The following is a 72,089-nucleotide window of genomic DNA, read 5'->3' on the forward strand; positions in this document are numbered from 1 at the left end:
GAATTTGGATGGCACCGACTATTGCACTCTTGTCCTGCTTTTCTACATGCACATGCACCTGTTGGTTTCACATCTCAGTGTTTTTACCGCAACATCCACATTTCAAAAAACCCTGTCCTTCACATATTGAATCGGATTTTACAGCACGTCTTAGGGAAATAAAATTTTAAGTACACACATCTGAAGGTACCAAAATAAGGGAATCAGCAACCTCGAACAATGAAAATGAGCTATTCTCAGTGTATTTAGTCCAAAAACGTATTTGAGGCATCTTCCATGAATATCAGTAGGTAGAGCAAGCCAGTGCTTTGAGTAGCCTTTTCTAACCTTTTTTTCTAATTTCCTATATTAGGCTATAAAAGAAAACTTGATCCTAACTCTGTAAAACATATACATTAAAAAGTAAACTTTTTGAAACAACACATTATTTGCTAAGAGGGATCTATGTCCCTCTCTTAAACGCTGCTTCAACTTAAGGCCTGATTGAAACCTCCATTGAGTCGCTAAACATTTAAATGGCTAGTTCATTTATTGTCACATTTCATTCATAAATGTGTGATAGTAGTTGTTCCTCAAAATTTAGATTTATTAGCCTAAGTGAGGGAATGAGAGGCATAAATAGACTCAAAGGGATCAACTGTTTGTATTTTGATTAGACGAATATTTATTGCTCTACACTATATTCTTTAGTGATGCGACGTGATTTGTATTTGGTCAAAATTTTGCACAAATCGCAGTAGATTTCGTTTTAATTTATACTTAATTTCTCTCAAACTATCAAGCTGATTATAACAAAACTTGGCAGTAATACATATGAATTTAGTGATCGAAGTGAGTGAAATATAACGACTGAATTATATGGATTATGAAGCACTTATGCATTTTATATGAGACAAAATGGCTTCCTACATCACCAAAGTCTTAATTATATATGAATGGTGTTAAAAATATATTTCGATTTGACTAATGTAATATTCTTCTTGATTTTTTTCTCTTGAAGTAATGTGAACTATGTATTTCCATGTGCAAAAAATATTGATCCCCCACTTTGAATTTATAAAAAAAATTGAACCCCCCTTTTCCTAAAAAAAAACTTGACCCCCCTGTATTTTGACCAGCACCCCCCCCCCCCCCTTTTGTGCATTTGACGCTGGCTTTTGACAAACAATACATGTGATGTCGCTATCAATTGGAATATTTATATTATTGATTTCGAAGCCTTCTTCGTTATTACGAAATCCTGAATTGGTAATATCTTTCAGATCATCCTCTGTATTTAAGAGCGAAATTATTTCATCTGGCAAGGAGGATGTTGTTAGGCCAAACTGTGCCTCTACTCCAAACATTGCCTTATATGGTGTCCGTTTAATGTCAGAGTGGTAGCTTTGAGTTTTTTGAAATTGGACAAATTTAACAGGCCAATCTTTAACACCATTATCCCGTATCCATGTAATTGTCATATCTTTGATATCAGCATTTGCACGTTCGACACTTCCTTGACTTTGAGGGTGTCTTGGCTTCCCATGAACGATTCAGGGATTCTACATAATCACTGAATATACAAATTCACTGTAACATATATACAAAGTATGAAGCATCCAGGGAGCTTATTCACAAAGCATCCGTAAGCTAACGGACCCGTTAACATCTCCGTTAAATGTTCCGTTAAACCCAATAACTAACGGGTACTTCAACCTAAAATATAAAGCTTTTAAGATATTAGTTAACGTCGCCGCCATATCACTATCCCAATATGTCGAGCTTTCTGCAACTAAAGTAGCAAGCGCGTCAAAAATGACATAATATATTTTTTAAATGCACGTTTTTAAATCATTTTTTAGTAAATATCTTCTATATTGTATATAAAATATTAAGATATATACAGGTCTATAAGATAGAAAAAAAAGCAAGTAGACCAAATGCAAATAAAATATATTATACCTCCAAAACATAAGCCCGAATGATACCAAGACACGCTTATGATTCAGCCAAAATGTCTTGGTGTCCGTTTATGATTCAGTCAAAATGTCTTGGGGTCCGTTTATGATTCAGCCAAAATGTCTTGGGGTCCGTTTATGATTCAGCCAAAATGTCTTGGGGTCCGTTTAATGATTCAGCCAAAATGTCTTGGTGTTGTTATGATTCAGCCAAAATGTCTTGGGGTCCGTTTATGATTCAGCCCATATGTCTTGGAACCGTTTACGTTTTCTATTCTATTTTCCATTCACAATTTACATTTTTATTCTATAGATGTATCCACGTATAACCGTAAAAGCGGCATTTTCCATATTCCATATTATTGTGCTTATAAGTTTGACACTAGCTGGTAATTGCTTATGACACCAAGGAGGTTGTAAATCATAAAAAGACCAAATAACATATAAAACAAATGAAGAACAAACTGCCGAAACTAAATTACACAAATTAACAAGTTATGTATACTTGGTACCTTGCAGAGAATAACAAATATCTATTGCTAAAAGTTGAACGATTTATGAGTAATGGCTGATTTAGTGGTCGGAAGGATATATAATATTATTGTAATTCGAATGCAATGCAGAATCCATTTTTTCATTATTGATAGGCACGATTTTCCAGTTTAATAATGATCATAAAAAAACAAAATATACACAAGGACCGGGCGACGACAGCAACGCCACCTGCAATCGTAGCGGCTAAATTTCCCCCGAGTCCAGACATTATGTTTTTGGTCGGGTTGTTGTCATCTTTGGCATATCCCCCTTTTCCATTCTCAATTTATTAATAAATTTTATTTAGGGGCCAACTGAGGACCACCTCCGGGTGCAGGAATTTCTCGCTACGTTGAATACCCATTGGTGGCCTTCGGCTGATGTCTGCTCTTTGGTCGGGTTGTGAATGATATTCCCCATTTCCATTCCCAATTTTATCATAACGTTTGTCAAACGAATGTTTGACACCAATGCAATATGAACATGTTATGAAATAAAGTGATTTTTTTTTTTTTACTTTACTTGTTCTATTCAGTGTAGCCGATTTCATTACGACTCTGAGTCTCTCTTTTCTTCTGAAAATACTATAGCAATACACACCATGTTGTTTCGGTTTTCAATGTGTATTTGCTAATAACGTATAATACATGTCACTCAACACTACATGTACATGTGTGTTATCCTAAATCCGAACACATATCTACAACACCCCCGAGCCGTTTTGTCTATTTAAACACTTATCCAGTGATCAGCTTAATCTAGTATATGTATTTGACCTTGATAAGGTTCAATAAAAGTCGTCTGTCGCGTTACGTAATGTGACGTAATGTAACGGAATAACTGGTAACCTGTCTGTTTAGTTACCTGGTTGCCAGGTAAAAACTGAGAAATGAAAACACAATGTATAAACAAATATACCTTTTCTGGTATCTATGATGAGTTTATTCAAGGATGCACAACTATAGGTTTATTCAATGAAGTTTTAAATAAATTCAATTTATTATGGGGATAAACAGACACGAAAATATTTCAGTTAATCTATCTTGGGGAAAACATCTTGTTCGTCAATTAAAAACAAAACTGATTATTTAAATCAGGGAAAAAAAATGGGATCTGAAGCTCAATCATGGTTACATTCAATATTGTTCCCTAAATTTCAATGGCAACAGACTATTCTTTTCATGTCCATTTTTTCCTAAAAAGATTGAAATCAAACAATGCATTGTCCCTGTCTTTCCATCCTTACTATTATGGTGTTGAATTTGTTTTTAACGTTCAGTGGCAAGTATTATATGTAATACAGTATAAGAAACTAACTTCAGCATGGCAATCGGTACATATAGTTTGATTTTTAACGTTATGGTCGGGGGTCGGATATACGACCTACCAAGATCCAAACACGTTTCTCCGATGCCATCGCGGTGCAGTTGTCTTAACATGCTTGTGAAATAATTATTATTTCGTGAAATGAAATAATTCATACGTTGGTGTGTTGTAGTTTTTCATTTTTTCTGTGTTTGATCAGCTGGTTTTTCTGAGAAGAATTTTGATTTTTGATTGTTGTTATAGTCGCATGATGGCTTGGCCTGATTGACCTTGCACAATTGTCATTTGATTTTGTTTTTCCGACGACCATTTTCTGTAAATAAGTTGTTGATTTCTCTTAAACCAACGCTGCCGATTCTAATTCACCTTCTTGTCAGACTGAAAGCTAAGATTTTTATAAGTTCCTTTGTAAGGAAGCTACCATTTGATTTTTAGGGGGGGGGGGGGCTAGGATGAAATTTGAAAAAAATAGGCAGGACGGGAGTTTTGAGTAAAAAAAAAAGGCAGGATGAGACACTTTGCAAAAAAAAGGCAGGATAAACTAATAAAAAAAAAGGCAGGACCGAATAGAGTGAAAAATAAAAAGGCAGGACAGAGATTACAACTAAAAAAAATGCAGGACAACATTTTTCAACCTAGCCCCTCCCATAAAAATCAAATGGTAGCTCCCTAAGGAAATTGCTGACTAAGTCGTTCATCATGACATGCACATTTGCTAAAAGAATTTATTTAGTTACAACAATTTTAATTTGTTCGCATACGCCCATTAAATCAGAATCAACTTTAATTAACAAGTATACTAGTTGTTTGAACATCTCAGAAATCCAAATAGACAAATATTTTGAGAACGTGGATAATACAAGTAAAACGCTTAATTGATCGAGTAATGGTGTCAAGGTCAGCAGTTTGAGATGATTCTTGGCAGCTTGTTCAGCATCGCTGCAATTTCCAATAATAAACGGTCAAGATTTCCATCAATATAGCTCATTATTCCAAACATTACCGCACAACTTGCGATAAAATGTCAAAATAATGTGATTCAAGGCCCAATCCGGGGTCTTTTAGCTAATTATTACAGATAAGACAATCTCCATTAAATTAGTGGTTTATATCATGTCCGTGTCGACCTTCTTATGTCCGATGAATGTTATATTCATTAATATTTGTCAAACTAGATAACACATATGTACATTAGCATACCATGGTTAATTTAAAAGTAGTTTTTCATCCGGGACATCAAGCCATCATCATCACAAAACTCCGCCGGTATTCTAGAAATCTTAATTTTTTTTAAAAGTGGGTTCGCTCTGCCTCAGATTCAACAAAGCTCCCATGAAGACTATCATAAAAAATCTTTTTTCGATAGGTCAAAAATTATATTTTTAGGAATCTTTTTTTTTAAATTGTGATTCGTGAAAAAAAATGTAAAATCACAAAAATACTGAACTCAGAGGAAAATCAAATGACAAAACACATCAAACCAATGGACAAGAACTGTCATATTCTTGACTTGGTACAGGCATTTTCAAATGTAGAAAATGATGGATTAAACCTGGTTTTATAGCGCTAAACCTCTCACTTTGTTGATAGTCTCATTGAGAGAATCCCTCGAATCTTTATTTTAAAATCCTTGGTCGTGAATGAATAAATGTTTGAATTTTTTAAACATTAGTCTAGATAGAATCCTCTATCCGTCTATTCAGAAGTTCATTACTAGGCGATTATATTATTGTAGTTTTTAAATTGATAAATAATACAAACCTATAATTTATCATTTAATATTAAAACCAGCATAAAGACTCGTGACACTGATATAATATGACATCTATGTATAGGATCTGCTATTCATTAACACGTCGATGGTCAAACAATTTTTTCAACAGTGTGCTAATTAAAAGTTATATATATAGGGTGTTTTGGGTACATTATCGCATATATAGGTATTCTATCTAGTCCTTCGTGTAACTCGGTGAATGTGATGAATATTTTCAACTCGACTCCTCGACGTAGACGGTCGTCGTCATTATACATCACCTTCTCTGCATGATGTATCTATTTATGACTTGCTGCCATTTATACAAAAGCCGTTAGGTATTCATCACATTCGCACGAAACTTTATGCATTACCCCTTTTAAAACTTCATTCTCTGTTCAATCCACTGTTACAAACCCTCATTCAAACCAATACAAACTTGAAGCTATAATTTCGGATATTGCAAGTCACAGACTTTTCAAGCCAGTTCGCATTGGCAAAGATGAAAAAGAGAAAAGATCTTTCCTTAATCTTTCAATTGCCAACAAAGGTCTCGATGGCGTCAACTTAGGCAATATCCTTCATCATAAATTAGTTCAATCGAAAGACCAGTCTGTACCAATCATTTCTTATACCTATACCAAACCTATTGCAACTAAAATTTTCAATTACAAATACATTTTGCAGGATCTCGATATTGACGACTTCAAGTCTAAACCTCCTGATTGCATTTGTGCTCGATCCCAATTCACATATAATCCTGCATGGTGGCCACGTTATTACCGGTGACCTCAACATTGTTGATGACACTTCTCTACGAAATGTGTTATCGAAAGGTCCGAAATATCGTGAGCCTAAATCCATCAATTGGAAATACAACTTTAAAATTTTGATGGATTCAGTTGAGGATTATGCCAGGCAATGTGCTAAGCGCGAGAAGGAAGACGTAGACACTCTTTCCGAATGGATTAAGGCAGTGGGGTCGTTCCATCACTGTATTTGATACCTAAACTACATAAGTGTCCTTACAAACAACGGTATATTGCTGGGTCTTCCAAGTGCTCCACGAAACCTCTTTCTAAATTATTAAATGCATCTATTTTATCAGCAAATAAAGACGGGCTTCAAAGTTATTGTGAAACTGCCTATTCTAGAGAGGGCATGAATCAGAGGTGGATACTTACAAATTCCATAGATCGTTTATAGAGTACATACAATCTATAACTCTCTTTCATCTCGTAACAGTATTAAAACATTTGACTTTTCTACTCTTTACACAAGTATTCCAAATTCCAAACTAAGAGACAAATTGAAAGAGTTGTATTGCTTTGCTTCATAAAAAAGAATGGCCAACGTAGATACAAGGATCTTGTCTTAGGGAGGGATAAATCCTTCTTTGTAAAGGATCACTCTGGTTCAAACACAAATTCGCTGAAACTGACATTATCAAGATGCTTGATTTCTTAATTGACAACACATTTGTTACGTTCGGAGGACGTGCTTTTCAACAGACTGTCGGCATTCCAATGGGAACAAACTGTGCCCCTCTACTTGCCGACTTGTTTCTTTATTATTATGATGCTGTCTTCATGCAGGAACTTCTTAGGAAGAAAGATAAAAAGTTAGCAATATCCTTTAACTCTACTTTCCGCCATATAGATGATGTTCTTTCACTGAATAATTCAAAATTTGGTGACTATGTGGAACGCATCTATCCCATCGAGCTAGAGATAAAGGATACTACAGACACAGTTAAGTCGGCCTCATATCTTGACTTACATCTAGAAATTGACAATGAGGGTCGGTTGAAAACAAAACTTTACGACAAAAGAGATGATTTCAGCTTTCCAATTGTGAACTTTCCATTTCTAAGTAGCAACATTCCAGCAGCACCTGCATACGGGGTATATATCTCCCAATTGATACGATATTCCCGTGCGCTTGCGTTTCCTATCATGACTTTCTTGATAGAGGGTTGCTGCTCACAAGGAAGCTATCAAACCAAGAGTTCCAATTAAATGGTGAAGTTGAAATCATCCCTTCGTAAATTTTACGGACGCCATCACGAGTAAGGTGACCGTTATGGAATAACCGTTTCACAAATGATATTGGATATGTTCCTTACGTCGTAACTACAATCCCCTTCCCTTTCATGAATGTGACCTATTGAATTAGACTATTTACCGGATTTGTTATCACATAAGCAACACGACGGTGCCACATGTGGAGCAGGATCTGCTTACCCTTCCGGAGCACCTGAGGTCACCCCTAGTTTTTTGTTGGGGTTCGTGTTGTTTATTCTTTAGTTTTCTATGTTGTGTCATGTGTGCTGTTGTTTGTTTGTTTGTCTTTTTCATTTTTAGCCATGGCGTTATCAGTTTGTTTTAGATTTATGAGTTTGACTGTCCCTTTGGTATCTTTCGTTCCTCTTTTATCTCTACCCAGAATGCATCCCAAAATATTTAGCCATTGATTTTTGTTACTCTCAAATCCTGTTTCAATCATAATTGGAAGTATGGGGAGAACGTGATAGCCTTACTATATATCGGACTTCTTGTCCATTATATAGCTGTCTGAATATCTCGATGTAAAGTTCGGGATTACAATTTTCTGATCAGTATATATATGAGTCATTTATCGAATTGCTCGCAGATATACGACGAAGTTTGTTATTTATATGGATACGTGCACTCGTTGAATCGTGATAGCGTGCTTGTTCTTTAAATTGAAGATAAAACTCATTTTTTGTATGGATAAAGTCAAAATTTGGAGCTATAATCGAAATTTCGAATTTCAAATAGGTTGAAATAACTGTAATATAAGTAAACGTCTGTCAAAAGAACCATATCAAGATTTAGACGTAAATGAAAATCCACTTATACAAAAGCTGAAATTTAGTTTGAAGTCTTTTCAAATTATCGAGTTTTTAAGTTTTGCATTCCTTTGCTGCTATGTATTACATACCAGTAGAAGAACATCGACGTTATTGTTAGATAGATTGCTTTGATGACGGTTTACAGAGGCCCCTGCAATTTGCAATAGTCCTGGCTGGACATTACTAGTTTTCATATGTTTTTGTTTGTTTGTTTCTTTATTTATTTAGTACCACCCCTTTTGTTTGTATTTTAGACCAGAGACAGACCAGATACATATTCTCAATTTTATGTCTCTGTTTAGACTAATACAATTCTTATTCTTAATCTTACGTGTTGTTATTTCATGCTATTCATCAGCACTTCAATGATTGAAATCACTATTACATTTATGTCCATATATGGATACGTGCACTCGTTGGACATTGATATAATATGACATCTATGTATAGGATCTGCTATTCATTAACACGTCGATGGTCAAAACAATATTTTCAACTGCGTGCTAATTAAAAGTTATAGGGTGTTTTGCGTACATTATCTCTACCCAGAATGCATCCCAAAATATTTAGCCATTCATTTTTGTTACTCTTAAATCCCGTTTCAATCTTAGTTGGAAGTATTGGGAGAACGTGATAGCCTTACTATTTATCGGACTTCTGGTCCATTATATCGCTGTCGGAATATCTCGATGTAAAATTCGGGATTACAATTTTCTGATCAGTATATTTACGTGTCATTTATCGAATTGCTCGCAGATATACGACGAAGTTTGTTATTTAAGTTTTGCATTCCTTTGCTGCTATGTATTACATACCAGTAGAAGATCATCGACGTTATTGTTAGATATATTGCTTTGATGGCGGTTTACAGAGGCCCCTGCAATTTGTAATAGTCCTGGCTGGACATTACTAGTATTCATATGGTTTTTTTTTGTTTGTTTGTTTCTTTATTTAGTACCACCCCTTTTGTTTGTATTTTAGACCAGAGACAGACCAGATACATATTCTCAATTTTATGTCCCTGTTTAGGTCTCTGTTTAGACTAATACAATTCTTATTCTTAATCTTACGTGTTGTTATTGCATGCTATTCATCAGCACTTCAATGATTGAAATCACTATTACATTTATGTCCATAAATGGATACGTGCACTCGTTGGACTCCTGATAGCGTGCTTGATCTTTAAATTGAAGATAAAACTCATTTTTTGATGAATAAAGTTAAAATTTAGAGCTTTAATCGAAATTTCAATTTTTAATTAGGTTGAAATAACTGTAATAAGTAAACGTCTGTCAAAAGAACCATTTCAAGATTAAGACGTAAATGAAAATCCACTAATACAAAAGCTGAAATTTAGTTTAAAGTCTTTTCAAATTATCGAGTTCTTAAAGTTAATTTCAAAATACCCAGATTTAAAAACTTATGTGGAAATTTCGAATGAGAAAAACAAAAGAAATGTCAATGCTTTTTTTAATTATTTAATCATTACTATGTCTAAAATGTTTATGTACCATAGGAGACCTATATATATATAATCCCAGATACCACATTGTCAACGGTTGAATAAATTTCTTTTTTTTCGCAGAAAAGCAATCCTTTTATAAAAAAAAATCAGGCCGATCCACTGTATGACTGTACTTTTGTATCTTTCTGAACAATTGGCTCAAATGACAGGTTTCAACTATTTAATGGTCGACGTCAGATTTTAAATTGGCCGAATTCAAAATGTCCATTGTCCATTAAACGACTGACCTAATCGTAAAATTAAGAATGGTCATTCTTTGTCCAACACGAAATGACAGATGGTAACGGATACAATTTAGACATCGTATCTTTTTTTCTTGACAAACTGACCATAAATATTATGTACAACATGTACAAGGTATACACTAAAAGAATTAGAAATAATGTTTATTTTAACATATTACGTCAGAATTTTCTTTCGAGAGACCTCTAGTAACGTCTGCTTCTGAATCACCTCTAGCTCCAGGCCAAAATTTAGCAGCCGTAAACACGCTGAAACCAGTCAGACGTTTTGATAAACCAGTGTTGGGTACCGGGGTTCGAGACTGAAGTTTTATTATTATGACTATTTAGTTATCTACTAAATATCAACCTTGTGTCCATATTACGAAAAATTCTATGTTTTGTAAATAGTTTATTTATAATAATGAAGTAAACACAGAAGTGCTAAAACTAAAATGTTATTTAAGCAGAAAACATGTCGTTTTCTCCAAAAAAACAAATGTCATAATATTATATTATAAATGTCTCCGTCGTTTTGTTTTTTTTAAATTTCATTCACGCACTCCTTTCTCACGAGGTCTATAGAATTACTACCAGTACGTCAGAATTGTGGAATATTAATTCGGAAAACGATATACAAATAAATGGTTAATTTTTGTGTGTATTCACAAAAATCTAAAATGTCTTCCGTTTCACGATATTTGATACGGGATTTGATGTGTATCGTTGAATAAGATATTGTTAATGTAAATATACCAAAAACAAATGTATAAACGTAGTTAGTGTGTAAGGATTGAAACATGCCTGCTCCATTGTAAGTACGGGACGGAAACGTTAGCCTGATGGGATAATAAAATTGAGCTGAATGTAAATGGGGAATATGTCAAAAAGACAACAACCCTACCAAAGAGCAGATAACAGCCAAAGGGCATCAATGGATTTCAACGCAGTGAAAAAAAATATCCCGCACCCGGAGACGGTCCTCACCAGGCCCCCATAAATGAAGTTGTATACTAGTTCGGTGAAAATGGACACAGGGTTTCGTATCTTAGTATAACCCTTCTTTTTCAAAAGCAAATGAAAATACATCTATTACCGTGTTCCTAAGCCCTCATGCTCTTAGTACATAGTTATAACAATGCGTTTGCTTTTGGTAATTCGTACAAAAAGACCGAATGTCATATTTCTGTTAAAACGCTTTGATGCATGTCTCTTTTTTTCTGATATTTTATCTTTTAGTACTAAAACATTTAAGGTGGAGAAAATTACTTATAATCTATCATGATATAAGCTCCTTATTCTTAATACGTATCTTTACATAATACTAAATCAAGTTTTCCGTTTTGAAACCAAAACAGTGTACAAATATAAACGACCGATATTTACAATTCTCGCCGGGAGAACGTGGTTTGGTTGTGGTTTATTCATTCGTAAAACTGTGTACCGTTATGATCAATTGCGTAATGTTGGTTATTAGTTTATTGTTCGCCCATTTGTAAATATTTAACCTTTAACCCTGTGTAGTCATTATTGATTATATCTACGTCTGGTCAATGTAATACCCTTTGTCCTTCCATGGCCTTAGCTGCTCAGGCGAGTCCATTTTTCGGGATTGGAAATGAACTAAAATGTGTTAATGATAAAAGATGGAAACAGAAGTTGCTATACAACATGAATACCAGCTCTTACTTTTTAGTAGATAATTTTAGAATGGACAACCGGCCATTGGTTGTATGTGAAAATATCGGTTAATTATTTGGACGGAGGGAATAGTCCATTTTGAGAAATGTCAAGGGGTAAATACACCGCTCTAAAAACTGACCATAACATCTTAATGAATATTTTTATTCTAAATGTGCATAAAACTCACATAATTCAAATAATTTTTCACATATATAAAATACAAACATGATAATAAACGATATTAATACAAAAAAGTGTTAAAATATCTGACCAATCAAAACATGTTACTACCTGCCCACCCCTATGCACTTTAAATGCCAAGTTCTACTATTCATCTGTAAAACTGATTACATCACGGACATTGGTCAATAGTCAAGAAGTGACCACGACACTAGTACCACAAATTGATTGGGTCAGGTCAAGTTAAGTTATTAAATTTTGTGTGCAAGGATGTATAGCTGAGTAGAATGTCGGAGTTATGTGTATGACTGTTGACGAGTGCAAATTAACTGACCGTAGCTGACCACCATAGGTCAACATAGATAAAAATGGACAACAGAATATATTCAAATATGAACTTTATGAGGAATATGCACAGTGATATTAATGCTTATGCGGACCCTATGCGTTTTATGGTGCCAGAAACTCCTCAGCAATATGATATTCCGGATGATAATGGGAATGATACCACTGTAAAATATGGATCCGTATCCACCCCTGACTCAACCGCAAGTGGCGAAAGTTTTCCATCGTCTTCATTTTCATCAACTTCATCTTCATCTTCACAAGAAGAGACGAAACAAAATAAGAAGCGGAAAACAGGTATATAGAATCGATAGTGTTTTCTTGGAATTTGTCTAATAATATATAAACAATGTGTATTATAAGAGGGCGGTAAAGGGGGGCATGAGCAAGGGAGAACTCTAAATAAAAATGTGATTGCACAAATAACGGATTTGTTCTGGTCATTAGTGAATTTGTAATATATATGCTGCGAAGTGAATCACATCCTTTCAGAAATACCTAAATTAAATGAAAAACATGAAATTATTAGAAGAATATTATCTAACCCCTTATAGCATGTAATAATAAGGAAATCAAAACATAGTGAGGTTATAGATTAAAGAAAGCTTTAGGTTCAGGGCAAAAATTTCGAGGACGTATTTGTTGCAGAACTTATATTTTAAAGCTAGTTTGGAATTGAGCATAGCTAATAAATTTTCATATTACTATACATTAAAAATTATCTTGAACTGTAATTAACATTTAAATTGTTTGTAGATATTTCCTCCATATCGTTATTTTCTACTGAAAGATTTAATGGTTGCGTTCTATACAAATTTAGTATGATCAAACGATGGTGCTTGCTTACTGTCGAGTGGAAAACATTTGGTGCATATGCAGGGTGAATATTTAAACAAACCTGCCATCAAAGCATACATAAAACAGTTGTATCATTTTGGCATTGGTTTAACAATTAAAAAACAAAAATAAAAAAATATTTGTTTTAACATAATTACCATTCAAAATTTTATGCCTCAAATGCGTACCGCAAAAGTGTTTTCTTTACATTCTTTGGAATTGAATTGTAACAAAAATGCATGTGTCTTTCGTATACACTAGGTAAAAATTTAGCAACAAAAACAATCCGCATATTTCCAAAGTAGGAAAACCCTAAACAAACATTTTTTTTTACCCAAGTTTACTAAAATGGCAAAACAATTTGAAGTTCCATGAATGTTATAATTAAGGTAAATACATTTTTCATTTGATCTATACATTTGCATGTACAGCGCGTTTAAAATACTATTGAAAGTTCCATATATTATACATATCGGAAAGAGTTGTATTTTTAACAAGTTCATTTTTTTGTATTTTTCTTGAAATCTAGTTTGCTTTCTTATTCAGTATAATGGAAAGTAAAAAAAATTACTAATACTTTCAAAAGTATTTAAAAACTAGCTGTATATTTACACAATTTGTCATTGAAAGCAATATTAACATTATATTATGCATGTAAATAAAAATGTGAAAACAAAAAATATAAACACATAGAAATTTCTTTTTATATTTATAAATGTACAAGTTGCGATATTGAATACTTATAAGATGTACACTGTTCTCGATACATGTACCTGTATTTGGTACATATGATACACTAAACTATGTAACGTATATATAGATGTACCCTTAATTTAACGACCCGTAAAAAACGGTTTTTTGTTTATCGTGGCACTTGTAGTACGCTATATTATTCAAAGCAAAGTTCCGAATTTTGGACTCAGGTAAAATCCTAAACCCTGTCCTATGTTTATTTATTCAGATAATTTACATAAAACACTAATGTTTTACGGAATACATCAAACGTAGACTGTATGTGATTAATTCAAACTCTACCATCGTATGTATATATACGCCTTCAGGTTGTAAAACACCAGTTTTGGCGAAGATTCATTAATTTATGATATGTTGAAAAAGTACTGAGAATTAAAAGCTATCGGTTGTCTGTTTCACTTTGTATATTTTCTTAGTAAGCACATAACAACATCAAGACCTACAAATAAACCACGGATTTCATTTCTATGCAACTAACAGAAATATTACTTATTGATGTCGCAACTCCTTTTTTTTTTAATTTGTCCAAAATTGATTAAGGGTTGGTTGTCTTATACCGAAAACAAATGTATGCTATATATATAGGTCCATAGGTCATGAATTTCGATCTCTAGACATCTTTTTATTTTATATATATATTAATGTACACTCTACAAGGTCACATTTTTTTCCGAGTAAAGTAGTCAATATGTAAACAACGTCATTCGGAGTATAAATCCATTCTTATATAACCTCCTCGTCATTCACGGAAAATGAGACAATCCTAAAAAATAGATTTCAAGTTATCAGGAAAGTTTGAAAATGATAAGAAAATTATCACTTAAGGAATTGAAGAAAACTCTTCGTTTGTATGCATTGCAAAATATTGTGATTTCTTTGAAACTTAAATTTTTTTTTCACATGTACAGCTTAAAACTTATATTGAAACATAACTGTGCTATGACATATTTTAAGAGTTGATATAAAGGATTAAATAAGTTAAACTTTTTTCACTAGATGTGTGCATGTATACTCATCAAAACCAGGAATTGTAATATTCCATTTCTAATAAAAATTTGCATTAACATTTATTTTGAAATTAGAAGAAAGGGTGTTTCATCGTCTATCTTAATTCATTTTATGCAAAGTCTTTTGTTGTTTCATTTTGAAATGTCGTCCATTTTCTTAAACCGAAAGGATGGTCATTTGTTTTAATTATACAATGATCTACAATTCTATACTTAAAACTTGGTGGAAACACAAGATTATTGTAGGTGGTGCAGACGAAGTTTCTGTACTTTGGTCAATACTATATTTATCCCTAAGGATGGCAATATATCTAGGAACACTATTTATTATCTGTAAGTTTTAGACATGACAGATTAAAGTGATTATTGATTATGTTTGTTTATTAATGTATTGGTAATCGAAGTATACTTTATCGATTGTTGCGTAATCGGATTGATCCGATAACAGGGGTCTAGACCTAGGGGTACACGACAGGATAACTAACATCGTGTGAAAAAAAGGAATGTTGAGGGGTGGCAACACAGCTCCCCTCCCACATACATCGGAGAGAGGGATGGGTCAATTCCCCTCCACCAACCTCATATATTAGAGAGCGAGATGGGTCAATTCCCCCTCCATATTAAAAATATATTTAGATTTAATCATTGTTTACATTTGTTACTTAGTTCGAATAAAATGAAAACATCTTTTGCTTATGTAAAATACAATAAAATATAATAAAAAACCTAAATACAAATCTTGTATCTTTGAAATAAAACATGTATACACCTGAAAACCGACTAATAATAACAAATGATTGATCCGTGTGTTCTTCCGACGTGTTCGTTCTGTTGTTTGCTCTTTGATCTGTCCAGTATCTGAAATAAAGAAGACTAAGATCAAAGCGAAACATTCGATAAATGTTGCATACAAGTCAGTGTTAGAAAATTTAGAAAGTCTTGTAGTAGCTGACTCAAGCCTTAATTACAAGCATCCGCGCAATAAGGCACATTACATTCTCCTTTCAGTAGAGGTGGAGTTGGGGACTCGCAATAAATCGTTTGTTAATCATAATTTGCATCAGATAATGGGATTTCCCGGAAGCCAAAACATGTTTACATTGGATACGAGGGGAAAAAGAATTGAAAAATATTGTCCTGGCCCCCCTTTTTTCATCAGCACCACCCACCTACGTTGTACCGATCTACCCACATACATTCCTAAACATGTTAAAAGACGAATGTTAAGATTCGAACTTGATAATTCCGTTGCAGTATTTGGGTTATTTTCAACTTGTATTTAATTTTCATCACCTTTTTTGGTAAAATTATTTACAAAATTTGGGGAAAACATTCCTTATTTGAACATTGCTCCATTCATTAAAATGCCAATATTTCTATGGAAAGTGGACTTGTTAACTGTTTATATCACAGCAACATTTCGTAATTAGCATTTCCTTGCAAAATATTACATATTGCTTTTATTTGTGATGTTTTTTTTGTTTTTTTTTGCTTGTCAATAGAAATTGGGCATTTCAAATAGAAATATTATTCAAAACTAATTCCTGTATCATCTTTCCAAATACGCATAAATATTTTTGTGTATTCCCGTCATCTTTCAGACATATATTTAGGATTTGTGTATTCCTCTGTGTATATTCCTTTTCCAAACATGTAGTCCCCCCACCGGGTGCCCTTTGTTCATCAGACAAAAATAACCAGTCTAATAGATTTGCCTGAAGTCAAAAACACCAAATTATTACGTTTCTTTTATTATTTGTGCTATTAACACGATAGAAAAATATTTCATAATCATTATTGCCTCGACTAGACGTTACATGTTACCCTGTAATGAGGTCACGTGGGAAATAATGGCCGCTACTAACGGACTCAATAATTCAACATATTACATTACTTTTGTCAATAAAAATTACTTGTTCACTTCTTTTTTATGAAAGACAAAAATGTGTGAATTTTCAATTTTATTAAGGTTACCAAATTAATATGTTGCAGACATTTGACATAAGGTGTTTATCGTGTTAGCGAATGCGATTCATGAATGTATTTCCATCAAGGTCGCTGCTGCTTAAATTATATGACGAAGAATTCATGAGACAACCATATATTTTGAATTTGCTGCATTGTTGGGGTTATTTTTGTTGATTATTTTTTTGTTTTTGTTTTAGAATCATATTCAAAACAGTGTAGCTGTGGCCATTGATTGACAATCTTAAATTATCCCATCGACTGGGGCAGATTATGTGAACGTTTTTCCGTAACAACCGCTGCTCACTATGTACTTGTTAAAGGCACTTTAACTGTGGGGTCACAAAAGGTTCTCAACACCTAAATAAAGAAATTAGAAAAACTAATCAGGAATAACACGATGTTTTGATTTATATCAATAATATAAATCAAAACATAAAGTTATTCCTGATTAATTTTTCGAACTATTTTAATATTAAAGGCGTTAAGAACCTTTGGTGACCCCACAGTTTAAATTCTATAATAAATAAGTAGTGAGCAGTTGTCGTTATAGACACACGTTCACCTAATCTGCCCCAGTCAATGGGATAATTTAAGCTTGTCAATCAATGGCCACAGCTACACTGTTTTGAATATGATTCTATTTTATTTTTTGTTTTGTTTTGTTTGTTGTTTTTTTAGGAGGAGGGACTTGATGGGTGAAATTTCTAACAACATATGGTGCAAGTTATATATATATATCTATTTATTTATGAAATGCACATTTATATATACATGTGCATGTATTGATATTTAATCTGGAAAGGAACCCTTGCAATTTTAATATGCGGTACGAGAAATTATTTTAACCAAGAACTTCAGGCTAGTAGTATTTTTTTTTAAGTGTGGCCTTGAATTTGGTCATTGTTGGTCTGAATTTGACGTTTATGGGACGTTTTGATTGCCGTGCCAGTTTGTCAAAAAACACTTTAAGTTGTCATTAGATTTTACGTACGACCTTTTTGTACATGTACATATATAATTTGGCCTACTTTTAAGTATCTTAAGTTGGAAATTTATTTTTGGCGGTCCATATTATATGTTTACATGTATGTAAATATGAAACATTTTGGCATTTATTTCAAAACGAATAAGAAATTCAGAAAAAAATATATAATTAAAAGAAAAAGTAAAAGAGATAGTCATTTGAAATTAGTTTTCTATATCAGAATTATATTTCAAATGACAAATTCAGTTCTAAAGAGTTTTATTAAAGATAACAATGTGACAAACAAGGTAAAACAAGTGCGAAATGGGGGAAAGAATATGAATATATTTATTTTCACAGACTATACTCATAACGCGATAAGTGGGTGTTCACTTGCGTCTGTCTGCCCGTTTGGAACTTACTGGTACTGTTTGGAGACCGTCAGACCAATCTTGGATTTCTAACCTTATAAGGTGATTTAACAAATAAAAATCATCTTGACATGTAGTTTCCATCCAAAAGCATCTTGCATGACTAAAGTACGTAGGAGTAGTGTGAGAGAGAGAGCTCTTGGTCAGTTTAAAAATTAGCAAGTTGCAAGTTGGTTTTTTTTTGTATTTTGATTTACTTTTAAATTCATGTTATAAATATTCAATCAAATTTATTACGACGATTTCACCCATATTCACGTTCAAGTTTCCCTGTAATGAAAGAGTCACTTATATGAAAAATTTTGAAAAAAAAATTAATAATTTATTTATGAATTGAAAATATGACGTGTCTCTGAAATTTAAATTAACTTTTATGTCGTCTCGACCTTTTTGGTATTTCCATCCTAGTTCTGAAAGGTCATATTGACATTTTCTTCTCATCAATGGGAAAGCAGCTGAGAAAAAGAATAAAGCCGACCCTGATCGATAAAGCAGACATGACAACCCCGCCATTAAAGCTCCGCAGTAAAAGATAAAACATCACGGGATCTTAACATGAATTGAATCAGTTATCAACGAAGAATTTCTAGGTCAAAACTGAATAAATTATATGAAATTTGTTTACTCAATTGCTGGTCTGAAAAATAGAATTGAGGATTAAAGCGTTTTATGGCAATCTTTTTATAAACATTTAAATCATGCAGTTTCCCCCTTTATTTCAGTTTCAACAAGCGGATGCAGAGGCGGCATGTGCGTGGGAACCCTAATTTTCTTCTGATTATAAAAACAAATTTCGACAACAAGTATACTTCAACTGACTTCTTTTCTACATAACACTCCCTAGACTCGTTTAAAACACTTTGAATAACTGTTGACTAATTATTGTAAGGGTTATTATGGCATTCGTTATCTTTTATCTCTATTTCTATGTTTTTTTTTTTTTTTTTTTTTGGTTTAAAACGTATTTAATTAGTTTGAAAAATACATATATATATAAAGAAAACAATCCTATAAAAACATGCACATATCATATTAAAATACTGCATGTTGTGGCCCCTTTCAATGATGCCCATTGTCACATGACCGATGCATATATATTACATATATATAAACAAAAGTGAGGTATGTGTCAAAGAAACACCGAAAATAACATCGACAAAACAGAGAAGAAATTCAGCTTTGAAATAACTGCATCAAAATGCAACAGTAAATGATCAAAGTGTAACTTAACAGCAAGATGTATTGTAAGCATATAATTATTATATGTACATCAGACGGTAAATTACACCTACACATGAACAAGTTCAAAGGTTTTACATTTTTCTGCTTTTATGAGGAAGATGAAGGTTTTGCCGGGTATTTGTCTGCTTTGACATTATCTTAGCAAATAGATTTCTTTGAAAAGAATTTTGGGATTAATTTATAACTGCTTAGTCTATAAAACTTGGCAGTCTATTAAATTGGTAGCCCATATGTAATTTATGATCTTCAATAACGCGTCAAGATAAATAGATGCAGCTGCTTGCATCCGTCATCACCATTTAGAATGTGATCGGTCAGTATAGGAAATGGTGATAGCAGATTTAAGTTCTCGTGTCAGTTTGCAATAAAAATAGAAATTCCTATGTATGGGGAACTGGTTAAAAAGTTAAAAATAATTTGAAGTCTTTTTTTTAGCTCACCTGGCCCGAAGGGCCAAGTGAGCTTTTCTCATCACTTGGCGTCCGGCGTCCGTCGTCGTCGTCGTCCGTCGTCGTCCGTCGTCGTTAACTTTTACAAAAATCTTCTCCTCTGAAACTACTGGGCCAAATCAAACCAAACTTGGCCACAATCATCATTGGGGTATCTAGTTTAAAAAATGTGTGGCGTGACCCGGTCAACCGACCAAGATGGCCGCCACGGCTAAAAATAGAACATAGGGGTAAAATGCAGTTTTTGGCTTATAACTCAAAAACCAAAGCATTTAGAGCAAATCTGACATGGGGTAAAAATGTTTATCAGGTCAAGATCTATCTCCCCTAAAATTTTCAGATGAATCGGTCAATCGGTTGTTGGGTTGCTGCCCCTGAATTGGTAATTTTGAGGAAATTTTGCTGTTTTTGGTTATTATCTTGAATATTATTATAGATAGAGATGAACTGTAAACAGCAATAATGTTCAGCAAAGTAAGATCTACATATAAGTCAACATGACCAAAATGGTCAGTTGACCCGTTTAGGAGTTATTGCCCTTTATAGTCAATTTTTAACCATTTTTCGTTAAAGTAATCTTTTACAAAAATCTTCTCCTCTGAAACTACTGGGGCAAATTAATCCAAACTTGGCCACAATCATCTTTGGGGTATCTAGTTTAAAAAATGTGTGGCGTGACCTGGTCAACCAACCAAGATGGCCGCCACGGCTAAAAATAGAACAAAGGGGTAAAATGCAGTTTTTGGCTTATAACTCAAAAACCAAAGCATTTTGAGGAAATCTGACGAGGATAAAAATGTTTATCAGGTCAAGATCTATCTGCCCTGAAATTTTCAGATGAATCGGTCAATCGGTTGTTGGGTTGCTGCCCCTGAGTTGGTAATTTTGAGGAAATTTTGCTGTTTTTGGTTATTATCTTGAATATTATTATAGATAGAGATAAACTGTAAACAGCAATAATGTTCAGCAAAGTAAGATCTACAAATAAGTCAACATGACCAAAATGGTCAGTTGACCCGTTTAGGAGTTATTGCCCTTTATAGTCAATTTTAAACCATTTTTCGTAAATTAAAGTAATCTTTTACAAAAATCTTCTCCTCTGAAACTACTGGGCCAAATTAATCCAAACTTGGCCACAATCATCTTTGGGGTATCTAGTTTAAAAAATGTGTGGCGTGACCTGGTCAACCAACCAAGATGGCCGCCACCGCTAAAAATAGAACATAGGGGTAAAATGCAGTTTTTGGCTTATAACTCAAAAACCAAAGCATTTTGAGGAAATCTGACATGGGATAAAAATGTTTATCAGGTCAAGATCTATCTGCCCTGAAATTTTCAGATGAATCGGTCAATCGGTTGTTGGGTTGCTGCCCCTAAATTGGTAATTTTGAGGAAATTTTGCTGTTTTTGGTTATTATCTTAAATATTATTATAGATAGAGATGAATTGTAAACAGCAATAATGTTCAGCAAAGGAAGATCTACAAATAAGTCAACATGACCAAAATGGTCAGTTGACCCCTTTAGGAGTTATTGCCCTTTATAGTCAATCTTTAACCATTTTTCATAAATCTAAGTAATCTTTTACAAAATCTCCACTGAAACTACTAGGCCATAATCATCTTTGGGGTATCTAGTTTGAAAAATGTGTCCGATGACCTGGCCATTCAACCAAGATGGCCACCACGGCTAAAAATAGAACATAGGGGTAAAATGCAGTTTTTGGCTTATAACTATGAAACCAAAGCAATTAGAGCAAATCTGACAAGAAGTTTAATTGTTAATCAAGTCAATATCTATCTGCCCTGAATTTTTCTGATGAATTGGACAACTGGTTGTTGGGTTGCTGCCCTCCAATTGGTAATTTTTAAAGAAATTTTGCCGTTTTTGGTTATCTTGAATACTATTATAGATAGCGATAAACTGTAAACAGCAATAATGTTCAGCAAAGTAAGATCTACAAATAAGTCAACATGACCTAAATGGTCAATTGACCCCTTAAGGAGTTATTGCCCTTTATAGTCAATTTTTAACAATTTTCATTAATTTGGTAAATTTATGTAAATTTTTACCAAATGTAGTTCTCTGTTACTAATGGGCAAAGTTCATTATAGATATAATTGTAAGAAGCAAAATCGTTCAGTAAAGTAAGAACTTCAAACACATCACCATCACCAAAATACAATTTTGTCATGAATCCATTTGTGTCCTTTGTTTAATATGCACATAGACCAAGGTGAGCGACACAGGCTCTTTAGAGCCTCTAGTTTAAAACTATTACGTCTATGGCCTCAAATCTTTTTACTGCTTGTATTTGGATTAACGAAAATAGTTTTCGAAAGCTTACTTGAGGATAACTTATAAATCGTAAATGTAGGTGTAAATGTGACTCTATCATGTCTATAGACATGATAGAATAGTATATATTTATTTGGCATATTTGCTGAGATTGACTCAAGCAATAACCGGTTACCCAACCTTAAGGTAGCTTAAAGCTAGCTATAAAATCAGGTTCAACCCACCATTTTTTCTTAAACTGTCCCGGAATACGGCAGTTGTTATCAAATTGTTCGTTTCTATGTATGTTGGCGTTTGTTTTTTGTTGCACTTCAGTGTTCCTGTTGTCCCTTTGTTCTGCTCTTATAGTTGATATGTTTCCCGCGGTTTTAGTTTGTAACCCGGATTTTTTTTTTTTTTTAATCGATCTATGACTTTTGAACAGCGGTATACTACTGTTGTCTTTGTTTTGAAACAAAATTTCCACTGGACTTACTAAAAAAAAAGAAGATCATGCGTTTTGATGCGCGGGTGTACATATACGCAATCACGTCACTCTTTACTTTTTATACGACCGCAAAAATTAAAATAAAAATTTGTTTTATTGGTATAACGTCGTCGTCGTCAGCGTCGTCAGACAAAAAAGTTGTGTATCAGTATTTCAATTGTCCTGAAATTGTACCACAATGTTTACTTATCATAAGTAGAAGGTTGGGATTTATTTTAAGGGGTTGGGAAAACAGTCTAGGAATTAAGGGCAAAAAAGGGGCCAAGTTTTAAGACAATAACTTGTGTGTTACTGTATGGATCTCTCTGACATTGTACCACAAGTTTCCTTAAAACACAGGGAAGGGTGGGATTTTTATTTTTTTTCTCTCGATACAACATAAATTGCAGACCGAAGAATTAAAAAAAAAATCAATGTCTTTATTTTTTTCTCAGTTATCAAATATATGCACCACAATATATCATGAAACATTCTGACACGACAACCAATGAAGTACGACACATAAACGTATTTGTACTTCTTTGTTTATCTTATGGGTTTCAATCACAAAGCAGACGGTCACTAATGAAATCGATATGTGACTTTACTTATGGATATTTTATGGATAAGGCAGATGTGATATCGCATACTTTAATAAGTACTGGCCATTAATCAGATCGCCATCCTTCTCGTATTTGTTGTACTATAAAGTCCAATAAAACATGACGTCGCAATAATAATCCTAATATTTTCATATTTCATTTTTTTATGGAGAAACCGGGGTGTACACTCATAGTAAAAGCCAAAAAAAACAAAAAAAAAACAAAAAAAAAAACAAAAAAAAACAAAAAAAAAACAAATGACAAAAAGGGAATATCAGAAATCTAAAAGATATAGTTATATTGCTCCTATGGTCATACGTTAGATACCTAATAATGTAACAGTACTGAGGTAAACAACTGATATTCTTGCTGTGATTATATATATATAATAAAAAAAAAGAAGATGTGGTATGATTGCCAATGATGCATGTATACTTTTTAGTACAAAAAAAGTCATATTATTTGTAACTGTATATGAATAATTCATTCCATTACATTGAAAACAAACTAACTTCCGACTTAATCAGCTCATTAACATAAATTATAATAGTATAAATAGTATTTATGTTCAATTTGACCTCTATCTTAAATGTTAAATATGTTTGAGTTATGTCCCTTCAGATATATCCGGCCTTGCTAGCCTCACTTTTTAATAACATTGATTTTGATTGGATGTTTTCTTTACGTCCAGTGGCAAAACATTCTTACACAATGTATCAACTTTGACAAGGGTTCTACCGGCGGTTGACAGAATGCAACTACATTATCATATTGCTATACCCATTCAACCCTAGGGGTTTTGATTTTGAATAAAAATATGACCGGCAACTTATGTACAGAGCGTTTAAATATTCCTTTGGAAGTTCGTATCTGGAAAAGATCCAAGGGAGTACAGTTGTTGTTTTAAGAAAGATTTTCTGTTGTCTGTTATTTTTGACAGATATTTTTATCATGTTCGATTTCACATGGAACTTATGTTTCTTTTTACTCTTACGCGATTTTTTAATGAAGGCGACGTCAACTGCAAAAGTCAAGTTTTCTGATCGGGTCCGTTTCAGAATGAGTACTAATAAGTAAATGATAAAATTTATTAAGGTACTGAAATCAACTATATACACAAGTGGTGCTTACTCATTTGAATAAAACCTAACCGTGTATTTAGATAAAACTACACTCAAATGCTTCCCTGGTTGAAGCTTGATACGACCTCAAAGTTTGAACCCTAAACAGTTGGGGCAATTATACATTTGGTGTCGAGACTATAATTTGAGTACAACTGAAAAGATCTCTATGAAATTGTACAAGGTGTATGAATTAGTATGAGTGTATGGGTCTCTGTCAGGTTGTACCAGAAGGTTCCATACCTCTAAGGAAAGGTTGTAATTGATTTTGTGGGCTATGGCCTTTACTGTCTTGGAATTTAGGGACAAGAAACAACACTTTTCTAATTCTTTGTATAAATTGCTTATTTTGTATAAATTGCTTATTTCTTTACCAATTTTAATGGGTTTAAATTCAAAGTCTTGAATTAATGTGGTTCTTTAAATTGCTGAACCTAACCGATTATTAACATTTAGGATTTTGGACCCTGTATATACATTGGTCCAAAGGGCCCAACATTTAACATTGTTTTATTTCGTAACAAATGAATAATTGTTTTTTTTTTGTTTAACCGAATCTAACTGTGTGTTTATAGATTTTTTTTTTATGTTGTTCTCGTTATCAAATTGGTCCACATTGAGGTGGGTCCAAAATTAAACTTTGTTCGATTTCATCAAAATTTTTAATTCTTGGAATTCTTTGATGTGCTGAATTTAACCATGTATTCAGATTTTGATTATTGGACATAATAGGTAAATTCAAGTCAGAAACTGTCTGAAACTTGTGCCGTGTCAAATATTAAATCTAAATTCAGATATGTATCAACTTGAATGCTGTGTCCATAATTGCCCGAACTATATATATTCAGGGTCCTATCTCTGCGGTCGTATCTTTGCTTCGTGTTGAAGGCGTCTTTGTGACTTTGGACAAAGAACAAAATAACGTTTTGTCTTTGTTTTTTGTGTATATTTGCTGTCGCGGCATGTATACTGATTTTGTGTCATAGATGGTTATTATTAAATGAAATATCAAAAAAAATATTCTGATTCTTGGAAAAGAAATATTCTATTCACACGTTTTTTCAATTGTAACTATAAAAATATTCTTATTTTTGGAAAAGAAATATCCCATTCACACGTAGTTTCAATTCTAACTATAAAAATATTCTGATTCTAGGAAAAGAAATATTACATTCACACGTAGTTTCAATTCTAACTATGAAAATTTTGCTTGCATTGAATATAATTTTCGTCCTTACTTATTTTTACTTGATCGACTTGCCGCTTTTTCCTTGCTATTCAACTTCGATCTCAACAGATCTTTGGTCAACTAGCATATTGAGCCCGGAGTTCATCAGTGTTCATAGAATCACCATTCCTTCATTGTTGACCTCACTCCTTGGAAAATTAAGTATTTCAACATCTGAATTTTCTTTCGGTCTTTTTGAACGCCTTTAGAACTAGAGGTTCTTTAAAATGAAACAATGATTATAATGTTTGTTTTTGTCTTCGGTTGAGTTTTAGCTTGATTAGATTATTATATATTATCTATGGTTCTTGTATAAATTTACATTTTATCTTTACGATCTTATAATTATAAATTAAATAAAACTTACCACAAGTTTGAGAATTAATCCAATCTCCCCACTGTCAAAAAATGTGCAAGTTACGCGATGGTGTGTAATACGCTTAAATATTTAGAACGACACCTAGCGGTACTCTGCAGTCAACGACCGGTCACAGACAGCGGTCAATAAACTGCAGTGATCGACTTTTCTGAACTTAATGTAAAAGGCAAATGAAAAAACGGTAATATTGTTTTCGATTGTTTGAAGGCTTCAACAGTATTATTGAATAAAAGATAAGGCCAAAGACAATGTGTTTCGCATCCTTACGAAAAAATGGGCCAATAGGGGTTTTCATTTACTTATTTTGTCTACCTTGTGGTTAAAGTATTACGTATACTTTTGTCAGTTATCAACCGAAAATTCTTATTTCATTTTAAATGAAGACATTTAAAAGGTTTGAATGGCTCATACCACATCATTTTCTGTATAGTAACAATGAAGTAGGAAGAGAACCCAAAATTGAAACAAGTTTTTTTATTGTTTTTTTTTTGTTGTTGTTGCTAGTCTCATTTGACATTTTTGTTTGTTTAGAACTTCATGCCAGTTAAAAATGCCTCAATACGTTACGAACGTATGAAAGTGCAAGCTCAATATGCCAAATTACGTTACGAAGGTATGGATGGCCATGCAAGCTAAATATGCCACAATGTTACGAACGAACGTATGGGCATGCAAGCTAAATATACCAAAATTTGTTACGAACGCATGGACATACAAGCTAAATATGCCACAATACGTTACGAAGGCATTAACGTACAAGCTTAATATGCCACAATACGTTACGAAGGTATAATGAATATACAAGCTTAATATGCCACAATACGTTACGAAGGATGGACATACAAGCTTACTTTATATGCCAAAATTTGTTACGAACGTATGGACATACAAGCTTAATATGCCACAGTAAGTTACGAAGGTATGGACACACAAGCTTAATATGCCACAATACGTTACGAAGAATGGATATACAAGCTAAACATGCCACAATACGTTACGAAGATATGGACATACAAGCTAATTTAAACATGCCAAAATACGTTACGAAGGTATGGACATACAATCTAAATATGCCACAATACGTTACGAACGTATGGACATACAAGCTAAAATGCCACAATAAGTTACGAAGGTATGGACATACAAGCTAAATATGCCACAATACGTTACGAAGGCATGTATAAGGAGGTTTATAAAGTAGAGAACTGCAGGTAAAAGAACCCGCTTGAATACTGGTCGATTTAGGATTATTTTATGACCCGTTTATATGCCCTGTTCGGAGGCATCCTGTTTTTCAGTTTGTGCGTCTGGCAGTCAGCTAGTCCGTATGTTATTCCGTAATGATAATAAACGTTGAATTGTACATTGTTTTTTTTTTCTTCAGTAGGCACTCCGTACATCCCAAGTTACATGGACCTGAGTCAGGGTCCAGAACCATGCGTTGTCTGTACTGATGCGGCTACTGGGTACCATTATAGATGCATGACTTGTGAAGGCTGTAAGGTAAGTGTATCACATACACAGGGGGTCTACTGAGTACCATTATAGATGTATGACATGTGAAGACTGCAAGGTAAGTGTGTTAGGTTCCATATCACAAAGGGAAGGCTTTAATTGAGGTTGGGAGTAATTGCCCCAAACGTTCAGGAATTTTATCAAACATACACAATAAAAACAGCATCAAAATTGATAACACCAAACAAGCTGTTAAGAGTCCCCTGTCCTCAAGGTATTATCTTTATTACGAATTAACGTTACCATTATTATTAACAACAGAAACGAACCGTTACCCCAGTGGTAACAGAAAAAAACGGTTTTTTATTGTGTATGTTTGACATGTATGTATATATGTTTATTGTGTTAATATGTTTTATGTACTGACAAGAAAATGAGAAAATTAAATATCTTCTTTGCCCGCCAACCTCAAAAGAAGTAGAAAGCTTAGGGTTCCTTTTTAAAATATAAAATACGGAGGGTAAAAGCTAACTCGGACTTTTACCTTATATTTGCATTGGTATTATTTTGGTCTCAAATCAAAAGAAAGAAATTCAAGAATCTGCTAAAATTTTGTCAAATGACTTTATAGTCTTGTGTTAAAAGATAGATAGGTTTTATGGGGGAAAATAATTTTTAATTAATCTAACAAATGACATTTTATAGACAATTAAAGATATTTTAAAGGATTAACGTTGTCCCCTTAATCAAATATCTTTGATTATTTTGGTTGCTTTTTTAACTTGTATCGTATGGAAAAACACCAAGGAGTCCGAACATTTGACACTTGTTCCAAAACTTCACGGACAAAACAAAATTACTTCATTACTCAAACTATGTGATAAAAAAAGAAGATAATTGATGCTGTTGACATCACATTGAAAAAAGCTGCCCGTTTTTAAAGACTTTTTATGGTTAGTAATAAAATTGAGAATGGAAATGGGTAATATAAAACTGTGTTATAACTAAACTTATAGAATAAGAAATCACTCACTGTCTTTCATTTTAACAGGGATTTTTTCGACGCACAATCCAGAAAAACTTACAATATCATTGCAAATGGAACCAGTCATGTATCATAGACAAAACAACAAGGAACCAGTGCCAATATTGTAGATTTAAGAAATGTTTATATGTTGGAATGGCTGTCGATTGTAAGTACTCTTCTTTACACAATACAACCTGTATAATTTGACTTTTAGTTTATGGAAATAATGTTCTTTTTCTTGTTTGGTCAGCTTTCCGATACAGAAATTGAATTAAGCTCCCTGATAGTGCTAGTACTAGTCAAGAAAGAAGATGATATTCATCAGCACATAATTACAATTTCTATTAATGGCTCTGAAATGGAAAAAAAAATATGAATTTGAAGAAACTGAAGCGTTTTTCTTGGTTTACCTACCTCTTCGTCAGGAATACTCAAATGAATAAAAATGAAGGCCATGTATGTATGAATACTTATATACTTGAGGATCTATATTGCCAAATGGAACCTGAACATGATCGAAATTTCTGCCCAAGGTCTACCTTGTATGATAAGAGTAGGATTTTCACACACACTTTCGTGTGACTTCTTTTGCCTTTGAATACATTCTTCTATAAGTAACTTAAATTAAGTATGGTGAAACAATTTGTGATGTATTATCACGGACTCGAGTTGTTATTGAGCCCTAGTAACACTACCTGCTTTATAAATTTTAATTTTATCAGTGTACGTGGAACCAAGAACCCGTTTTGTCCCTTAAATTTGATGGTCAGCCTATATTTTTATCTGCATTGTTACTTTTAATAACTTGAGCCATCTGGCGCAATGGACTACAAAAAGTAATAATATTTGAGATAATCGCAATGCTCCATGGGTCTGCATATACTAAATGTGTCGATTTATCGATAGAAGATAGAAAGTAAGAGATATATTACATGTATTATGTGAGAGAGATGTATGTGTAATTAACCTGGCGACAATAGATGTATTGTGGATAAACTTGGGAAAAGGGGATGTATGTAAGATAAACTTGAGAAAGAAATGAGTATTTTGGATAAACCAGGCAAAAAGGGTGTATTTTAGATAAACCTGGCAAAAAGGGTGTGTTTTGGATAAACCAGACAAAAAGGGTGTATTTTAGATAAACCTGGCAAAAAGGGTGTGTTTTGGATAAACCAGGCAAAAAGGGTGTATTTTGGATAAACCTGGCAAAAAGGGTGTATTTTGGATAACGTGGAGAAAGGGGTGTATGTGGGATAAAACTGGCAACCTGGCCATATTTTGGATAACATGGAGAAAGGGGTGTATTTGAGATAAACCTTACAAAACGGGTGTATTTTTAATAAACCTGGCCGAAAGGAGGTGTATGTGAGATAAGCCTTACATAAGGGTGTATTTTGAATATTTCGGATAAATGTGGGGAAAGGGGGTGTATGTGAGAAAAACCTGGCAAACTGACGGTATTTTTGGATTACCGTGTTAAAATGGTAAATATATTGGATAAACCTGACCAAAAGGAGTTGTATTCGGAATAAACCTTGGGAAAGGGGGTGTACATTAGTATATTAGATACACTTGGCAAAAAAGGGTATATTTTGGATAAACCTTGAGGAAAGGGTTTGTATTTGGGGTTAAACTTTAGTAAAAAGGTCTCTGCATTTCCTTATCGATTACTGGTATCACATAATTTTACAAATTCTATTGAAAACAAGTGGGATTTTCCTCTTCTTAAATGATCTTAAATCCGTAACAGGACGAGACATTTAATTCATATATAATTATAAGAATATTTCCTTAAGACTTTTATTAAAGCGTTTGGTGCTAATTTGGTGTTTTGTTTTGTTAATTGCCAGCGCCTCTGTGTTCGTCTTAAAACAAGATCTTGTGATGAATTAAGATATTTTTGAAAAAACGTATTGCCTGCCCCTCAAACTGATAATGGAGATTAAAATTGGTAAAGTATTTCCGTCTTAAACACGTTTTATACAAGTTGAGATGTTGTGGTTTAGACCCTCCTATTCATAAGTACATGGTATTTATTTACATAAGTACTGTATTGATATATGCTATTCAGGTCACTCTAATGGTCAGAGTTTACCTTAAATAAACCATTCGAGAGATTAAAAGTTTGACCTTATACAAGGTCATGGGACAAGAAATATTTATCTTTACTCCATATGAATTATTAAGTATTGAAGACAAGTAAAGTTAATCATACATTTTATAAAACTCTAGTGTGTTTTCTTTCACTTTTTTTTTTTTTTTTTTTTTGGTATTATAGCCTATTTATATAATACATAAAATATAATAAAAACTATGACACAATTTTCCATACGTTTCGGCAATTATCATTGGAATAAATGACAACTTTCCAAATCTTAATTGAAAACAAAGTTCAAACATTTGATTGCGTTGGCTAAAACCCGCAATTTTTATACGTGAGCATGTCATTTACTTTCAAATAAAATTGAATTATTGAATGAACGAGTTATTAGCTCAATGATCTATTACCATCCCTTGGCAACAGTCGTCGTAAAGATCTTCTCCTCTGAAACTGCTGACCCAATTTCAACCAAACTTGGATTGAATGATGCAGATTTAAGCAACGCTAAATAGGGAGATGAGGTATGATTACCAATGAGAGTTATACCCAACAGATTCCGAATGTAGCGGAAGCGAAAGTTCCTTTGTACGCAAATACTTTTAGTACTCAAAAAAATTATTTACCATTCAATAAATACAGATTGTAATAGTTGATGCGTGGGTATATTTTATGACGAAATTGCACGTAAAAGGTATTCATAAATGTAATCAACTATGGGTGTGAATTTGTGAGTTGCTTTATAAGGTCATACTTTTGTCAATATTCATTATGATTCAAATGTGCCTTCTACAGAGTTGTGAATTGAACATGTTAGTTTTCATTAACAATTGCATTATGTGTAAGGTTACTACGTATCTGACTCTTTATTATTGGTTATAACTGAAAGGTTGTTTATGTCTTGCTAATAATTGAAGTAATGGTGACATAAAGTTGCGAAGTCATTCATTTGGTTTGTGGTGGGTTTTTCTTATTTTCCTTATAAGGTTAAGGTCACTTATGGTGATATTCAGCATATGTCAGCTATTTCTTTAACTTTGTATTTGGATAATGAATGGGTAATGTTAATTTTTATTTGCAAGTATATAACATGTAGTATAAAATTATTATGGCATTCATGAAATAAAGTGTAAATGGTCATCCACCGTGTTCTTCGGCATTGGTTTATTTGTCGTATATCTTCAAAAGTATTGGATACTTCAGAAATGTCTTGTCTCTTTTAATACACATTTATTTTATTCTATGCTATTCCTTCTTTTTATAAGCTAGGACGAGTTACGTCCGTTACTGTTTCACTCAAAATATGTTTTGGCTGTAGAGTGTAGCATGATATATCAATCAAAATTATTAGCATTTACAATTTTGCCATTTATGTCGAGGGTACGACATCTTATCCAGAACGTTATAACCATTCAACAATACAGCTTGTAGTGGCAGGTCCAGAAATTTTCACAAGAGGGGGCCCACTGACTGCCTAAGAGGGGGCCTGCTCCAGTCACGGTTCATTGATTCCCTATATAATCAACCAATTTTTTCTCACGAAAGGAGGACAACAGTTTACAAGCTGTATATGCCCGCGATTTCGCGGGTGTGTTCTAGTACGTTTTAATTGTCATTAACAAGTACAGGGTGCGAAAATACACAATGACATTCAACATTCATAAAGTAAGTGTAGTGCCCATGCAGTGAGTATATAGATATTATGTATGACGTCTATTTGCTTTTAAAAATGTCTGTCTCTTTTCATTACGTTAAAAAAACAATTGAACATTAAAGATAAACCGTCTCCAATTAAACTTGGGCGAGTTTGATGTCCTTTTCTGTTTCACTCCCAATGCCGTTGCATTCAGTTTTTTTGTTAAATTTTTTTTTTACCATCATAAACCTTGTCAAACCTTCCATTCGTCACAACTCGGCCAATTCCGTACTTTTTCAGAAGGAGAGTAGTTGAGTCACCCGAGGATTGCCGATTACAAACCTTCATGTCATTTTATCAAACTCTTCGTAATCAACAGAGAGTCTCAAGGGCAAACTATTGAAACGAGATCCCTGTGCTGATTAAGGAAATGTTTATTACTTTTGGAATTGAGGTATCTTTTTTCAAAACCATAGATTCATACCCGCAACTGTCACTATCTCCCAATTGAAATTTTTGAAAGGGCAATTTTGTCCACAATTTAAAACAAAACAATACATTTAACAATGTATATAGGATTAAATAAGCATGAAGCATAAAAAAACAACATCAAAGAGAATTTGAAGTCCCCTTTAGGGGTTTGTAGGACTGGAGAGCCATCTTTCACGTAAAATCCCAATGGTTATTTTGAAATGTTAGTATATAGATTCGCAAAAAAGTTTCAATATCTCGTGTCATAGATTTGTACAGGTTGTGTATATATTCACCTTTTACAGAACAAATGTCCTCAATGTTTATGAATACATTTTGAAGTAAGTTGTCGTTTTCTTTGAAGTCCTTTCATTTACAATGGAAAAACATACTTATCATATTATAAAAAATAAAGGAACAAGGTTTGGAACATGATATATCTTCGGGCATTTTCTTCGTCTTTCAATTTACTCTGCTTGGTGGATTTTATACTTTTTGCTGATCGTGTTTAGCAACCTCAAAGGGTAAACATTTTTACAAAATTTTGATGACTAAAATAGATAATTTCATTTGGTGTGGTACAGTATTTGGTGATGGGTACACATTTTCAACAATTTTTTTGTCACATTTTAATTTAATTTTCCAATCATACCTGTGCTATATAAAGAGTTAGGATTGAATATTATAAAATTTCAAGTGATAAAAATGTTGATTAAAAAGCGGTTTTATAAGAAAGGTCAATTTGTTATTAATGGCGAATGACTGTCTTGTTGCTGGAATCATCTATCTCTTCTACTATCTATAACCATCCCAGACACAGTAAGCTGACTATTATAAGTATGATGAGAATTCAATTTTTTGACCCTCCATAATAATATCAAAAAAAATTCATGCACGTTTAATAAGTTTTTAACATGAGGTACTTTTCTATTGTTGAAAAATGTTTTCGCTCTTTTGAATATTTTGATATGAGCGTCACTGATGAGTCTTATGTAGACGAAACGCGCGTCTGGCTTACTAATTTATAATCCTGATACCTTTGATAACTATTTACACCACTGGGTCGATGCCACTGCTGGTGGACGTTTCGTCCCTGAGGGTATCACTAGCCCAGTTGTCAACACTTGAGTGTTGACATGAATATCAATAATGTGGTCATTCTTATAAATTTCCTATTAACAAAACTTTGAATTTTTCGAAAAACTAAGGATTTTTCTTATCCCAGGCATAGATTACCTTAGCCATATTTGGCACAACTTTTTGGAATTTTAGATCCTCAATGCTCTTCAACTTTGTACTTGTTTGGCCTTTTTTTGTTGATATGAGCGTCACTGGTGAGTCTAATGTAGACGAAACGCGCGTCTGGTGTACTAAATTATAATCCTGGTACCTTTGATAACTACTTACTACCCTCTATATACGTCTTTGAATTATGTCATTGTTGTCTTGTTATGGCATACCCCAAATTCAACCTGCAGCAATATTTTGAATAACTTTTGGTTCGATCGAAGAAATGGCAAAAAACAAATGAATGACAGAAAAGATACAAAAGGTTCAACTAAATGTACATTTAAATTTAACCCTTGGCCTGAGATAGAGAATATGTTTAATATAAAAATCTTTGACCTTACACGAGGTCAGAGTTATCAGTTTCACTGACCTCGTATGTTTGTTTTAGACCTACGTAAATAATATCTCGAGTTTATCTTGTTGGTACACTAGTACGTTGCCAGAACAAAAGCATGTACTCTCGGTCGATCAAAAACAGATGTTTAACAAAACTATACGGATACAAAACGTTTAAAAATACCGTAACATATCATATCACCGGATATGATTTTACTTATCATTAATCGTTCTCGCTTTAAGACTGAACCTTAATGTCAGTTGTTGTCTCGAGCTTGAATTGGCGTAGGTTTATAAGTCTTTCAATAGTATATTTAGATGTGGTGTTACAATGTCTTTTTATTCGATTAGAATATCTATGGCTGTGTTTAAAACATAATTAACATTTATAATAGAAACACAACAAGAAGAAAAAAGAATTGAGGTGTTCACAGTGTTTAACCTCTGACTTAGCTCGGCTAAGCCTGGCTAACCTCTGATTTGAAGCTCGGCTAAGCCTGTTTTACCTCTGACTTGTAGCTCGGCTAAGCCTGCTTTACCTCTGACTTGTAGCTCGGCTAAGCCTGCTTTACCGTTGACTTGTAGCTCGGCTAAGCCTGTTTAACCTCTGATTTGTCGCTTGGCTAAGCCTGTTTGATCTTTAATGTTTTATTTTGGCCAGATTACACTGATAAAAAGTCAGATGAAGCAATACTTTGCAGTGCATCTTGCCAAAAGTTTTTTTTGTACGGGGTCTAATTATTCTCGATTTTTTATTTGGTGGGCTTATTTTTGTTATCTTGATTTTTTGTTTGCCCTTTATTCACTCTTTTGGAGGTCATTATTTTGTATTGTGTAAACCCAATCCAGACCCTCCTGTTATAAAAAAAATCATTATTTTTTCCATATAAAGAATGTTGACATTTCTATTTTAAATACCCTTACATTTTTTTCAGTGGTATTAAATGAAAAGCAGAGGAGAGCCAAACGGAAACTTATAGAGGACAATAGGAAAAAAAGACAAACTGATGATTTCAAACCAAAAACTCCTGCGGATGGATGTTTGCATGAATTGATGACTGAAAATGACAGATTGTTAATTAATGAAATAGTTCAAGCGTATGATCAAACAAATGTTACTCTGCCACCAAAGGGAAGTGAGGTATGCAATATGCAAAATATTTAAGCTAATAATATTAAAAAAAAAGAATAAGTAGTTTTGTGCCATGATATTTGTAAGCACCCAGTATTGTTTTATGACCTTTAGCCTCGGGGTTCATAGTTTCTTTTTCAAGCATCCACGCTTATCCATTATCTATATAACATAACAGATCCATGTGCTACCCATGCACAATTGTCAGGAAACGGAGTCGGTCCATGTTGAGATTTGGGGTGTTTTAATTGATACTACAAGGCATGTTCGTAAATTATAGAATTTAAAATTGAACAATGAGGTTTCAAAGTTGTATTCAATATTTCACAGTTACATTTTTGAGGAGTCAATGTATACATAAATACATACATAAATACATTGGAAGCTAGGTGCAGGCCTGAATAAAAATAAACCTGGTTTAAAATTGGCGACAAGCCTCCTTTGCTCCTGTATTGTCCTTTCCCTAAGTTGATCATGAATATACGTACTTTCAATAGATTTGAAGCTAAGGAAAATTGTAATAGATCAGGTTTTTTTTATAGAATATATGTATAGTATAAAGAAAACTTGTTTTTTAGGTTGAAAACTCTGATCCTGAGCCACACAGTCCTGAAATATGGCAGAAAATGGCGGAAGCTATGACGCCTTCTATTGTTAAAGTTGTAGAATTTGCCAAAGGCGTTCCCGGTTTTATTCAGGTAACTTAATGCAGTTTTCCCTTAATGACACAGATTGTGTACACTTACATTCTTGTTTTTATTGATTTAAAAAATATTACGACTTTTCCATCGTTCAAGTAGATTTGTAGTACTTTTGTAAACAAATGTTATATTCTATTTGTATCTCTAGTCTGACCATTGAAGCAATTAGCAGTGCTGTGTTTATAATCTATTATTACTTATACACAGACCATATGTCCAAGCTTTGCTTACAATGACAACACCGTGTTCTTCTCTTTGTTCTGTTTGTTATAACATCAGGCAATGAACTTTAAGAATAAAAATACCAAAACCTGCTACTAAGGTTAAATTTGAAGAAGTTGCAACCTTAAATTTAGATTGCATGTACAGGAAATTATACACCCTTCGAAAGGTATGCCATTTTGCGGATGTTACTGTCTGCGACTTACAGTTCATCACTCGCGGTGGATGGGGATTGATATAGTATGATTTCCTTGCTCACAAAAACGGTATGAGCCAAGGCTCCCGATTAATGACCATATGTTGACCCATAGTTCAATTTTTACACATTGTTACTTGGATGGAGAGTTGTCTCATTGCTACTCGTACCGGACAAGCTTCTGGCTTTTGTTGCAATGTTAAAATATATTTATCAGTACTCCATCCACAGTTTTATCTTAATAACACAATAATGAATAAGTACATGTTATTGTACTAATGGTATATGAAAACTATTTATATAAAATAAATAAACTGTCATCTTCGTAAATATATTATAGTAGTACAAGCAGTTTAGAAACAAGTGACAGAAATAGATACCGTCCTTTTTTCGAGGGAAAGTTTATAGTGTGTCCTTTTTGCTTTGTTGTGTATATGACATTCTTTAAAGACTTTGTTTGTTTAATGACCCAAATTGACCTTATGGTCTGAACATTAACTATTATTTATTCATAAAAACTATATAGCCGAAGGGGTTTTGTATATTGCATAGTAATACTAGTAGGATACAAGGCTAAAATGACATTTTCAGTAGATTTAGATTTTTAGTATTAATCAAGAAAGAGAGTTGAAACCTTTGACCAGAAGAATCTCAATGTTTACCTCGAATTATATCCTTCTCAGAAAACTTGTTAATGTTGTACAAGTTGGTCAGAGCGATGGGCAAATCAGATGTGTACAGACCAAACGATAAAAATCTTAATGACAAATCAACAAAGATTTTAAATTCTGTATATTTTGAAACAACACTATTTCTACATTTGAGAGTTGACATGAGAACTTACAAAAGTGTAAACTAAATCTCCTTCTTTTTACTCCAGCGACAAAGTAAATCTGTACAACTCAAGTTAAGCAAAACAAACCATTATTATAAAACAAAACAAAAAACTCCCGACGAAAGACTATACGTAGAGGCAAACTTGGGTATTAATCAAAAATATTTTATGTTTGGTCTAATACACAGGCATCGTTATTCGACCCTTCTTTTTACTTGAATGGTACATACAGATATATAAAATAGGACTAAATACTATATATGTTGCGATATTAGGAGTAAGGCAGATTACAGCTTTAATGAATGTAGAAGGGTGACTTTGATCTCAGCATGATAAATGTAGGAAAATCATGGTTGAAATTCAAATAAATTAAATGTAAAAAAAATGGGAAAATAACCAAACAATTAATTGAATGGCCTTAGTCATGAACTGGTGAAGTGAAATATAATACAACGCCTACTTTTAAAAAATCTATCTTAGTCAGCAGTATGAATGCATTAGATGTTGACCTAAGGGGTCAGGATGAATAAATTATTGTCCTGTGTAATGATATACACTTTTTACACTGATATAAACCTAGATATGTGACCTGTCCTAAAACTGGACGGGTCAAGGCAAACAGTTTTAGATGGGAGATTTAACCCTTCATTTGTAAATTAAAATGGTCAGTCCAATGTTAAACATCGGTATCAAGTATCAAGTGAACAGAAAAAAAGATTATAAAGTTTGGTGCGTAAATTGGTAGAACTGTTTTGACCTTAAAATAGTTATTAAATAATATAAGATTGAAAAAATCAATAGCAATTTTAGTCAAATCTTTAGCCAGCATTACAAAGATTTGCAAATGTAAAGATTTTTAAAGGGCTGTTATATAGTTTTTGAATCTAAAACGGTTTCAAGGGATATGCATGTTCAACTTTGCATTTACGAGTTCAGGTGGTTGCAGATTAAGAGTCTGCTTGGTTCTCAACCTTTCTTTTATTTACATAACATAAAATGTATGGGAACATTTAAAAAAAAAAAGGATGACCAATACAGTAGCGTTGTCCAGTCTCGTTTAGTTAGTATATATTTGATTTGATTAAACTTTACGTCATATTGTTATAAGAATTGGTGTTCTCTAAAGAAATTTCGAAAAATGCAATTTATTTCTGAAAAAAATCCGTGCAATTGGAACGGCAAACAAATTGAAAAATTAGAAAGATTTTCGGATATTATCTCAAAGAGCGAAACAGGGATTCATGACTTTTGAATGCCAATAGAAATCGTCAAACGCGGATTCATGACTTTTGAATGCCAATAGAAATCGTCAAACGCGGATTCATGTCTTTTGAATAAGGCCAATAGAAATCGTCGTACTCGTTTTATTTATTTACAGTTCCTGATTTTTACCCACAATAAGGCCAGTAGAAATCGTCAAGATCGTTTAATTTAATGACAATTTCTGAACTTTACCTGTAATAAGAGTTAAGACTCCATGTATGACACCAACAGCTTTACATTTGTAATACTGAAGCTGAAACAGTTCCTAGTAAATAACTTTTCTGTAGTAAACTCATTGTTTATGTTTGTATAAAGCAGATGAATATTGAAGCCGATAAAACCATGTTTATATTTTATAGTTGTATAAATATTGATGTCAATCTAGGCCTGTCTATTTTTTACAGTTGTATGCGATCTCAAAGTCTTTCTCTTTTGTTTATAAAGTTGTATGTAGATGATCTCAGTCTTTCTCTTTTGTTTACAGTTGTATGTAGATGATCTCAAATTTTTATTTTTTTTACAGTTGTATGTAGATGATCAGATTTTGCTGCTGAAATCCTGCTGTTTAGAGGTTATGTGCCTTCGAGCTGCCTGTCGTTATGATGCTGAGAAAGAGACATTATTAATGCATAACGGAATGTTAATTAACAAATCACAGATTAAATCTGAAGGAGTAGGAGTTTTAGTTGAACCCATTTTTGAATTTGCTGTCGGTCTCTCAAAGTTGCAGCTTGATAAGACGGAACTGTCATTGTTGTCTGCGGTGCTATTAATGCAGTCAGGTAAGAAATCGGGTTCATATATAGTTCAAAGTTTAATGAATATTTGATAAATTACGCGGATTTCGATACTTGTTTTGACGTTTAAAAAATCTGGTTAAGCAGTAGGTTCTGAAAATAAAACATTCTGTTAAATGGTTAAATTAGTTTTACTGTTTTCTGTAATGAAAATGTCACTAAGACGTTTGAATTTTGTCTTTGTGCTAATAAATACTTACATAGACAAAGAAAGCACTAGAACAAGTCGTCCCTTGTAATTGTGAAATTTATTCAATTATTCTACCCAACTTGTAATCACATGTGTTTTGTTTATTTTAGATCGTTCCGGACTTAAAGAACCGGAAGCAGTTGAAAAATTACAAGACGAAATCCTTGGTGCTTTCAAGCGTTATGTTGCAGAAAAAAGGCCCCATCAACCAGTACATTGGGCGAAAATTTTAATGAAAGTAACAGACTTACGTACAATTAGTACAAGACATGCTGAACGGGTACTTTGTATACGTCTCGATCACTCCGGTGACGTACCATCTCATTTGTTGAATTTATTTGATAACAATGGCGGACAGGACTTCCTGTGATAAATAAAGAACGCAGACTGACGATGCTTTGTTTGACTGATTCACTGAATTATAATGAGAGTCTCGTAACAATGTCAAAGAAACGACTGTTGTGACCATGGCAACACAGGGACCTTCAGTATTGTATTCGAAGTCAAGAGTTTTGTTCAAAAATGTATTTTTATATTTTACTTCAAAACTGGAAAAATGAAAGTGATCTTTTTCTGCATCAGCAACGTCTTATTTATATTAAATGTGTTCAGTAATAACCTATTTCAATTAAAATGGAATGACGTAACAGGATAGAACAAAAAATTTAAGTGTTCAATGTCACGTGGCTTGTATAATCTTGTCATAAAAAGATTCAGGATTGAGTTGTCTGACAATGAATCAATTTCCGAAGGGATTCTGTTAAATGCCATTCGATTGCTTGCCTAGAATGTTGAACTGGTTCTTATAGTAGCTATATCTTTAAAACAATTATTGAATGTTTGATGCAAGTTGATGAAATTATTCTATGTTTTGTTTTCATTATGTGCTGCCTGTTATGTATTTGCATTCATGTGATATTTGTTAAATATATACTCATTGGTCCCAATTGAAATATGTTGTGTGTTACTATAGCCCTTTCTCGTAAATAGTTTCCAAGGCGGGATTTGACTTAAAGACATAATTTTCTGATGAGTTATTCTCCTTCGTTTTAACTATACTTGTTATTAAAGTTTTAAAACATAAATTTAGAGTGTAAAGTCGCTAGATTTGTATAAATCAAATTTTGTTTGAAAAAAATCTCACCAATGCTCTCCATTGTACAAAAAAAACTAGAAAGGAATAATCTAATCAAATTATCACATTGTCAATTTCTAAATTAGATTTTATACTGAAACTGAATATTTTGAGAGATTGTATTTGTCTCACTCAGATCTTTTTTGATTCCATTCGAATTATTTAGTTAATCATAAATTAAAAGAAAATAATTTGTAAGTTTATACGAAACTTTTATAAAACATTTGCTGATAGATGGGTAAAATAGCATAGTGTCCATGCGGGGGTAAGGGAGGTAATTCATATTAGAATTAAAGGGAAATAACTCAAACCGGTAAATGAATGTGCGCATGTGTATGTTGTAACTCTATGGGAGTTTGTTCGTTTACCTGCAATTTAAATGTGTCTAGTTGTTAGGGGAATTAGGGTAATTGAGGAGATTTTATAAATTATTTTAAAAATAAATTTAAAAAATCGTTCTTGTTCCAACGGGTTGCTATGGTAACATTTTAGTGAATTTCTATTCTTTAAATTGTATTACAGCTGATATATTTAAATATGTATTAAGAAGAAAAATGTACATACAAGTTGGCTTTGCTTATTTGCTAGGTTAAGTTTGAATTCTTAATTAGCTATTGAAAATGTATAAACAGCTTGGTTTTATACCAACATTGTATATCACCATTTTGTCCCAATTACTTCAATACTTGATTGTAGTAAACAAATATAATATTTATTTTACTTTTCATCTAACAAATAAGCATCTTAACTTTATTGTACTTTGTACAACTTCGAATATATTTGTTATAACAAATATTTATTTCTCTCGTGTCATTCAGTTTACTTTGCTCATGACACAAACTGTCAATCATTTGCAGACAGCAATAACTCGTTTCTATGGGAACACATTACTTAATAGTACAATGCACTGACACTTGTCTCAGAGACAAGTGCCTATGGTACAATTCTGTAATCGGTTATTTCCATAGGGGGAATTTTATATCGGCCTACTGAAATATTAGGGTGTACACATGCATAATTTGTGTTAATCATTGCACTTTTTTATTTTCTGAAATCGTTGGGGGAAAAACGAATATATGGGTGAAAGTAGTTGATCGTTTGACGAATGGTAGAAATATCCTACGAGAGAGGGATGCCTTATTTTAAAATTAATGATCACAATTGAAATTACCAGAATCTACATTGCCGTTAATGACAACATGAAGACTAGCATTCCCCATCATTTCAAATATAGATATATCAGGAAAATTAACTTATTTCGTTACAAAATGTTTTTGTTGTATCGAGTTCCAAATATATTACATCTACTACAAATTGTTTTTATATGGTAATGTCTGCTTATATTCATCTTGTTACCACTCAGGGAGGCTTCACATTCTATTGTATTATTTTTTCCTTAAAATGATTGTTGTTTGGAGTATTTATATCAAAGTATTTTAATATATAATGTTTATTTACCGTTTACCACCATTCAGGATATTCATCTGTTGAGTGGCCTTTACAGCAGATTTCAGTCAGTATGTAGCTAATGGTAATATCTTTGGTTAGCTTGCTTGTTAGCTGAACCGTGAAGTCATTGTTAGGTAAGGTATACTACCCTCCTTTTAAAGTAGCTTAGTCCTACAGAGAGATAGATTTTTTATCTGTTGGACTAGTCTACTATTAAAGGAGGGACGTTTACCTTACCTAACAATGACTTCACGGTTCAGCTAACAAGCAAGCTAACCAAAGATATTACCATTAGTTACATACTGACTGAAATCTGCTGTAATCTCATTACTTAGCTTTGCAGAGATACTTATAAGAATGTATCGTCTTCTTTGGCAGTGTACCTTGATAAGTGGTGTACTTGCAAATATTTTTAACGTGCCTTGTATTTGTACAATGCTCACTAAACAACTCAGGGAAGTTAGTATATATTTGATATACAATTAAAATGTTAGAAAGATCGGAAAGACAAGAGTTCACTTATATAATTATGTTTTTGTTATCGAGTTTACATTTTTTATCGGTATTTTTAAACGCAATGTATTTATCCGGTTACGTGTGAACCTTAACATGTACAATCTCAGGGATATAGAATGATTGGCTTTAAATTGTTGAAAGTACTATTATTATTATATACATGTACTAGAATGGAGCAAAATTTCAGATACAACACATTTTATACTAGTTTAGAGACTAGTACGAATTACTGTAAAAACTTAGAGATCGACATTAGACATCAGATCTATATTTTCATTGGTGTCATGCATTTTATAAATTTATAGAATTTTAAGAAAAAATGTTCTCTTTTCTCGGGTAAATTATTGTTGGAATGAAAACGAATTTGGTTTGAAATTTAAAGCATTAAAAAGATAAAGATAGTAATAATTTCTAGTAATTTTTGTCCCAGTATAAATTTCTGATGTTTTGCAGATATATTATTTCAGTATTTATTTAAAGGTACCAATAATGAGAATGTTATACTCTTTCTAGTGCTGCAGGAGACAGTGCTTTAATAGTGCTATCGTCAACATTCCACTTAAACATAAAGAAAAGGCATCGTCTAACTCCCTGAAATCAAGTAACTTTCCTGATTTGATTTGCTATAAAAAAAAAAAACCAACAACATATAAGCTTTGAGACTTTAAGACATTTTTATTTCACTCAAAACAATGTTATAGTCGGTTAGAGTGCTCTTCATAACTAACGTTTCTCTGTTTTTACTTACTTACTAACTTTCTACCAAGTGTTATCTCTTTTTTCTACGAGTTACCACCTTTTGCACTGTACCGTGTCTCAGAGTCAATTCTTTTTTAAATAGATGTTGAAATGGTCTAAATGTTTAAATTTCACTAGAGTTCTGATAGGTTTCCATATAAGAAATCCTGCTCAAGGGTAGAATCTACTTAAGAAATTACAAGAAAACAAAAGACGCAGTAAATTCTACATCGTTTATTTATAATGTGGTTATTGTATATACCTGCGGTATATAAGTACAGTTTTATCCATGTTGAATATTTCTTGATTATGAAAGTTGTATATTGTGTGTTTACGTCATATTTGATTATCAAAGTTGAATATTGTGCATCATGTGTGTGTGTATAGTCATTTTATTTATTGTGACTAGTGACCGGTGGATATAACATAATGATGACGTCATATCCGTCAACGTTCAGTGGTATAATTTTATAACATACTTTACCGTTTACAGAATCAGCATAGAAGATGTCATTACATGATGTCTATAATAATATTCTTTATTTACAAAACAAACAATTGATTGTTTTCTCATTTTGTAACATAATCACTGGTAAATAAAAAAAAAACACACACCAATAAACCATTTTTTGACTTTTAAAAAATTGTATCCCATACTTCAGAATTGCTCACTATTTATGTTTTAAGGTGATATTTCCATAGCTCTAACAAAAAGTGATAATGATTGTATCTTTATAGGGCACCGGGAAGTACTATAAGTGTGACTTTGGTGATCGCCTTAAGCCTTATCCTCGCCTAGTCTCGGTTAACGAAATGCATTATGAAATTGGAGTCAAGCGTCTTAGTAATCGAGATTATAATAGGACCAGAACAACTGACATTAGTGTAGATAATTTTTAGTTTTGCAACTTACTGTACTGAAAACTTAAATCATGGATTTAGCAGTTTTTCAAACGTTTACATCGCAATCTTTTTGTCGTTGCTGGATTTTTTCGATTTGCTTTACTATGTTAAAACAATGTGCTATACTGAATCTTGACGGATGTTGTATTGTTTATGAAATAAAATGTATATAGTCTAAACCTTTTTTTTATATTTGTTTCTAAAATGAACTTCTATACACAACGACATGAAATCTGTTTCTAGAAAAACTTTTTTTTCATAACGATTTTTGTGCAACTCGGAAGGAAATTAAAGAGTATTGAGTATAGTTAATGAGACAAAATCTTCACCCGCATTAGAAAAATCAAAAAGCAAAGGTACGGGCTTTTATTGTATTATATGATAAAATTGAGAATGAAAATGTGGGAATATGTTTAAGAGACAACAACCCGACAAGAGCAGATAACAGCCGAAGGCCACCAAATGCAATAGGTCTTCAATGCAACAAGAATATTTAGACCTCAGAGGAGGGCCACAGCTGGTCCCTAAATAAAATTGTATACTAGTTCAGTGAAAATGGACGTCATACTAAACTCCAAAACATATAAATAAACTAAAATAAAAAAGCAAAGAAGACTTGCAACGGTCAGAGGCTCCTTCCTGACTTAAAATAGGTGCAAACCAGTGGCGGATCCAGAAATTTTCATAAGTGGGGGCCCACTGACTGACCTAAGAGGGGGCCCGCTCCAGTCACGCTTCAATGATTCCCTATATAAGCTACCAATTTTTTCCCAAAAAGGGGGGCCCCCCTAAATCCGCCTCTGCAAACATGCAGCCGAGTTAAACATGTTTTGTGGGAACTCATCCCCATACATCTGGCCATGTAGAATATAGGAACACACAAGCAATACGCACAGTTGAATTCAGTTTAAAAGAAGTTCGAGTCCGAAGTCAGAAAAGCTAACAAAAGAAACGAAGCAAAATGACAATGATAAAAAAATTAACAAAGTTCTACTAGCAGTTACTGACATGCCAGCTCCAGACCTCAATTAAACTTACTTAGTATTGAAAGATAATATCTTTATCATATGAAAATCAAGCACAATCCCTCCAGTAAGGGGTTAAGTATAATACCATAATAAAATATATGAGAAGAACATAACCCGTGTCATGTCAACTACTGGTTTTAGAACAAATGTAAAATTGAGAATGAAATGGGGAATATGTCAAGGAGACAACAACTCGACCAAAGAGCAGCCAACATGTGCTTTATTTCCGAGGCAAAGACCCTATAAGTGTAAATACCAAAATATACAATCCTTAATGACCTGACAATAGTATCGTTACTATGTCCCTTCTGAATAAGTCTGTTTAAAGGTTTGGTTAGCTTTTGAGGTGAATGCCGACATTTTTGTGCTTTGTAAAGATTATTACCAGATTGGATGTGAAATATCTGAACGTATAAGAGATCTACATGTTGATTTATATTTACGATCACTGTCCTTGCACCGATAATAAAATTTAGTTAATGTTTTGACTAGTTTGTGATATCGAAAACCTTACTGTAATAATTTTTCAGTAAAACAGAGATTTCTTTCGTTTAAATCAAAGACAAAGTCACAAACACAAATAAGAAACAACAGTCAAGCCCTAGGTTTTTTTTTATCAAAGGGATCTTTAAGTAAATACAAATGATTAATTATCTGCAATAAAGATATCATAAACAATTTAAATTTGTAATATACACATTAATATGCATTGGCAATGCTACTTTATTGCTCAATTTAGTGCTATGTAAATATTAAATAATGTTTAAAGGAACACATTCATTTGATGTTATCAAATTTATATCTGTAAATTCTTAATGCGTTTGCATATCTTTGTGTTATATCTAATTTATCATATTGTGCATATTGTATGTACCCTGCTAGTAGTAAAAACAGTAACGAAAGACAACTTTTAAAAAACAGACAAAATGTTAAATGTTCACTGAAAAAACATTCACTTCAAAAGTGAGTGTATATGATTCAGAAAATATATTATTATCTGACCAAGTCGCAAAGTGAATAACAAAAACGGTCAAGTTATTTATGTACGGTTATATATCAGCATTCAGACCAAAATGAGCATAGTTATACATGTCTAAGAAATGGTAAACCCAATTTTATGTGTCCCTTATGTATTGTTGAACAATTGGCGAGTAGAGCTTACTAACAAAAAAGATCATTTACAATTTTGGTTATTTTATTTTATTGATCCTTTTTGTACTCAACATTATTGTAGAAATAATAATTATTTTGACAAATGCATTTATAGGGTTTTTTTTGTGTTTTTTTTTTTTTTTGCCTTTTAATGATATAAAAAAAAAATCAGTTTAGTTCAAAATGTGAACGGACTGATCTAATATTCAAGTAAAAGTAACGTTTTCCAAGATTTTTTCAAGATTTTTTTTCAACAATGCAGAAGTTAAATAAAGTGGAGAAATGTCTTACTTTAAATAGGGCTTTTAAAATGTATCATTTAAACCATTTTATTCCCAAGTCCTAGCATTTGAACCCTATATAATGCCAAAACATTTAAGAGAAGTATTGGTCCAGAACAGTAAGAGTAAACAGCATGGCTGTAATGAATACTGATAGTTACCTTCGAGGAAAGTATGAATTCTGGACAATGTATAAAATGTGAATTCAGTATATAACAAAATGACTTAACAAATGGTAATTTCCATAGCAATGTGTAAATGTATCTGTCGCTCCTGTTAAGCAGGAAATCTGCGCCTAAGTGTAATTTGAATAAACAAAATGAAAAATAAAAACCCCAGACTGCCACTAATTATTCTTCACAACCACTTGTCTGGACATTCCAAATGACAAATGATAGCCGTGATATAGTTCAATGTATTTATTTATATAGGCATGTAGTCGGACTATCCTCAACCCCCTTTTCTAGACTTTACATTTATAATGTTTTCTTCAATAAGTTTGCACTCTTTAAATAGACAAACTAATGTTTAACTTTAAGTAGGTGAAAGATTTTGAAAAAAACCTCTTTGAATTTGTTCGTGTACGTGTTATAGTTTGGCTATTGGTACTTTACGGAACGGAACGGAACGGAACGGAACGGAACGGAATTTCATTTAAGGTATCCAAAGGGGGCATTTATCAAAATTTCGAAAAATCTTTAAAACAAAACAAACTTTAAAATTTCTGTGTTTTACGGTTTTCCATATACAAATAACACAAATGTATACTTAATCTCATCTTCACAGGTGAAAAGTGTAATAATGTATAACATCGGGAAATATTCTGTAGATGAATATGTCGGATTGTCCTGATAAATTATCATGAAATTAACGCATTTGCAAGTCATGCATTATGATATCTAGACTGACCTCACGTCGTCCTTGATTAGAGACAGTGATCAAGTTGAATCTGATTTAAACTTTTTAATTTATTTTTCCGTTCCGCAAAGTACCAATTGCTCTGAGGAATTGGTATTTAACGGAAAAAACGGAAACAGACATCTTTAATGTAATTAAAGCAGTATGATAAAAAAAATTGTCTGACACCTCTTTTTGCATGAGTGGTATGTGTTTTAGATAGCATTTTCGACTTGATCAATAATAAAAAAAATTAACACAAAGGCAGGTTACACAAAAAGTCTTTCTCCTTCCATCGGTAATTATATTTTAAAAAAGAGGCCTTCAACAGCCCGTTCCGACGATGATTAGAGACAGTGATCAAGTTGAATCTGATTTAAACTTTTTAATTTATTTTTCCGTTCCGTTCCGCAAAGTACCAATTGCTCTGAGGAATTGGTATTTAACGGAAAAAACGGAAACAGACATCTTTAATGTAATTAAAGCAGTATGATAAAAAAAATTGTCTGACACCTCTTTTTGCATGAGTGATATGTGTTTTAGATAGCATTTTCGACTTGATCAATAATAAAAAATTTAACACAAAGGCAGGTTACACAAAAAGCCTTTCTCCTTCCATCGGTAATTATATTTTAAAAAAGAGGCCTTCAACAGCCCGTTCCGACGATGATTAGAGACAGTGATCAAGTTGAATCTGATTTAAACTTTTTAATTTATTTTTCCGTTCCGTTCCGTTCCGCAAAGTACCAATTGCTCTGAGGAATTGGTATTTAACGGAATCAACGGAAACAGACATCTATAATGTAATAAAAGCAGTATGATAAAAACAAGTCAGACCCTTCTTTTTTGAATGAGTGGTAAGTGTTTTAGATAGCATTTCGACTTGATCAATATTTAAATAAACAGCTGCGCCATGAGCGTATGATACGCCCGTCGTCTTGTGAAAATACATAAATCTTTTTTGAATAACACAGGGTTGTACAGGATGTCATGCTTAGTATATCCTGACTCATTCCTTATTCCCGCTCAATAGGAAGATTGTACAAGATGTATTTGGAAACCCGACGCAACATTAGCCTGTTAAGTTTTAAGCAATAGAGATACAGCGCAACATGTGAAAAAAAACCTCTATTTTTACAAAAAACTCAATAACTCGAAAACATAAAAATGAATCATCACCAAAAAGTATACAGATCTTTAGATTAATATAACAAAGAAGTGTGTAAAGTTTTAAGCAATAATCATAAATCGTTTTTGAGATATGGTGCGACATGTAAACCCCCCCTTTTTTTTTACAAAATACTCAATAACTCAAAAATGAAATTTTGAATCATCACCAAAAAGTATACAGATATTAAGATTAATATAACTAAGAAGTATTTAAAGTTTTAAGCCATAATCAAGAATCGTTTTTGAGATACGGTGCGACATGTGAAAAAAACACACCCCTGTTTTAGTTACAAAGTGCCGTAACTCAAAAAGTTGTAATCTTATTTTAACAAAAAAGTATACAGATCATTTGACCATCATAAGAAACAACTATGTTAAGTTTCATGAAATTTGAATAAGTCGTTCTCAAGTTACGGTGCGACATGTTTACACCGGACAGACGGACAGACGGTACGACGGACGGACACTGGACATTGGTATACCATAATACGTCCCGTCAAAATTGACGGACGTATAAAAAATAACACAAAGACAGGTTAGACAAAAGGTCTTTCTACTTCCATTGGTAATTATAAATTAAAAAAGGGGCCTTCCGAAGATGATTAGAAACAGTGATCCCCATTTCCATTCTCAATTTTATATTAGAAACAAGGTCTCATGAATATTAAAACATATGTTTAAAATATATCTTCATAAAAATATGAGCACTAAACACTGGTTTACACTATAATAAAAAAATGTTTGCAAATTGTTAAAACATTTTCGGATTTATCAAAGCACTATAAAAAATGGTAACTCCTTAAAAGTCATAAAACCACAATAATAACTGCTGTTAATCAAAGTATTTATAAAAACTAAAAGTCTGTTCTGTTACAAAACCTATAGGCAAAGGTCTTACTATAATATCAGCGGGAAATTTCGGTTCTAGAGGTGCATTCCGTATTTAATCTGGTTTTTTTTCTCCTATCTCCTGACGACAGCTGGTGTGTCCGTAGATATTGTTTAAATTTTCTATATTTTCACTTTTTAATTAGTTTACCTGCACAATGGCGCAGAAGCAATATCTATTTTTTGGCGCAAATGAAAAACTACAACTTTTAAGAATTGGCGCAAAAGCAATGCGTACTTAAATATCAATCAAATTTGACCGTGCCCACAAAACGATTGTTCAAATTACGAATAGTTTCAGCTTAAAATCCATGGCACTCTAAAATGCAGATTTTTAAATCACATAAATTCCATATCGATATACGTATATTTGGATCTATGCAATATGTTTATCTGGACATCAGCATGCTAGCTTAGTTCCGTCATTTCAATAACATGGATGGCAATATGTTTGATTGATCTAACCATACGTTAACCAGTGTCCTTTGAATACAGTGATCATGCTTGATGTGAACATTTTTTTCTATAGACATAGGTAGATTTGATTAATCCAAATAATATAGGTATAAAGCATACCGGTGTCCATGCAATTCATAATGCAAAACAACAATATATAGAAATAAATTATGTTTTTTTTTATGAAATGTATGTGCTTATGCAACATTATCAAACTGCTGTAATGCATTAGTTATAAACTTTGAAAGAACCGATGACTTTTCATTCGTTTTTAAACTCAAATGTACTTAAATAGCACATTTTAAACCGTAAGAAATTGGTTTATCTCTCGAAAAAACCTGAACTGTTCTCGAAAAAACCCGAACTGCTCTCGAAAAAACTTGGACAGATGGAAATGAATATACCCTTAAAATTGCCTTTTAATTACAATAACTAAAACTTTTGTTATAGCATATGTAAATGTAAGGATATAAAGACATCATGTGTGCATGCTCTTTGAAATTTGCATTGGTATGTGTATAGAAATTGCTTTTTTCTATATTTTGGCATAAAAGCATTATTAGGCCAAATCAAACTTTTTTAACTGCAAAGTATGTATGGTTGGCAACGTCCTTTCATCACAAATACTTATTTAACTTGTTTGATCTTAAATTTAGTTTAAGCGTTTATTTTACGTGTTAAAGGAAAACATGTCTGTTTGTTTACATTTTTAGTCATAATCTCTCGAAAAAACCTGGACGCTCTCGAAAAAACCCGATCAAATCACTCGAAAAAACACGATCTCAACCGGACACTATACCTACGGTGGTAATACTGATACGTATTATTACATATCAGTAAAAAAAATCTACAAACAGTATGTTAATAAAGAGTTATGAAGTAAAATGTACATGGGACAAAATCACAAAAAATACATAGAATAATACAAATTATCAATGAACAGGTGTTATATGTCAGTTTGGTATGGTCAAGACGTTTGGTAAAGATAACATCCTTTTAAGAGAGTTATCTCGCCTTAACCAGTTATGGGGTTTTTCGTATTGCGGATTGCATTCCGTATTTGTATGATATGTTAGTTGATTTGTTCTCTTGATTTATTGTTACCATTCCATGTAGATGTGTTTTTGAAGAATAGAATTTATTAACTTGAATATTCGTTTATTATCTATGCCAGAAAGGAGCATTAAACAGGGCTTTACTTGACAGTCGATGTAGAGTCTGCAACAAAAAACGAATCATAGTATATTTTTAGCATTCTTTTAAACACATACAGTAGACGACTTTAGTTTTAATACCGATTTTGCCGCAAATACTAATATTCTCTTAGAAATCAAAGACGGTTACTTCGAAGTCGATAATAGGGCTATCTTAACTAGTTATCGTAAGTGTATACTAAGATAGCCGTTAAATTGTTAAGATAACCCACGAGGGGATTGCAGATACTCTCTTATCACCATCGTAATCTTCTTGTAAAGCGTTTTCTCTTAAATGAAACTTAAGATAGGTTTTCATGATACAGGGGCCCGCGGTAACAAGAAACTTCTCTTAAAGTCTTCGTATACGATTACACAAAGAATGCATTAAGGGTCCTTTTAAGAGTGTATCAATAGAGTGTGCTCTTAAACGCTTCTGTAAATGCTAAGAGTTCTTACTAAAGGACATAACAAATAAGATGTGTTTGAGTTACCCGAATGAGTAAGTTTATGATAAGAGGGTGCACAAAATTGCCTTAAATCATTAAGAACTTTGAATGTGTTAGGGACTGTCAATCATTCTAAAATTGATATAAGATTGCTTCTTGTTACACTCTTAGTCATAAGTATCAGTTCAAAAGGCATGTTAAGTGCTAAGAGAGCGTATTGTTACCGGCCCCTGGAGTCAGGTTCACAAAAAAACTTCTTTTTTTTCTTTTTTTTTTTAAAGTTGGTCGTAAGTCATGAACAATTCAGTATACTTACGATCAATCTTAGCCGTAATTTTTTTTGTGAAACCGACTTCTGGCCTCTAGCTGGACGCAAATCTATCAAAAGTCAGTAGAATACTTGTACATGTAAAATGCTATCAGATGTATACGATCGTGTACTTTTTCGGACGTATAATGTTATGGCGTTATTTTCATCGACGTCGGGGTCGGCGTCCGTTTACAGAATGGTTTCTGGACTGTTAAGATTTGTTTGGCGTATTCCCGATTGTCCCACTTTTTCAAATTTTAGAGTTCTGATTGTCCCACATGAAAAGTTCTGATTGTCCCACATTATTTTATTAAGTGAAATGTTCTTAAATAAACAGTAGACTTTGTGTTTATTTTGTTAAAATAACAAGAATTGATTATGTCCTTTTCAAAGTATTATTTTTGGATTATATCCATTTTATTTAGTTAAAGATATAATATATATTTTTTTAATTATGAAATTTATGCACTTTTCATTAAATAATATAACTTTTCGTATTTAAAATCATATCTAAAATGTTACTTTTATTTATAGAATAATACAAATACCAACATTTATAAAAAAAAAAATTTGGTTTAAATTCTAAAGATATAAAAATAATGCATGCATTTAAAAAAAAAGTAAATAGATTTAATATTTTTTGTTTAAATTCTAAAAATTAAAATAATGCATACATTTGAAAAAGAGTATAAATTCAACTATTTGCACCTTGAACAACATACCAATTGGATGCAACCTAGTACACAACCATCCCCCAAACCCAGCCAAACTAGAGGCCACCAAAGTATTGCAACACAAAAAGAAAAGATGAAAAGCAGAGACTACTTATGTACCAGCAATCTACAAACAGGAAATAGCCAAGCTTCGTACACCAGAATGGAATGACGATACTCAACAGATGGTTGAACAGCTCACAACTTTCCCTTCTATAAAATCCAGTCTTTATCGTCAACCACATCTACCAACATCTCTACTGAACATTGACCTCAAGGATGAGTGGACTCAAACAACAGCTGCTGAAAGATTTCTGCTAATCAATGCTGGTACCTACGATACGATACTTGTATTCGCCACTGACAGCCACCTACAACACATGGCAAACAACGACAACTCAATCTACGATGATGGTACTTTCTACACGTGTCCATCAATCTTTGAACAGCTATACACTCTGCATGCACTGATTGATGTTCCCACTGGTTTTTGCACTATTACATGGGAAGTCAAAGGACATCTATACCAGATTCTTATCACTACTGAAGACTAAAGACTGCTTTCACCCAACGCCAGATTCAACTGAATCCAACAACTTTCTTCATAGATGACGTCACTACGTACTGGGTTTGAAGCAAACAGACAGATACGGAATTATTATCAAACAGAAGGACCAAGGACAACAAACCACTTAGAGGGATGACACAGCGGTTTGAAAAAAATGATCCAAGTGCCACACCCAACTAAAGAATGGTGATATTACCGTATTTCAGTTTGCAGACACTGCCTCTTATTTGTTACATTTGGACTAGATTTGTAACAATTTTATATGATATGTTGTATTGTGTATGATTATGCTTTAATGGTATACTTATGTATTATATATGCTTTATTGTTGAAACTTCTATAATATGTGTGCTTTTTATTATCAATCAATTGTGTTCTAAAATACTTGTTTGAAACCCATTATCATACATTAATGAAGAAATGAGTAGTGCTTGATATATTATATTTTATGACTTTACATTTCTATGTTTGCTGTTATTTCATATTAATATGTGCAAAATAAAATATTTAATAATTATTTTATGTTCTTTTTTTCAGATTTTACAAGAAAATGATTAGTTATTTGTAATTACCTACTTCACACTATAAAAACTGATTAATCACAATCAAAACAGTTCCCGATTGTCCCACAATTAAACTTCCCAATTGTCCCACAAACATCTTCCCGATTGTCCCACAAAATTTCACTACCTTTTTACCTGTAATTTCAAAAAGTGGGACAATCGGGAAGACACCATTTGTTTAAGTTGTTAGATCTTTTTTTAAACATCCTTGCTGAACAAAAGGAGGACTGGGCCTCAAAATGGGGATTTTGCACCAAATCGTTTTTAAAACAAGCGACCCAAAGGGAAAACAAAAATTGTGTTTTTTGCTTATATTCACATGGAAAATTGATCTTTTAGCTGAATTTAACCTTGTTTTAATATGTATTCCTTATATAACAACAGTCTAAGCCCGTTCTTACCGTCTCCGAGATAAAAGGAGAACAAAATAGGGGCAACACCAACGCACTTAAATGTTGATGTTGTTTTGCATAAGAGTGTTTGTAAAATACCCTGCCTGCGCTTCCAGTCAGATTTGACTTAGCTCTTGCGGTTCCAAACTAAAATGGGTTAAATGGCCCACGCCCATATTGGAAACTTTTTAAATTTTTAGTCCAATTCAGATGGGGTTTCTGTATTCCTCAGAAATAAACATGTCTTGTAGTTTCAACAGTTCTAATGTTTCCAAGATAAAAGGGGGCGAAAAAGGACCAAAAAAATCCGATTTTGATGTTTTTTTTCCGTCACATTCCTTGTAAAAATGCTGTCTACCATTTCAATTCGAATTGGCCTAGCTCTTATAGTTTTCGACAGACAAGGAGTTAAAGGCGACTGAAAAGAGCACCCGTCATGTGTCCAAAAAAATACTTTGTCAAGAACTTTATTGTGCCAACTGAAATACTGTATCCAAACTTAATTTAAAGTTCACTTGTTCAGAAAAGATGAAATGGAAACAATATATACAGAATATGTAGACTCTGATCCTTTATCAAGTTAGGAACATGACAAACAATGATAAATGTGTTCATTAAATATACTTAATTATACATGGCAACCACGGTAGCATTTTTTCAAGTCTCTATTTTGGATTGGCATATCATGCACTAGTGGCACATTTGTATATTTACCGCTCTATAACGAAAATCTTTACACGCGCCAATTTAGAGGGAAACCTTGTTTTTTATTTAACATGTACGGTCAGACATTGGAATCCCTAGAACTCTAAAAACATCAATTGATATATTGTATTTAATTTTTTTAGGTTATTTGCAGATAGCAATTCATTATGGCTTTCAAATTACCCAAGCTGCTTCCCCCTCGAAAAAGGACTGCTGTAATTTTTGATAAAAATTTGACAGATGGTTTGCCTCTCTGTAAGCCAAGTGATGTAAAAAGGCTAAAGACAATTGGACGTGGAAGTTACGGGCACATTTTTTTGTGCCAAATGCAAGGCAAAGATTATGTACTAAAAGAGCTCATTGTGAATGATGCCGACAGTAAAAAAATGTTCTTGAAAGAGGCAAGAGTCATGAACAATTTAAACCATTAAAATATTGTCAAATTTAATTCTATATACAATGTATAAAGAAACCGAAATTGGAAATCATGGCATCATTATGGAATATTTGGCCTTTAATTTTGAACCATTTGGTCAAGAATTTGTGGCCCATTCCCTTAGAGACCTCTTAAATTGTATTGATAACTATGACTGTGAAGGATTTGAACATCTCCACCAATTTGTTGCAACAGATGTTTGTAGTGGTCTCTCCTACCTTCACGATAACAATATAGTACACAGAGATCTTAAGCCAGAAAATATACTGGTTTCCAATCAGCACTATTGCAAAGATAACAAAGATATACGTACCTTATGGTTGAATAAACCGGTTGTTGCAAAGCTGACAGACTTCGGGGAAAGTCGAGCAAAGCTAATTCAGACAGCAACTTTGGTACACACAAGAACGAACAACGTATTTAGAGGTACGCCTGTGTTCATGGCACCAGAAATATTTTTTCATGACGGGACCAAACTTCGAGATTTACAGGACCTAAAGCAAATGGATATATGGTCATATTCCATGATATTGTTTACTCTTCTCAATCCTGATCTCAAGTATCCATATCACTTTGAATATTGTAGGAGATCGAAAGTGGCAACGATAGACCAGCGACAGAAGTGTTGAAAGTGCTATTTTGGTGATGATTCATTTTTATATTTTCGAGTTATTGAGTTTTTTGTAAAAAAAAGAGGTTTTTTTTCACATGTTGCGCTGTATCTCTATTGCTTAAAACTTAACAGGCTAATGTTGCGTCGGGTTTCCAAATACATCTTGTACAATCTTCCTATTGAGCGGGAATAAGGAATGAGTCAGGATATACTAAGTATAACATCCTGTACAACCCTGTGTTATTCAAAAAAGATTTATGTTTTTTCACAAGACGACGGGCGTATCATGCGCTCATGGCGCAGCTGTTTATTTAAATATTGATCAAGTCGAAATGCTATCTAAAACACTTACCACTCATTCAAAAAAGAAGGGTCTGACTTGTTTTTATCATACTGCTTTTATTACATTATAGATGTCTGTTTCCGTTGATTCCGTTAAATACCAATTCCTCAGAGCAATTGGTACTTTGCGGAACGGAACGGAACGGAAAAATAAATTAAAAAGTTTAAATCAGATTCAACTTGATCACTGTCTCTAATCATCGTCGGAACGGGCTGTTGAAGGCCTCTTTTTTAAAATATAATTACCGATGGAAGGAGAAAGACTTTTTGTGTAACCTGCCTTTGTGTTAAATTTTTTATTATTGATAAAGTCGAAAATGCTATCTAAAACACATACCACTCATGCAAAAAGAGGTGTCAGACAATTTTTTTTATCATACTGCTTTAATTACATTAAAGATGTCTGTTTCCGTTTTTTCCGTTAAATACCAATTCCTCAGAGCAATTGGTACTTTGCGGAACGGAACGGAACGGAAAAATAAATTAAAAAGTTTAAATCAGATTCAACTTGATCACTGTCTCTAATCAAGGACGACGTGAGGTCAGTCTAGATATCATAATGCATGACTTGCAAATGCGTTAATTTCATGATAATTTATCAGGACAATCCGACATATTCATCTACAGAATATTTCCCGATTTTATACATTATTACACTTTTCACCTGTGAAGATGAGATTAAGTATACATTTGTGTTATTTGTATATGGAAAACCGTCAATCTAATTAAAAACCGATCTCTCATCGCTCCTGTTTCTGATATGTCGCGTGGGAGATCTAACGAAACCGGCTTTGAGGTCACATGTGAGTGAACTAAAAGTCATGAATTTATAAAGATATGCAAATGAGTTGACGACCTATTAATAAGCCAATCAAAAAAGTTTATGAATTATTATGACTGACGATTTCGTCGTAAATAAAATGAGTTACATCCCTTTGCCTTACGTTAAACTTCCAAGATCGTGGAAAACTCAATTTCATTGGTCGAAAAAGACACACCTACGAGGTCACTCACATGTGACCTCAAAGCGGGTTTCGTTAGATCTCCCACGCGACATATCAGAAACAGGAGCGATGAGAGATCGGTTTTTAATTAGATTGGAAAACCGTAAAACACAGAAATTTTAAAGTTTGTTTTGTTTTAAAGATTTTTCGAAATTTTGATAAATGCCCCCTTTGGATACCTTAAATGAAATTCCGTTCCGTTTCGTAAAGTACCAATAGCCTTATAGTTTCAAGCTGATACATTTTGTATTAACAATTTACACAGTGTATATCATAGTTCCATTCAAATGTCAATGGCCATATACACTCTTTATAAGCAATAAGTTTGTGCCAAATTATATGAACATACACATTTCAAACACAAAACCATAGAACATATTGCATAAAACATGTACAAATTAAAAAGCAAAACAATCTATTCATATATATTTATATTATATGAACAAATCAACAGTGCGCTGTCCTCAGTTGTAATGTCTGCTTAAAAAAGGAACATAAGCTTTCTACTTCTTTTGAGTTTGATGGGCAAAGAAGATATCTAATTTTCACATTTTCTTGCAAGGTCATAAAATTTGGAATATAAAAAGCTATCTCTTAGTTTAGATTTTTTACAGTATAAATAAGAAAATGAGTTTCATCCTCCAATGTATAGAATTTGTTCCGAGTATATACTTACAGAAAGACAAATGCAATTTTCCTAAAAATGATTTATCAGTAAAATTAAGGAGGTACTAAGATTTTTTTTTGGAAATATTTGTATGTTTTTCTGCTCTAATTTTGAAACATATGTATTCATATAAGTAATTTCTGAATTTAAGTGGCTATTGATTAAAACTATAGAGTCGAAAGGGTGGGCGAAGTATCTAAACTTTGCCGAGCGGAGCGAGGTGACATTTTTTTTTTGGACCTTTTTTTTGGGTTAAAAAACAGAGAATAAGTGTAAATGATGCACATTTTTTTTTATTTATTCCTGACGCGAGTCATGTATATTCTATAGCTTAAGTGTAAGGGTTAGACATTTAAATGCTGTGTTTTCCCCATTAATTGTCGATTATAAAATGATTAGATGGATCCAAAGCTATGTACTAATATATTTGATATGGGACTTGTAAGTAAAAAAATCTCGTTTGTTGTATGTTCAAGGCCGTAGCTAGGCATCTTATTTTAGTGAGGCAAAATAACTGAGCCGAGCGAAGCGAGGCGAAATTTTTTTTGAGGAGGGTATGCAATGAATGGTGCAAAATCCTGCATTCTAGGCATTTTTAGAGAGTTTGATAATGTTTTGAATTTGGACACTTTTTATATAAATTTTTCATATTTTAAGACTTTTACTAACACCAAATTTTTAAAAACTTTATTTAAATTTATATGTAAGATAATCATCAAAATATCACTGATTTGAGTCTGCTGCCAGAACATAGAACAAACATCGATTCAGTAGAGTTTGCCAAATTTTTCTATGGCCAGTTCAGTCAAATCGTTTCAGAATCATAATTTGGTCTGCTGATATCCTTATCGCGATGAACAGGGAGCATGGCAAGACCCACAATCTTTCGCCACTCATGCATGCTCTTTTCCAAGTTTTCAGTCGTTTCAGGGCAGTCAATATTTCTAAAGGTAGCACATTATCATCAACACAATGATTAATGTCTTCTTCCAATTCCTTCTCCATCAGCAACTCGGTAGCAGCATCGGTAGTAACAGTTTTGTTTGCAAAAGGGAATTAAGCTTTCCTGTAAGCACCATCATACAGTCGCAGTTACAAAATATTAAACTCGCTTTTATGCTGACAAAGAATAGACAAACTCGGGATAGAATGAGATAAGATACATGTATATGATTCTATCTATAGAGTAAGTATATATGATATTGGTACAGGGGAATTGGAATGGAGTTTTTGACGTTTACATGTAGTTTCAAATTATTTCTGGAAATAGTTGGTGGTATTTTAGTTCCAGAATCTATAAATTTAGGGGTTAGGGGTTGGGGTGTCCGATTTCGAAACCCCGAATATAAAGAAACGAAATTCCGTAGTCCCGAATAAGTAAAGACAAAATCCTGTGTTAAAGGTACATTTAGATACCATTCCTCAATAATATCAAATTGGAATATGGTATATTCTCTCAATTTTTTAGGTTAAAGAAACATGGATAAAAACTAATCCATGCATTCATGTTTCATATTATTTATATTTTATTTATCTGTAAAGAGAAAGATTAAAGTTCGTGAAATGAATACACAGACAGGACTCCCCCTTGCGATGCCCAGTACTTGATTTGTCAAAAGTTGGTGAAACGGAGAAATGAATACGCAGACATGACTGTCCCCTTCCGAAGACCAGTACGTGATTTGACAGTCTACTTATCGTTTTTGGATTGTTCTAATGAAGTTATATGCAATACTCAGACTCAAAAAAACTAGTTTACTAGAGTTATTCCTTCTTTACCTTCAGTATCGCTTTTCCTTTTTCTGCAAGAGCCTGTTTTAACTATAAAGATCCATGGTGATTATCGTTACTAGGTTAATGTAATCGAGAAACATCACCCGTTGAGATGCTGAGTTATATCCAGGAAAAATAGTTTAAAAGAATGATGACAAGTTATAGAAATTAAGGTTGAGACAGAACAACAAATGACTTTTATATTTATAGATATGTATAAAAAAAAATCAGTGTCGAAATTTTAGTGAGGCATTTGCCTCACTTGCCTCAAGGGTAGCTACGGCCTTGATGTTTAGTTAGCGTAACCTCGCAGATTTCTTGATGTAAACAAGATATACGCCGGGCTATTATATGAAATTTACAATACGACCTACACGAGTTAAGAAAGACAAACAACATTTTGTAACCAAATGTTTGGTTGAAATGTTTCACCCAAAACGGGAAGTGACTGGTTCCAAAGTGAAACCAACCAAATGCTACGAATAAGTCTAAAATGGCAACGAATTTATAAATGATGATCTACAAATGGAGTCATAAAGCCGGGCCACACCCAGCAGGCAGGTTTCAGTCGGTCCTTGAAAAAAATTCAATATATCAGTTCGACGAAACAGAAATTCTTGTCAGATATGGAATTCACGGCATGCAACTCCCTCCCCAAATAAATTATGCCTGTTTTTTATTCATCATGTAAATTTAGTCTATATCATTCTGTTGGAAAGAATGCTGCAAAAAAGTGGACAAGATTATTGTTTTCAATCCAGATACGACCAGCAATTTGTTTAAGACAAAAACAAGGTCAGAGAATGTTTCTTTCAAATATCTAAGACTGCCTCCTCAAATCAAATGTTCTGTACCAAAGACTTTAAGTCTTATCTAAAGCTCACTGTCTGGGAATCATTATTCAGCTATGGGCGTTTGGAGTTATATATGCTTCCGTTGGTAAATAATATTGCTGTATACTTTTTTTCCTTAGAGTGTAATAGCGTATTTACTTTCTGTTTGGTGGAATTGTGAAATAGAGGTCCATATACGTTCTTGCTTAATCTTTTGTCGCTTTGAAGGTATCATGCTTGTCATCCTCAGCCTAAGCAATGTGTTACTGTAATTTGAATTTCAAAATGACTGGGTGACGTTTTTTCTACGCACTGGTCATTTCCACCGTAGCGAATCACATGACTCTGACATTATCAATAATACATTACAGTAATTACGAGCGAAAATTTTCAAAATATGTAAAGAATTGTCGCATAAAAATTAAATACACGGGAAATGGCAAAGTTCACGAAGTCTAGTCTGATTACAAATGTACCAGTCATTTTACAAATAAAAAGTGCAAGCAAAAAGGGGGGCGTGCACCCTCTACGACCCCCTCTGGATCTCTTTTCCCTTATGTCTTATAAACAAAGAGTGTCTTCGGTCAGTGCAATAAAGCAATCGACAGTTTATTATCTTCAAACAAATCTCTGATAATTTACATGTTAAATTAACCTCAAGAGCGTATAAAAGTTATACTTGATGTTCGCATTATCATGGTCTCGTCCAAGATTAGATGTGTTTATACATCTATATGGTTAAATATATGAATTTTCAAGTTTAAACCTATAACATAAATATTAAATCATTGAAGAGATATGTTCTGTTGAGGAAGAATCCTATAACACACAGTCTCTTCATATTGGTAAGTTGTATGTGTAATTATGCCTTTTATCCTCTTAAGGGTACACTTTGATCGTATTGTTAATATTCCCCGGTGTGAAGATTTAAATGGCATAATGTATTGTATGGAGTGGAGTGTTGGAGTGGAGTATTGGAGTGGAGTGTTGGAGTGAACTTTTGGAGTGAGATTTTGGAGTGAAATTTTTGGAGTGAGATTTTGGAGTGAAATTTGATGAAAAATTTTGTAATGAATAATTTAAAAACAAACTATACTGAAATAGAAATAAAAAAATGCATGCAGTGAAGTATTCGAATAATAATGTTTCGAATAATAATGTGAACGACCTCATATCAACAGTCCTTTATAAACAATTTCAAATTCTCCTGATCTACTGATGCATAACGTAGAGTTATATAATTATTTAGCATTGTGATTTCCCAATCTCTTAAGAATCTGGCAGCATCCTCATTAGGAGAATTTTACATGCCCGTGTAAAAGGTTTAGTCCCCATTTCCATTCTTTATTATATTATATTATTTTGTAAAATGAACAAAAAATCTTCCCATTATCATGTTTAAAAGTATCATATTTATTGTTTTTGCACTGTTGTTTTTAGTTTTTTAAATGATTTACAAATTAATTGACTTGAGCTTCTGTTTAAATAAAAAAGAATGTTTAAATGTTTTCAACAATGATGAAAGTATTTTCATTTTCTAAATTTAATTTAGATGAAATTTGGATTTATGAAAAAATAAGTTATTAATTGGTATTACCTAGCTATCATTTCAGTATCAATAGAACACAATAATAAAAGATGAACTGCAATTACAGTGTTATTTCCTGGATTTACATTGAGAAAATATTGTTACACCTGGGGTGTGTGGTTAAACCTTCGTAGCAGGCTGAGCTATAAATATAAATATAAAACATAGGTAATATGGTAATTTTTAATACAGGCACTGGTATAGATACATCAATAGTAATATCATATCATATATATATATATATATATATATATGATAAATCTCCAATATGTGGATACATATTAACAAGAGAGATTGGTCAAATTTCAATATTTACAAAACTATTTAGTTGTAGTTATAAGGCATATAATAATTATGGTCTCAATAAAATATATAAGTCTTGAGATTCATTACGTATGTTGGTTGAAGGAACTGCATTTAATAAAAGTTGAAAATAAATGAACCTTGTTGTCAAATCTATAAAAGATATTGTTGAAAATCTATATAGGAAAAAGAAATAGATTCACAAACTTATAATTTCTTGAGGAGGAATAATAATGAATCAAAACACGGACACTTGTACCTTCTTCCAAAAGTTCATAAAATTAATCTAGAAATAATTAATGAGGCATTCCGAACTGGTCAAATAGTTGGAAACATAAACATTCCTTACCGACCAATCATCAATAAGTGTAACTCTCCCACGAGACGCATTGAAAGATTACTGGGTCTAATCTTAAAACCATTATTGAAGAGGCATAACGTTTACATTCAAGATACAAAAGACTTCATTAATAAAATAGAGTCACACGAGGTCGTATATCAAACGAAAGGTCGTACAAAGAACATTACGAAAACATCACTTTTACAGGAAAGACCTTTCAATTGTTATACAAACCATTGAGATACTAGTTATTACGAATTTTATTCTTTGCACGAAGATATGAGCATTATTATGATATTCTGGTTCAATGAGTTTTCCCAGATTTTTGCCCATTAGGACTTCGAAATTTTGTGCAATTCAATGTGCACTTTGTCACTACAAGTCAAATGACACTCCCACAAGGTGAGTTAATGAAAGGAGCATATTTCATATTTTTAAATGAACATGACCAAATAATTATTCATGATTATCTGTGATCAAAATTTTAATCAATATTTAGCACTGTAATTTTTCTTTATATATTTTTAATGAATACTTGTTCAAAATTAAACAAAACATTTAACCCCCTGACATTCTACTAATAATATACTATATACTCTAAAATTTCACCAAAAAAAAAATCACTCCAAAATCTCACTCCAAAAATTTCACTCCAAAATCTCACTCCAACACTCCACTCCAATACTCCACTCCAACACTCCACTCCATAAAATACATTATGCCGATTTAAATGGTATAGTAATGTTATCATGCGATAAACATATCGACCTGTATCAGTTTATTCATTGGTGCATACCGTCTAAACTCAATGCATTAAGGACATTTAACCATTGTCAAATGGAATTTGAATGATAAATCTTGTTAAACACCATGCACACTTAATTTACATCATCATAAACCGGAAGTAGCCAGACAATTTGAAATGTAAGTCTTTTTATTTATTTATATAGCAATGTTCAATTTAGAAAAAAACGATCGATACGCACACGATAGTTTCACATATATACACAAACACACAAATTGTTTAGCAGCCATAAGGAAGTAATAATCCTTAAACTATAATTATATTTAGTTAAAGGTAGGATAGGTTCCATTCTGTTCGATGGTTATTTTTTCAACCATAACAGATTCTATATCTGTCGACCAGAAATCACAATAGTCTACTTAGCCGAGGGGCATGTCAAAAGGTAGATCTCACATGAAATTTTAATGTAAAATCGTTGGTGAAATCAAACCGAAGTTTTTTCGTCAATACCGTCAGTCTTTGTAAGGATATAACCACCGTTTTACCCTCAAAACTATATTTCCTGATTAGTTATCATAGTATTCATTTCTTATATATGAGTCCAGTAGCGGATCAAAAGGGAGGGGTTCTGAGGGTTGGAACCCCCTCCTTTATTTGGAAGATCAATGCATTTGAATTGGGAAATATGGTTGGACCCCCCCTTTTTTTATCCTGGGTTGGGCCCCCCTTTTTTAATGACTGGATCCGCCCCTGATAAACATGATGAAACAATGTCTTCGATAGTATTTTATATGAAATTTTGTCTAGTGAATTTTATTTTAAATTACACGTACAGTATGACCGATGGTACATATACATATAAATATAAACAGTACAGATGACACATACACTCACATAATCGTCATAATACTTTTCAGGTGATACATTCATACACAGATACCAGCATGAAACAAAATCGATGATACATGCTTACACAGATACCATCATAAAACATCACAGGTGATACATGCTTACACAGATACCAGCATGAAACAAAACCGATGATACATGCTTACACAGATACCAACATAAAACATCACAGATGATACATACTTACACAGATACCAGCATAAAACAAAATCGATGATACATGCTTACACAGATACCATCATAAAACATCACAGGTGATACATGCTTACACAGATACCAGCATAAAACAAAATCGATGATACATGCTTACACAGATACCATCATAAAACATAACATATGATACATGCTTACACAGATACCAGCATGAAACATAACAGATGATACATAAAATTGAGAATGGAAATGGGGAATGTGTCAAAGAGACAACAACCCGACCGTACAGCAGACACCAGCAGAAGGTCATCAACAGGTCTTCAATGCAGCGAGAAATTCCCGCAACCGGAGGCGTCCTTCAGCTGGCCCCTAAACAAATATATATACCAGTTCAGTTATAATGAACGCCATACTAAACTCCAAATTGTACACAAGAAACTACAATTAAAAATAATACAAGACTAACAAAGGCCATATTTGTTTTATCATTTACTTTAAAATATTTCTTTAAAAATTGTATGTTTTTATGTATCATCTGTTATGTTTCATGCTGGTATCTGTGTAAGCATGTATCATATGTTATGTTTTATGATGATATCTGTGTAAGCATGTATCATCGATTTTGTTTTATGCTGGTATCTGTGTAAGCATGTATCATCTGTGATGTTTTGTCCTAACACAGATACCAGCATAAAACATAACACATGATACATGCTTACACATATACCAACATGAAACAACAGATGATACATGCTTACACAGATACCAGCATACAACATAACACGTGATACATGCTTACACACAGATACCAGCATAAAACATAACAGAATACATGCATACACAGATGCCAGCATAAAACATACAAAATGATACATGTATACACAGATACCAGCATAAAACAAACCACATGATATATGCTTAAACAGATACCAGCATAAAACATAACATATGATACATGCTTACACAGATACCATCATAAAACACAACAGATGATGCATGCTTACACATACCAACACAAAACATAACAGATGATACATGTTTCAACAGATACCAGCATAAAACATATCAGATGATACATGCTTACACAGATACCAGCATTAAACATAACAGATGATACATGCTTACACATATATTTGCATAAAAGAACAAGCATAAAACATTACAAATGATACACATAGATCCCAGCATAATACTAACCACACACAGCCATCGACATTACAAATGATACATACCACACAAAACCATCAACATAACAGATGATACATGATCATACATACCACACACCAGTGGCGTAGCTGGGTCATTTTTACGTGTACGCCCGAACCTTGGCGAGGGGTCTGAGGGGGTGCCAACCGCTCAATGTTAAAGCACCTGCTGGTAGTGGTTTCGAGGGGACGAAGTCCCCGAAAGCTATCAAGTTATCGAGAATGAGATCTACCATTCATGTCAGTAAAAATTCATTAATAGCAACATACTTTTGAATCTAATTGGTTTATTTTTCATGTTTAATTTTGAAATATGTTTAACTTATTCATCGTGCTAAAATGGAAGCTAGTGGTCATTGGTTTTAGAGAAAACGTCCAAACCAATATTACTTTCAAATATGTTTAAAGGGAGCCGTGAGTGAGCATACAATTGACAAAAGCACCTTTTAATGGACATGAAAATGTATTTCTAACAGGTGCAATATATATATTATATAAATATAAATTCCCTGGAACACCTATGATTTCTTCCCACAAAAAGTGAACCAATTTATCAGTCCCTTATAATAAATTGTTTAAAAAAAACAACTAAAATTCTCTTTTAATATTTTTTCTTGATCTAGAATATTAAAGTGTGCCAATATTTCATGACAATCTATGAAGTTTTATAAATTGATCATGAAAAAACAATAATTGCGTAATGAAAGTCCGGCTATGAGTAAAGATCAGAAAATGAACGAAAACAAATGCTTTCAAAATTTTGCTTCAGACATTAATCATAAAAAACCTCTTCCAAACTTTTATAAAATTCGATAAAGGTTTGACAAAGTAGTAAAATGTAATTATAATTAACAAACTTTAAGCCCAGACTGTGATCACTTATTAATTGCAAAAAGAATACCTTTTATCCGTTAAATGCGGGAAAATTAAAGCATTATTATATTGCTCTGGATACTATTTTGATCATAAATAAAGGCAACAGTAGTATACCGCTGTTCAAAACTCATAAATCCATGGACAAAAAACAAAATCGGGATAACAAACTAAAACCGAGGGAAACGCATTAAATATAAGAGGAGAACAACGACATAACACTAAAATGTAACACATATAGACAAAATCCCACGAGAATAACAAATATAACATATAACATAAACATTTTTCTTCCAACTTTCGTAAAATTTCACGGAGAGCCATTCAAAACACTTTATCCATTCGAAATCTTAATATTGACGCCGCCGCCGACGATGCTTTGACTCGCTTTTTAGACATAAATCACAGGCTCGACAAAAAAATGCAAACCGCATATCGAATCTCAGCAGATACTGAATTGCATTGAATATAAGAAAAGTACGCAGAATTCAAAGTAAATTCAGACTTTCAGAAAATTGGAAGAAATCTATAATAGGATCTAGTTGATTAAAGTAAATTCAGTCCCTTTTTATTCACAATTACAATCCACTGCAGAAAGAACCACACAGCTGATGGGCTTTTAACCAGATTTTCTTATTCTATTTATTTTTTTATTTCATTTTCAAAATTCAAGTGTACGTCCGGGCGTTTTGACGTAAACGTAGCTACGCGCATGCACACAGCCATCGACATAACAGATGATACATACCACACACCACCATCGACATTACATATGATACATACCACACACATCCAACAACATTACAGATGATACATACCACACACGACCATCAACATTACATATGATACATACCACATACAGCCACCGACATTACATATGATACATACCACACACAACCATCGACATCACAGATGATACATACCACACACAACAATCGACAATACAGATGATACATACCACACACAATCATCAACATTACATATGATACATACCACACACCACCATCGACATAACAGATGATACATACCACACACAGCCATTAATACAACAAATGATACATATCACACACAACCATTGACAAAACAGATGATACATACCACATACAACCATCGACATAACATATGATACATACCACATACAACCATCGGCATTACAGATGATACATACCACACACAATCATCGACATTACAGATGATACATACCACACAAAACCATCGACATAACAGATGATATATGATCATACATACCACACACAGCCATCGACATAACAGATGATCACACACAACCATTGACAAAACAGATGATACATACCACATACAACCATCGACATAACAGATGATACATGATCATACATACCACACGCAGCCATCGACATAACAGATGATACATACCACACGCAGCCATCGACATAACAGATGATCACACACAACCATTGACAAAACAGATGATACATACCACAAACAACCATCGACATAACAGATGATCACACACAACCGTTGACAAAACAGATGATACATACCACATACAACCATCGACATAACAGATGATACATGATCATACATACCACACGCAGCCATCGACATAACAGATGATACATACCACACGCAGTCATCGACATAACAGATGATCACACACAACCATTGACAAAACAGATGATACATACCACATACAACCATCGACATAACAGATGATCACACACAACCATCGACATAACAGATGATACATACCACACACAACAATCGACAGTACAGATGATATATACCACACACAACAATCGACAAAACAGATGATACATACCACACACAACAATCGACATGACAGATGATACATACCACACACAACAATCGACATATAACAGATGATACATACCACACACAACAATCGACAAAACAGATGATACATACCACACACAACAATCGACATAACAGATGATACATACCACACACAACAATCGACATAACAGATGATACATACCACACACAACAATCGACATAACAGATGATACATACCACACACAACAATCGACATAACAGATGATACATACCACACACAACAATCGACATAACAGATGATACATACCACACACAACAATCGACATAACAGATGATACATACCACACACAACAATCGACATTACAGATGATACATACCACACACAACAATCGACATTACAGATGATACATACCACACACAACAATCGACAGTACAAATGATACATACCACTTACAACTATCAATAATTCATTACATACTTGAGGGAGTTGTTCACTCTGCATGTCACATTGAACAGGCATAGTCAAAGTTGCGTCTTATGACAGCCATTATATACAGACAAACTGTTATAGAATTACTAGAACACACCCGCGAAATCGCGGGGAAATAGAGCGTATGTAAACTTTAAAAAAAAATATACTGACTGGAGAATTTCAGGAGAGGTATCAAAAGTCAAAGGTACTTAGGGACTAAGCACATTTTTTGCCCTCCCCCTATTTTCCAAATACCGATTTTTATACCTTCTGTTTTTCTGTACTCTATGAACATGCATATATACTTTAATTACTATACAGAGAATTTCAGAAGAGGTATCAAAAGTCAAAGGTACTTAGGGACTGGGCACATTTTTTTGCCCTCCCCCTATTTTCCAAATACCGATTTTTATACCCTCTGATTTTCTGTACTCTATGAACATGCATATATACTTTAATTGCTATACAGAGAATTTCAGAAGAGGTATCAAAAGTCAAAGGTACTTAAGAACTGGGCACATTTATTTGCCCTCCCCCTATTTTCCAAATATCGATTTTTATACCTTCTGTTTTTCTGTACTCTATGAACATGCATATACTTTAATTACTATACAGAGAATTTCAGGAGAGGTCTCGAAAGTCAAAGGTACTTACATATATACATTAGTGAACGCCATAAATAGTAAATAGCCCCCCCCCCCTCCAAAGATAACCATTGGAATTTATAGTAAATTACAACAAATACAGTTATTCATAGTAAATGTATGTAAGTATACAGAAATATATCTGCAGTGACCGCTGTTGATAGTAAATCATAGGCGGATTCAAGGGGGGGGAGGGGGGGGGGGGCTGGTTGAAAATGGGGAATCACTGAAGCATGCGAGGAACGCCCCCCCCCCCCCTTTTAGGTCAGTCAGCGCCCCCCCCCCCCCTCCCTTATGAAAAGTTCTGGATCCGCCACTGTAAACTAATAGTAATTAGCAAATATTATTCCTTTTCGTTTTCCTCCCAAAATAACCCAAACTGAAACACGTTAATCAAGGATGATACATGCTAGAACTCAAAATGATAGTAGAAAGCAAATTGATATAGCCTACTTTATTCATAGTCTTTGTATGTTCAAAGTACAGAAAAACACAAACCGGAAGTCTAATCTGACTTAAAGTTTTGTCCAATGACGGGAAAATATCCGGACGCATTCTTTTTTTATCCCAAAATAACCCAAACTGAATGATTATAAGAATGGATGACAAATGCGACTATACATGTTACATATAGGACACAGAGGCATGATGATTAATTTATTGTGGAAGGAGGAGAAGCGACACACAAAATGAGGTCTTCTCGTTTAATAGTATAGATATGCCAAGAATTTAGCTGGTCTGTAAAGGATTTTCAATCTAGCATTTGTCTTTTGCGTCAGATTATTTGTTATACTGTCTCAAGTTAGACTGTAATATTTCTAGCTAGTTTTTAGGACACATAATACTGAGATCCTTAACCTTAGTAGGTTTTTTTTAAAGAACTGAACAATATTCACTAAGTTTTTTTCAAAACGGAGAGATTATTGCTTAGTCTAAACATATTTTATTTGCAAAATATCACACAAAGGGTTAGACACTACTGTGGTTAACTTACATCGTCTTCTACTCTATACAGATATAAAAAAAAACAATTATCAATCAATATAACTTCAAAGCATGCAAATATTTAAATTTATTCTTACACAATTCAAATCAAACACCTGTATAGTGTAATTTAAGAGACATTTTAACAAACAATGTCGAAAAAGGAAAGATAATATAAGACAAGAAAAAGTAAAATACACACGAATCACTACAATCAGGTTATAAAATGAGTAAACAATGAACTTATTGTTCTTTTGTAAACAATTAAAACTCTATATAAAAAAATCTCCATTTTGCTCATTGTAATAACCTTGTATTGGGTCCAGATTTTAAAACGCCTTTGACAATTAAGCAAATTTAGTTTTTTTTAGAAATAGTAACAGCACCACAATAGGTGAGATGTAGTGTCGTTTTTTTACGTAAATCATATTTGGTTCTCATTTATTATTTCGAACATTGATTAATCAAGCCGTTAGTTTTCGATCTCCGTTGAAATGTTTCAATTTGTCATTTCTGGACATTTTATAGCTTACTATTAGGTATGGGGTTTCGCGTATTTGTTCACTGTTGAAGGCCGTACGGTGACCTATAGTCGTTAAATTCTATTTCATTTGGTCTTGAGTCGAAAGTTATCGCATTGGCATTCTTACCACATCTTCTTATATCTCTATCTCACGGCCGACACTCGGCTAACCGAGAGATTGGTCGGTTAATCTATATTGAGTATGCGGCTATATCGGCGGTTGGTCTGTTAATCGGGTTGGCTAAAGTCTGTTAATCAGGTGTTATCGAGAAAATCATTGAAAACTCAGCATGTTTCATTGTATAACCTTTTAAATATATGTTTATCATAAAAAATATTTATGTCTAACAAAACTATTCAATGTACTGAATCCAGTGGTGTAATTATTATTTTTCTAGCTTCTATGTACGATCTATAAAATGAAAAGGCAAGTTACTCATCAATAAATTTATACACATTTTACACACACAAAATGTACACAAAATGACATTTGTGTTGAATTTACTTGCATGCAATATTTTGAACATCGAAAAAAGACAGGCATTGTGTGTGTTAACCAAATTGATATCATTGTGTAAAAAATCTACACGAAAATCCGTATTTTGGTGACAAAAATCAATCTTTTTTTAAA

At 33.0% G+C, this 72,089-nt stretch overlaps 1 protein-coding gene across 1 annotated transcript; it reads left to right on the plus strand.

Annotated features, from left to right (window-relative positions):
* Positions 1-12,200: 12,200 nt before the first annotated feature.
* On the plus strand, positions 12,201-40,725 carry LOC143059543 (thyroid hormone receptor beta-like). The gene is made up of 7 exons (XM_076233061.1): positions 12,201-12,676; positions 27,508-27,626; positions 28,630-28,771; positions 35,372-35,577; positions 36,147-36,266; positions 39,309-39,567; positions 39,883-40,725. The coding sequence occupies exons 1-7, from the start codon at positions 12,403-12,405 to the stop codon at positions 40,140-40,142; spliced, it is 1,380 nt and encodes a 459-aa protein (XP_076089176.1). The 5' UTR covers positions 12,201-12,402; the 3' UTR covers positions 40,143-40,725.
* Positions 40,726-72,089: the final 31,364 nt, after the last annotated feature.

The sequence above is a fragment of the Mytilus galloprovincialis genome, chromosome 14, assembly GCF_965363235.1.
Source record: "Mytilus galloprovincialis chromosome 14, xbMytGall1.hap1.1, whole genome shotgun sequence".
In the NCBI taxonomy this organism is placed as follows: domain Eukaryota; kingdom Metazoa; phylum Mollusca; class Bivalvia; order Mytilida; family Mytilidae; genus Mytilus; species Mytilus galloprovincialis.

Coding starts and splice junctions, on each gene's coding strand:
- LOC143059543 (XM_076233061.1), top strand. CDS start 12,403: ATGGACAACAGAATATATTCAAATATGAACTTTATGAGGAATATGCAC. Junction 35,578..36,146: donor TGCCACCAAAGGGAAGTGAG/GTATGCAATATG, acceptor CTTGTTTTTTAG/GTTGAAAACTCTGATCCTGA. Junction 36,267..39,308: donor GCGTTCCCGGTTTTATTCAG/GTAACTTAATGC, acceptor TTTTTTTTACAG/TTGTATGTAGATGATCAGAT.